At 41.1% G+C, this 72,089-nt stretch overlaps 1 protein-coding gene across 1 annotated transcript; it reads left to right on the top strand.

Annotated features, from left to right (window-relative positions):
• The first annotated feature begins 21,056 nt into the window (after window positions 1-21,056).
• On the top strand, window positions 21,057-69,020 carry LOC114662059 (heme-binding protein 1-like). Its single transcript, XM_028815367.2, has 4 exons — window positions 21,057-21,283; window positions 65,082-65,220; window positions 67,346-67,526; window positions 68,215-69,020. The coding sequence occupies exons 1-4, from the start codon at window positions 21,206-21,208 to the stop codon at window positions 68,390-68,392; spliced, it is 576 nt and encodes a 191-aa protein (XP_028671200.1). The 5' UTR covers window positions 21,057-21,205; the 3' UTR covers window positions 68,393-69,020.
• Window positions 69,021-72,089: the final 3,069 nt, after the last annotated feature.

Raw genomic sequence — 72,089 nt, 5'->3', positions numbered from 1 at the left:
AAACAATATATATATTGTAAGTGCCAAGCAGGATTTTCTGGCATCCTAGCTGGGATGAGTAGATGATAGATAGATAGATAGATAGATAGATAGATAGATAGATAGATAGATACTTTATTAATCCCAATGGGAAATTCACATTCTCCAGCAGCAGCATACTGATACAATAAACAATATTAAAGATTGAAAAAAAGAGACAATAACTTTGTATAATGTCAAATGTTAACGTTTACCCCCCCGGGTGGAATTGAACAGTTGCATAGTTTGGGGGAGGAACGATCTCCTCAATCTGTCAGTGGAGCAGGACAGTGACAGCAGTCTGTCACTGAAGCTGCTCTTCTGTCTGGAGATGATACTATTTAGTGGATGCAGTGGATTTTCCATAATTTATAGGAGCCTGCTCAGCGCCCGTCGCTCTGCCACAGATGTTAAACTGTCCAGCTCCATGCCAACAATAGAGCCTGCCTTCCTCACCAGTTTGTCCAGGCGTGAGGCGTCCTCCTTCTTTATGCTGCTTCCCCAGCACACCACCGCGTATAAGAGGGCGCTCGTCACAATTGTCTGATGGAACATCTGCAGCATCTTATTGCAGATGTTGAAGGACGCCAGCCTTCTAAGGAAGTATAGTCGGCTCTGTCCTTTCTTGCACAGAGCATCAGTATTGGCAGTCCAGTCTAATTTATCATCCAGCTGCACTCCCAGGTATTTATAGGTCTGCACCATCTGCACACAGTCACCTTTGATGATCTTTGATGAGTATGGGATCCTTACCCAGACGGGAACACAAGATAAGGAACTAGTGGGGACCAACTCCTAAATGTGTATATTTTCTACCCCCATCCACTAGATGGCAACATCCCAGGACCTCAGTATCCATGTAGAACTCAACAGGGCATGATGGGAGTTGTAGTGCCGAGAGTCAGCCCTGTTGGGTCCCGTGGAGGCTGCCTTGGGGTGCTGAAAGGATTTGCAATCCCTGCTTTTCGGGACTTCTGCCTGACCAGGACATGCTTCCTTCGGGCTGTGCCCTGGCATCGGAAGTACTCCTGGGTACAAAATAAAAGGAAACCCTCTGGCCTCCTCTGGTGAGTCAGAGCTGGAAGGAAGGAAGTCAACACTTTCTGGTGGGAGAGGTGGATGGAGAGAGAAGACTATTGTGGATAGTTGTGCTTTTAAATAGATAGATAGATAGATAGATAGATAGATAGATAGATAGATAGATATTTTATTAATCCCAAGAGGACATTCACATACTTTTGTGACCTGGAGGAAACCTGTTGAGAGGCGCTTTAATAATAAACCCGCCACTGTCTGTGTGTCAGTTGTTTCTGGGGTTTCGGATTCAGTGACGCTCTCTACCTGTCACTATTGTAACAGCCGACTCAATCGTCCGGACCGGCAACTACACCGCCAAGACCTGTGGCCTGGCAACCTGAGGAGTGTCAGACTTAGACAAACCGTACTTCTTCCAATAACTTCAAAAATAAGCAAAAGGACAAACAGTATGTAAAATAATAAAGTGAATATACTGTATATGTCAATGAAACAGAAGTGATACGACGCACGAGAAACGCCTAACACACGTAAAGTCCAGGAAATTGTCCAGAGATGATAATTGTTCTTTTTTGCATTCTTTTCTCTCCAACGCTTTTGGGTCTCTTTTCGATGCACAGCTCTTTCTTATTCACATAGTCGTTGACGTGCCATCTAGAACGTATAAAATTTTTTAGAGCTGAGAGCACATGAAGTGTGTCTGCCAAAAGCATTCCATCCACTGAGAGGTTAGATGTCCGTGATCTTGTTTTAAATTGGTTGTTCTCGCGGGACGTCAAAGTGTCTTTCCGAGAAGGTCACGTCTTGACCCAAGATTTTTTTATATAATAGAGAGACTTGATCGTCTGCTCCTTTTCCGAAATTAAAAAAGAAAGGGTCTCACCATATGGTCCTTGGCATGTCCTGATATTTCTGAACCCTGGGGTTTTGTGAGAATGGCAAGATCGTTACAGGTCCAGCGTTGAGAGCATCAAGCTGTGGAAAGGTACGAGACGACCCGAATAGGAATTTCTCTGTCTCTCGTGATGCATTCGATGTTGTGTTCTGTCTCATTTCCTTTTCCTTATTTCCCTCCTCTTATTTAATTAAGAAATAATCCAAATGGACTTGACGGGCTGACAGGAAAATTACCTTGAGGGGTCATGGTCCTGCAGCGTTCTTCTTTCCCCCTTTGGTTCCAGGGGGACAACATTTACACAGACGCACCATAGACTACATAAACTGGACAACACAATGAAAGGCACCAAACACATTTAAGATGTCTCCATTCATGTAGCACCGCAACACTATATATATCTATATCAGCCTGCAGAGTGTGCTCCGGTTCCCTAAACACAGACTGGCGCAGACACAAGTTCAACAAAATACTCGGGGCTTTATTCAGCTGTGGGAAACGCTTTTCAATAGATTCCCTCCAGCACGGTACGCTACAAAGCACAAGAAGCACAGTAATCAATAAAGCACAGCAGTTCTTTTCTTTCTCTGTCTTTCTGTCTCTTCTTCTCTCTGCTTCCACCTCCACTCCATCTCCAGCAAGTCTCATCTTCTCCCTTCCGACTCTGGCTCCTAGAGCAGTGACAACTGGCTTCTTTTATGCCGCACCTGGGAGTACATTGGTGGCCCATTAGCATTGAACAGAAGCCCAGTGAAATAGAACTCCACTGCCCCTGCAGCACCCTCCTGGCTGCATTCCCATAAGGCCCTGTGGGAATCAGAGGCACCGCTGCAACCCTGGTGGGGTTGCCATCTAGTGCTCCGGAGGAGATAATGCCCCGTGCATGTCCTCTCTCCTGGTCCTTCCACTCCAAAGGCGTAAAAGTGCCAGCCATCCTCCACTATATACAGTATACTGTACATTCCACAATACCTCCACAGTAGCACAAGCACCTGTTATTCCTTTAAACAAACCACAATTCTCCCACCACCACACTGCCCTCCTCCTGTCAAGTGTTGCTCCACATCCTCCCAGCTCCGACTTGCCTGGATAAGGGAGTGTCGTCCCTCTTATTATGGACCCGGGAGTACTTCCATCGCCAGAGCCATTGCCCGACGTGAGTACATCTGAGTTATACGGAAGTCCCACTTATTAGGGAGCGTATCTCCCTGCAGCGCCCTCTTGTGGCTCCCATGGACCCCAAACTACAACTCCAGGCATTTCCTGCTGGTTCCTGAATGGGCACCGATATAAAGGATTGCTGTCATCTAGCCCCTTGGGGGGGTAGAAAGCCCCAGCGACCTCTTCCTGCTGAAAGAGGCCACTGCTATCAGGGAATACCTTTGCCATGAAGGGGTGTGGGTGTGGTCTGCGCAAATCTTTAGGTAGGAGGTCCATGTTAAAGTAACATTGGACCCAAGGTTTTCCAGTAGAACATTGCCCAGAGTATCACACTACCTCTGGGGGCTTGTCTTCTTCCCATGGTGCATCCTGCCACCATCTTTTCCTCAGGTAAATGACACACACGCATGATCTAAAAGAAAACATGTTTCACCAGACCAGTCTACCTTCTTCCATTGCTCCATGGTCCAGTCCTGAAGCTCACATGCCTATTGTAGGTGCTTTCGGCAATGGACAGGGGTCAGCATGGACTCTTTGGCTGGTCTGTGGCAACACAGCCCCATATATAACAAGCTGTGACGCCCTGTGTGTTCTGACACCTTTCCCTTATGGCCAGCAGTTTGAGTTACAGTAACTTTTTTGTGGGATCAGACCAGATGGACTAACCTTCACACCTGACACACATCAATGAGCCTTGGGTGCCCATGACCCTGTTGCTGGTTCCTTTCTGGGACCACTTTTGGTAAGGACTAATCACTGCATACCATAAACACCACACAAGCCCCGCCATTTTGCAGATGCTGTGTCCCAGTCGCCTAGTTATCACGATCTGGCCCTTGTCAAAGTCGCTCAGATCCTTATGCTTGTCCATTTTTCCTTCTTTGAACTCATCACCTTCAAGAACCAATTGTTTCCTAGCTGTCTTTATGTTGTGGTGTGAAATTTCATATATAAGTTGATGAATATTTTGTATGTCTTCATTTGTAAGTCAGACAAAGCAGATGTAACATTAGTGTTTCATTGATGAGAACAGCAAAGCTTTCATGTCTAAATAACCGACTTCCCTGGGTCTTTAGGACTGACTCAGGATACAAATTTTATTGTAGGGTCGGCGGGTAGTAAATGATTCTCAACAGGACATACGCTCAAGGAAGGCCACCTAGCTGGAAAGTTTCACCTCAACAATGGTCTTAGGTGCAGATGTGAAAGTACAGTGTGGGAGATGGAGCAACAGACCAGCTTGGCAAGAGTGACTGTGTTTGGACTGAGTGCTTAAACGTTGTCCACAAAGCCATAAACAAAACAACTGGGGGATGAGTTGTACCAGAATTCTACTGGTCTAAAGTTGGCCGTTTGGGATTGATTTTGAATCAGAGGCTATTCTGTCCAACAACGCCCTATTGTATTAATTTGGTAGCTTTACCCTTCTGTCTCTCTCCCTCTCTCACACCATGGCCATGAAGAGAAGAACACAAGGAAAGGCAGAAAGATCTTGGCAGCCATATTGTGACAGACATGAAGCTTGTTCTGAAGAAAGCTGACTAGAAATGATGACTTGACCACAGACATTTAAGTAACTACAAGTCAGTGTGCTGCCCGAAATTACACATGAAGCATTTATCAGGTCGTATGGCTGCCAATACTCTCATGTACTTTGCTTATTGTTGTATCCATTATTGGCTGTAGAATTTCTGATTGTCTAACTCTTTCGATTCTATGTTGCTTCGCTTCTCCGCGATCATAAATATAAATCTGATCGAATTGTGGTTTCTTTGAAATTAAACTTGTAGTAGGAGCATAGATTTTCATAGTGTATGGTCCAGAATTGTGTAAATCTATGTTCTGAGCATTGAATGATGCAAACGCAAACAGATTATTGTAGATTCGGATATTTTGCCTGTAGAACGACGTTCTACTTTGTCTTCTACTCTTTGTCTTTTATTTCCGACCCCGCTTGGACCTGCTAGGTTTTCAATTCCACTTGGCCCAGGCTGATAATAACTTATTTCCTTATTTTCACTTAGATTATTATTGTTCTTTTATTAATTCTTTTTTCTCCAATGCTTTTGGGCCTCTTTTTGACATGCTGCCCTTTCTTCTTTTGCTTAGTCGTTGACGTGTCATCTAGAAAGTATAAAATTATTGTCCAGAAAAGGACTACATCAAAGGAAATGAATAGATTGTATGTCTAAAAATAGTGTCCAGTAAATCTTCTTTAAAGGATGAAACTGAGGACTTTTCATAAACGACTTTAAATGAGGAAAACATAACAATCTATAACAGCTGAGAGCACAGGAACTGTGTCTGACAAAAGCATTCCAACCCACTATATCCTAACTACAGGGTCACGGGGGTCTGCTGGAGCCAGTCCCAGCCAACACAGAGCACAAGGCAGGAAACAAACCCTGGGCAGGGTGCCAGCCCACCGCAGGACTTGACAAAATCTCTTGGCAAATTTCTTGTCTTTTATAATAGAGATATATTATCTGTTATTTTTATTCTGTTTGGTTATTATATAGTATCTATGTGAGTCTTGCTTGTAATTAGCGGATGGATCCCCAAGAGGAGGGGCCACCTGTGCATCAATGTTAAGGGACTGCCCCCGACTCTATAAAAGCGGACTGGGAACTAAAGTCCAGTGCAGTTCATTTCAGATGTCCTCTGGTGCCAGAGATTTTGTTCTCTTTTTGTGATTTGCAATTTTTTTTTTGGATTTCAGTTTGTTCCGCCCCCAAATATTCTTACAGATTCTGTTTTTTGACTTTGTGTCTCCTTTTTTGTTTTTTTTTTTCAAACTTTTGTTGTATTTTTTTAACTTTTCTTTCAGTTAAACCTCCTTTATCAGGAGTTCTTTCAGCCTTGTTCAGTACAAGCCAGGGGTCGGTGGTGATCCTTTCCCTTGTGAGGCATTTTGAATGTAATTTGGGACATTACAGAACTTTCAAAGTGAAGAGCATTTTTGCCTGGTGTAGGCCGAAGGCAGCTACAAAAATGGAAGCTAGACTCACCTTCCCTTTGGTGTACCTTCTCTGGGAAGGCTGGTGAGATTCTTGCCTGCTTCACAGGGTGTTTTTGAAGGCCGAACACCACTATGGCAATTTGTGAGAGTTATGATGATGGACAGATGATGTAAGATGATGGACATAATAAACGGAGATACCAACTGAACAGTTTCCTGAATGTTATGAATGTTTTATCCTACCGTGTGAAGAATTGTAGAAGTATGAGCGCTCCCCAGGCAAAGATGGTTAATAACCCAGGCGCAATTGCACAACCAAGCAGGCACAGGACAAGCACATCAATCCAGAATGAAACTGTAATCCATGGATGATTGTAGTTGTAACCTGATGAGTGATGCATAAAAACAAATATACACTGACTATCATGATCGCCTTGGCATATTTATGGCTCCTTTTCAAAGAAACTACTTAAAGAGACTACTTCCCAGCATCCTCTCTGCCCTCTGTATCTGCCCAATGGCATAATACTGCAGGGGCTGTTGGGAGTTGTAGTCAATTTAAGTAATGCTGCTACAGTTTGATCGCTGAGATCCACAGAGAGTGTGAATTGTGGACCTTCTATACACAGGGGTGTGCCTTCCTAAATGATGTCCAGTCAGCTCAGTTTGCCACAGCTGGGCTCCAGTCATGTTCTAGGCACATCTCAAGGAGGATTAAAGCAAATGGGACCACAATTTGGAGTGCCACAGCAAAGGGGATGAATACTTACAGAAATGAGTGACTTCAGTTTTTAATTTTTAATAAATTTTCAGACCTTCCTAAAAACATGTTATCACTTTCTCATTATGAGTTATTGAGTGCAGACTGATGTTCGAAAATGTCACTTTTATTCATTTACAATTAAACTTACAACACAATAAATTGCTCTGAAAGTGAAGGGGTCTGAATACTCTCTGAATTCTCTGTAAATGGTCATCGTAAATAGCTGAACATTGTCCCGTTGAAAAGTGCCACTGAAAAAGTCCATTCCATGAGGGGCTTCAACATATTATGATATAGTCAAGCTCCTTCCAAAATAAAACTGAAGGCAACTGAACCTGATACACACCGTGACACCAGCATTCAACAAAAGTGTCCAGATTGAAATGTTGTGTTTCTCCCATGTGAAGATCATCACCATCAAGTTTCATAATTATTTCCTTCGGTCCATGCAAGGAAGATAGCCAACTTCTTCTTCTTCTTTTGTCTGCTCCTGTTAGGGGTCACCACAGCATTTCATCTTCTTCCATATCTTTCTGTCCTCTGCATCTTGTTCTGTTACACCCATCACCTGCATGTCCTCTCTCACCACATCCATAAACCTTCTCTTAGGCCTTCCTCATTTCCTCTTCCCTGGCAGCTCTGTCCTTAGCATCCGTCTTCCAATATACCCAGCATCTCTCCTCTGCACATGTCCAAACCAACGCAATCTCACCTTTCTGACTTTGTCTCCCAACTGTCCAACTTAAGCTGACCCTCTAATGTCCTCATTTCTTATCCTATCAATCTTTGTCACACCCAATGCAAATCTTAGCATCTTTAACTCTGCCACCTCCAGCTCTGTCACCTGCTTTCTGGTCAGTGCCACCGTCTCCAACCCATATAACATAGCTGGTCTCACTACCGTCCTGTAGACCTTCCCTTTCACTCGTCTGTCACAAATTACTCCTGACACTCTTCTCCACCCACTCCATCCTACCTGCACTCTCTTTTTCACCTCTCTTCCACACTCTCCATTACTCTGTACTGTTGGTCCCAAGTATTTAAACTCCTCCACCTTCTGCAACTCTACTCCCTGCAACCTCACCATTCCACTGACCTCCCTCTCATTTACACACATGTATTCTGTCTTGTTTCTACTGGCAAAGAAGACAGCCAACACAGTTTTTAAATTACTTTTTAGAGAGGACAGAAAGGTGGAGCGTAGTCAGCAGAAGCATTAGTCGATTTACTGGAAGGAGTCCGAAAGTCTTTCTAAATCCCCTGCACCCCCTTTGTTAGTTTGCCTGTAATTCACTAAGATAGACGGTCATCGGGGAATTCCACCTCCGCCTTTGTAACTTGTAGTAATGGCAACCCTAAGGGTAACCATATGAGGAGCCGTCACAAGTGTACATTGTCGTCCAATCTTTTGGGAACTTATACAGTAGATTATATCTTTATTCTGTTTTGTGCTTTCATTATTTGCCCAAACTGCACATCATCGATGTGATTATTTTTCTCGTCTTTTTGACTAAACTCCCATGTTTTTGTTGACAACGACATCCGTCACTCTGGTGGTGGGGCAATGCATGACATTCAGGGTCTGAGGTGTGAATTAACCTCAGAAAACTTAATCATTTCTTAATGGTGGTTAAAGAAACAATATCAGCTTAGTGTGTGGTATTCAGAGCTTTTTGGCTTTGTTTCTTCAATATTAACATCTAGTTTTGTTTATTGTCGATCAGTTAGTTCAAACTTCTTAATGTTCTCGCCTATCTTTATTCTTCTTGCTCTGGTTTTCCCCTTTCCTGGTCCCTTTTTTACAACAAGTATTAAGCGTTTCAGCTTGCCTTCTCTTCTAAGCATAATTTAAAAGTCTGGGATTGGGAAGTGACCTGGGCTGAACAGGCACAGAGGAAGAGGACGAGACAGCGGGAACACATAATGCCTGAGCGTAACCTGTATTTAATGAAGACACCCAGGACAGCTTGGATTTTATGTGTTCTTTTATAAACATGTGGGAGTTTCTCCCTTTGTTCATCTCTCCCCAGGGTTAAAGTAAAGGCTTCATTTTTCATAACCAGTGTCATTTTGCCCCCTATGGTTTTCTCGTCACTATCTGCTTTCGGAGGGAGTGCCCTGAACGTGACCCTGGCTCGGTTGAAAGCTTTTTTTTATTTTAACAGGGGAAGAAATAAAAAGCAAAGAACCCTAGAAGACAAGCAAATGCATTACAGGCCTCTACAGGCCTGCCTCGAAGTGCCCTGGACTTCTCTCTGGTCGAGGACACAGCTGCTCTGTCCCGTCCTCATGTGCCACTTCCCAGTTCTCTCAACCTTTCACACTTGTCTTTTCCATCCTTCCTTTCATTCCTACCAATATCCATGTAAAAACTCCTGTGAATTGTCTTCCAGGCCATGTTGGGGGTCACGTCCAGAATGAAGGACAGTCATACAAAGTATTGGGGCCATCAGACAATGACCTGAACTAAAGAGGATTCAGAAAATATTCCGACCCCTTTTCTCTTTCTGCAGCCTTCTGACAAAATCATTTCAGTTCTTTTTTTCCCCTTTTAAAGGAACACTCAGTACTTTAGAATGACAAAGCGAAAACGGAATTTTAGAAATTTCTGCAAATGTAAATGATAAAGAGCTGAAATAGCACATTGACACAAGTATTCAGACCCTCTGGCAGCAATGCCAGCCTGGAATCTTCTTGGATCTCACACTATAAGCTTCACGCACCTGGATTTAGAGATTTTCTGCCATTCTTCTCATCAGATCCTCTAAAGTTCTGTCGGGTTAGATGGAGACCATCGGTGTCTTTGCAGAGATGTTTGATTGGGTTCAAGTCTGGGTTCTGGCTGGGCAATTCAAAGGCATTCAAGTTTTTCCTAAGCCACTGCTCGGTTGCCTTTGCTTTGGGCTTACAGTCATTGTCCTGTTGGAAGGTGAACCTTCAGATCAGTCTGGGGTCCAGAGATTTCTGGGGCAGGTTTTCATTAAGGGTATCTCTATACTTTGATCCATTTGGCTTTCCCACTGTAAAACAACCCCTGAGTATGACACTGCCAACATTACGCTTCACCACTGGAATGGTATTACACAGGTGATGAGTGGTGCCTGGTTTCCCCCAGAGGTGACGTTAACCTGAGTTTTAATCATGCCAAAGGATCTGGTTTCTCACAGTCTGAGAGTCTTTTGGGTGCCTTTTTGCAAACCCCAAGTGAGCTTCCATCTCTTTTTCCATTCCTCTGTCATCAAGCCCAGGTTAGTGGAAAGTTGCAGTGATGGCTGTCTTTCGGAGGTTTCTCCCATCTCCACAAAGATTCTCTGGAGCTCAGCCAGTGTGATTCTTGGGTTCTTCATCACTTCTCTTACCAAGGCCCTTCTCCCATTATTCCTTGGATTGCTGGGCAGCCAGCTCTAGGAAGAGTCTTGGTGCTTCCAAACTTCTTCCTTTTATGATTTATGAAGGTAACTGCTCTCTTGGGAACCTTTAATGCTGCAGGATTTTTTTTTGTATCCTTCCTCAGATCTGTGCCTCGACACAATCCTTTCTTTAAGACAATCCCTTCAACCTCATGGTTTGGTTTTGCTCAACTGTGTGAGTTTCTTTAGACTGGTGTGTGGCTTTCTTAATCCTGTGCAACCACTGGTAGACTCCAAACAAGATGCAGAAACATTTGAAATAAATGGGACACACACCTGACCTAGATTTCAGTTGTCATAACAAATGATCTGAAAACATGTGTCAATGTGAGGTTTCATTTTTTTATTTCTAATAAACTAAGGGGCTATGTTTTGAGCATTGAATGATGCGAACACGAACAGATTATTGTAGATGCAGATATTTTGCCTGTAGTGTTTGTGGATTTCACTTTCACTAAACAACAAATCTTTTAATTCTCGTGGATACGCTTCTTCATTGGGAAGAAACACTATTTCTCCCTGATGGCAACACGAATTAGACAATCTACATGTCTCCGACTTAAACTTTAAATGACGAACAATAGCTACATACTTCTATCATATCACCTATGTCCATATATTCGATTTCTTTTCGCTGTTCCGTTATTTCACCGAGTAATAATTTCCATTTGTTTGTGTTAATGTGATCTTTACTATTATTTTTTGAGACTTTCGATTTTTTGGTACTTTCATTATCTCTAATCTGCTCTGCATGCGTATCGCGCCAACGTTTTGAACCTCTTTACGACATTCTACTTTGTCTTCTACTCTTTGTCTTTTATTTTCAATCCTGCTTGGACCTGCTAGGTTTTCAATTCCACATGGTCTGGACAGAGAAGTTATCTCATGTAGAACTTGAAATTATCTCAGAGAACATGTCGTCCCAAGATTTTCTTTTATAATAGAGATATTTGCAAGTTTCTAAAATCCTGTTTTTACTTCGTCATTGATATTGAGTGTTCCTTGATGAGGGAAAAATGTAATTGAAATAATTTTGGCACAGGGCGGCACAGTGGAGCTACTGCCTCGCAGTTAGGAGACCTGGGTTTGCTTCCCGGGTCCTCCCTGCGTGGAGTTTGCATGTTCTCCCCGTGTCTGCGTGGGTTTCCTCTGGGTGCTCCGGTTTCCTCCCACAGTCCAAAGACATGCAGGTTAGGTGCATTGGCGATCTTAAATTGTCCCTAGTGTGTGCTTGGTGTGTGTGTGTGTGTGCCCTGCGGTGGGCTGGTGCCCTGCCCAGAGTTTGTTTCCTGCCTGGCACCCTGTGTTGGCTGGGATTGGCTTCAGCAGACCCCCGTGACCCTGTAGTTAGGATATAATGGGTTGGATAATGGAGGGATGGATAATTTTGGCACAAGCATGCGACATAACAAATTGTGTAAAAAGTGAAGGGGTCTGAATACTTTCTGAATCCAATCTATCTATCTATCTATCTATCTATCTATCTATCTATCTATCTATCTATCTATCTATCTATCTATCTATCTATCGTGAAATGAGCAGACTCGACACACTCAAAAAGGTTTGGGGCACCCACCCGTGCATTGTCCCTGACTGCAATGGGTTTTGAAAATTAGACAGAAGTGTCTCTGATGGAGTCCAGAAGTAAACTGAGTATAGGTTGTAAAAATGGTGGCTTTATATGCTGAGACCAGAAGTGACCTATGGGAACCGGAAGTGACCTTTTTCCAACATCGTAATCGGAAGTGACATCGTCCTAAGTGCCGGATGTCTTCAGGGACAAGTCAGACAGGTTTTCCCACATCTGGTCTGCAGAGACAACAGAAAAAGGTTTAGCGCACCCCATCACCCCCTGGCCTGGTGTGGAATTAGCTTCACTTGGTCCGTACAACTTCCTCCTACTTGCACGTGCGTGATGCTATCTATCTATCTATCTATCTATCTATCTATCTATCTATCTATCTATCTATCTATCTATCTATCTATCTATTTTTTCTGACACATTGGGACACTTCATCAATGATGTAACCTGAGGTCATCAAGTGACCCCACCAACGCTGATCAAGCCTGGCTGGTGTCCCAGTCACACTCATACTGCACAGCTCATTCCTTCTGATCCACAGCCATCTACAGTCTACTATTTCCAAAATGTCACACCCAGCAAACTGTAGACTCTGCTGATGATTTTGTTTATAAAACCTCTGCAGCCATATCTGCTAGGTCACACCATGTCTTCCATCCCTGGGAGTGACACTTCTCCACGAGGTCCTCGTACTTAGCCCTCTGATCTCTCATTAGTCTCCTCCATTCTTTCTTCCCAAGGAACACTGAGTTCCAATATGACCACATGCTATGTTGACTTAGACAACAGGACAATGACAAGCCTCAAGGTGGTCGTGAAGATGGACTCAAGTGTTTCCCATCTGTTGACAGTTCTTTGAAGGCACACGGATCCCAGCAGTTACCTCCTCCTGGGGCTGGAGCAGTGCTCCTTCCCCAATAAATATAATAATGAACTTTTCTGGTTGGAGGTGCCTGATATTACCAATTGCATGGTAATGGTCTTCACTAACTCCTTGAGCATATGGTCATGGTGCCACTGATACCTCTGGTACCTTGGGGCAACTGCTAAAAATATGCTCCAGTGTCCCTCTTATTTGGCATAATGGACTTGCTGGTGTTTCTGCCCTGCTCCACATGCAGAGATTGGGGGGTGTAGACAGAACCTCACAGGCATGTCGGATCAGGAAGTCAGTATGTTGGGGTGTTGTATCCCAGGACTCTGGCCATGTGACTTTACTGTTAAGTTAGCACCAGGATGTAACCAAGACAAATGGAGTGACCAGTTCATTTAAACAGGCAAGGGATTGTAACCAGAAGACCAAGAGAGACAGCATTAAAAGGAAATTGTAGTCAAGAGCCATAATCGATAAAACAAAAGCAAACAGCCAAGAGCTGTGAAGTGAAATAAGAAAATAATGAATGCAAATGTGCAATGCTTGTACCATCATCTGTGAAACTCAGGTAATTAGGGTTCCATTGTGCATATCTTTAAATTGTCGCATTACTTGACATGATACGTGTTTAGGTCTGTGGTCACTTTCTGTGGCAATCAACAATACGAAATGGCTACCCCGAGGCAAAATGGTAGCGACTGGAAGTAAACAAAACAAACAATGAATCGTTTGAAAAGTTATTAGTATCCCTATCCCTATGAACATAAGGGGTAAAAAAATTAAAATAGCTATTCACAAGGGAAAAGCATAAGATGAGTTCAAAATCATGTGTCAAGTATGAGTGCCTAGGGGACATTTTCAAGCAGTACCACCCTGAATAGAGAGGAGGCGCTGTCATTAACATCGTCTCTGTTCTTTGCACTAGCATTTTGGAGGCTCATCAGCCGGATTACAAGTGATCTCGTTTCCACTTCCGCCATTGAAGCCCTGCTCCTTTTTGGTTGGTGCTATAAACACCCAGAAGTCACCAGAAGTAACCGTTCTTTCAGGACCTGCAGCTGAGCAGGATAGAGACCCACCTCAGACGAATCTCTCTTTTGACGGCATAAAGTTTGTTTTTGTACCTGCGAGAGTATTTTCTTTTGACATATTTTGCAACAGCTAATGAAATAGGGTTACCGACTGTCTTTGTTATCCAATCAGTCTCATTTATCTTCACACATTATCTTATCAATGCCCCTTCTTGCTTATGGCAACTGCCCTGCTGGCACAAACCTCCTCAGCTTCTGCCCATACCTCTTCCTGTACCAACTTTTACCAATCCTTGACTTGGGCCTCTCCATACTGCACCACCATTCCACCGGCCTTGGCGAACAGCTCCCTGGTAGCTCCACAGTTTTCCTTCCCTTTCCTCATCATGATGCTCACAAGTGTCCCTGTACTGCAACACCATCCTTGCATACGCCACCATAAACTCCTCTACGACTGGTTGTGTAACCATACAAGGTGCGGCTGTGAAGACCCAATCATTTATGAAGGTAATGGCTTCTTGAAGCCCTCCACAGTTGTTAATGGGACCTTGAATACCAGGAGTAGACAGAGGATGCCTGGTAAACCTGCCAGCAGACCATTCAGCACTGCTAACTGAGACTCAAGGGCCTGGATGGTTGCAAAGCTTGACGTTGTATCTCTGAGCTCTTCAGGTGGACACTTTCAGAGATTATCTGATGGAGTTGCTTTACTGCCAACAATCTTTTCCCAAAGCAGGTCTAGCTGTTTGTGCCACATGAGAGCACAGCTAGGATACATTTTACATCCATTTTAACCCACTGATCTAGTGGAAGGGGCAAAGAAGGGAGCCAACAAGGTGAGGGTCGATCAGTAGGCCTCTTCACACTTAGCCCGCTGTGAATTGGCAGCTAACCTAAACACGTCTTGTGAGAAAACTCCACAAAGACAAGGGGACACTGAGCTACCTGCACCGAGGCTGAGTGGCAATTTGAACCCAGGACTCTATAGGTGTGAAGCAGCATCACTGACCACTGCACCACTTAAACAAGCCGTTTTCAAATTGGAAAAAAATGGACCATGCTAGGGTGCAATTAGATCTGTTTAATTGGTAGGTGCCCCCCATGAGCCTGAATTGGATTAAATGAGATTTAGAAGGTATTAATTGGTAGTTGCTTGACACATAATCGCTAAATGAGTGCACAGTAGATGACACGAGAACAAGGACTCCGAAAGCTGAGCTTCTGGCCAGGCAGGAGCTTTTACAGCCATCTGACCGATAGCGAGGCAAGTGCTGAGCCAAATGACAAGTGACATCAATGTTCAGTTCTGTCTTATTCAGAATTATCAAATGGTAAAAATAAAAAAATAACAAAATAAAAAGCCAGGAATTGCTGATGCTAACCCAGCTGGTTTTTGTAGATTTTATTCATTTTGACTTCTGTTACACCAATTTTTGGCCTTGCTTTCTGCACGTTGTGACAAACTTAAAGGGGTTATGTTGAATAAAACTGCAGAGATGATTGAACAATTCTCAGCATTTAATAGAAGATGTAATATTAATAAACCCGGCTGCATAAACAGGAGGCCCGGAGCTTTCTCACCCTTTATTGTTAATTGAGGAGGTCTCACTGCCCTTGATATATGAGAAAAATGTGAATAAGAATTAATTAGATTCCCATTACATTAACAGCTGACGCCTTTATGCAAGGGTTAGGGTTAGGGTTAGGCTTATGATACATTTATGATACAATTGGTTACATTTATTTTGTCTTTTCCAATTGGAGCGCAGGCAGGTCATGTGACATACTCAGGGTCACACAGTGTCAGTAGTGGCAGTTGAACCCACCACTTCAGGGTTTGATGTCCAAAGCCTTACCCACCACACCACACTGCTTGCTAAAGTGACTTACAAAAGTGGTCGGCCTAATCAAGTTGACATTAGTTCAGCCACCACCATGCTTCACAGCAGTGATAGTAGATAGAGAGTGTGAAGTAGAAGAAGACACAGAGAAGACGATTAAAGGCTGGGGAAACCATCCCTGTATATTGTGTACAGCTCAGGCCAAGCAGCAGTGCTGAGGCACCAGTCATAGGCATACAAGGTACACTTTAGACACTGAAATGGTATCCAGAGGGAGCTTTTATGGTGTGGAACCGGAAAGAAGTACAATCATGAAGGAAATGAAGGTGACGTCAGCGTGAGAAGCCGGACCAGAGGACAACGAGAGACCGGACATGAAGTCATCGCGGGGGAACTGATGCAGACAGATGCAGAAGTGCATTGTTGGCAAGTCATCTGTTTATGTTTTGTCGCGTTTCGTCTCTTCGTTTTTCCTGCTGAGAAAGAGAGAAAGGCTTTATGCGCTGTCCAGCAGTCCCCTCCTGCGGTATTCTACGCTCTGTCCAGTCCGTTGGCTGCCCCCTACTCACTGGTGTGTGACAATAGGTATAACTTAATTTGTCCCCAGGGTGAAATTAAGCTATTTACAGAAGTTCATTACATAAATAAATAGGTAGATAGGTAAAAAAATAAATATTAACACACACCAGAATGACTACAGAGCAAGAAAATTAAAAAGAAAGAAAACTTCTGACTTGGCCGTCCCAGTACCAGTGAGGCACTATGCAGATGTATTGCTGTTGGTATAAAGGACCTCTGTCGTGTTTCTTAACACACTTCTGCTGATTAATGTGTTGGCTGAAAGTCCTCAGTGTTAGTATGTCATAGAGGGGATGTGCGGCATTGTTCATAATGACACTCAGTTTTGTTCCAGGAGGTCCAGAGTGTGTCCTATAACTGAGCCTGCCCTTTTAATAAGCTTGTTGATTCGGTGGGTCTCTGTTGAAGTGATGTTACCAGCCCAGCACACCACAGTGTAGAAAATCACACTGACCATCATAGAGTTATAGAATATGCGAAGAATGTCACTACTCACATTAACGGAACACATCTCCTGTGGAAGAAGAGCCTGCTCTGCCCCTTTTTATATAGTTCCTCTGTGTTCCGAGACCAGTCCAACCTGTCACTGATGTGGACCCCCTCTACATCCACTCCCTGAATAGTGACCTGACATTGAGGCTCTTTGGTGTGGTGAAAGTCAATAATGAATTCCTTGATTTTGCTGATGTTAAGTTGTAGTCAATTCTCTTTGCACCAAGACACAATTTTCCCCACCTGACTCCTCTCCTCTGTCTCATCCCCTTATCAATACACCCCAAGAGTGCAGAATCATCTGAGAAGTTCTACAAGTGACATCACCTGCTGTTATATTTATAGTGTGAGGTGAAGAGAAAGTGAAGAGAAGAGGAGACAGGACTGATCCTTGTGGTTCTCCAGTGTTGCTCACATCCATATCAGAGATACAGTCCTTGAGTCTCACAAACTGCAAACAGATAGTCCAGGACACCAGCGGCTCATCCACCCACATATCTCTGAGGTGACCCCTTAACAATTAAGGATGGCTGGATGGCATTGAAGGTGCTGGAGAAATCTCGAAACACAATCCTCACAGTGATGCCAGCTTTGTCAAGCCTTGTGGAGCAGGTAGATCATTGTATCCTTCCAGGTGGTCTACCACAACAGGACTCATACAGTCAAGGACCAGCCTCTCAAAGGTCTTCATGATGTGAGACATGTGCCAGAGATCTGTAGCCTTTAGGTGATAATTAGGTCATTATTATTTGATACTAGGCAGGAGATGAGCAGTGCCAGAGAGAGTGCTTGGACTTCTACATGATGAGTTCAATTTTCATCTAACTAGGGGGATCCGCCCCCTGCTCGATTCGCTTGTCCACCCCCGGGTTTGGTTTACCGAATATACAATTTAAAGAGATTGTTATTTTCATGGGAATTGTTACATATGCATTATTTTCACTTTTACTTTAGAACAATATTTGGAATTCATTTTTCTTCAAGATCGCATTGAATTTTGATTCCATGCTTGGACTTACATCGTGACAATGCAACGTATATCTGCCTGTCAGTGAATATCGTTTCTTTCTCTCTAATAAATAAAATGACTTTCTCGAATGTTTGTCCATGCTCTTTCTTCTTCACTTTGTCGTTGACGTGCCATCTTGAACGTATAAAATTATTGCCCTGATAACATTTATAAGAGCTGAGATTGCAGGAAGTGTGTCTGACAAAAGCATACACACAACTGAGAGGTTAGATGACCATGGTCTTGTGTGAAAATAGTTGCAAGAAGGGTGTGACTTGAAAGAATCTCATGTTAAAAGGCTCCGTGTCACATGACTTCATACCGCGCCAACTATTTTGGAATTTTTTCATTCTCATTGGCAACACAAATTAGACAATCTACAAGTCTCCAACTTAAAGTTTAAATCCGAACAATATATTTGATCTCTTTTCGCTGTTCCGTTATTTCCCGAGTAATAATTTCCGTTTGTTTATGCTAATGTGATCTTTCCTATCCTTTTTTTGAGACTTTTGCATTTTCACACTTCCATTATCTCTAACCTGTTGTGCATGACTACTGCGCCAACATTTTTGAATTCTTTACAATGTTCATCTACCCTTTGTCCTTTACTTCCGGCCCTGGTTAAATCTCTTTCTTGCGGGATGTATAATGCTGCTCGCGTTGTGAAGTGGGGGGCTGAACGCACGCTAAGGAGATGCGGTTGGATCAGCTGCTGTCGCCGAGCTGTGTGTTCTGCTTGTCCGCTGCGCGTCGATCATTTAAAAGCCTGTACAGCAGCTGTCCTTTCGTCTCACGACCTTGTCACGCGTGACGTCAAAGTGTCTTCCGAGAAGATCATGTCTCGTTTCCCTCCCAAGATTTTTTTTTATAATAGAGAGATTAGAACACAGAATCCTAATCCTCATGTGTTCAGAGTCCTTTCAACTGTCATATGTCTTTTAATCAAACGGGAGTTAGTCCCTCTACCATAAAGGCTTGATTGAGGGAGTGTCGCTCAGACAGTCCACTTTATAGAAGCCCCCCGGCATCAATTCCAACTTCACATCTTCTTGGGTATGTCTCTACAAGCTTTGCAGTTTATCCCTTTCTACCTGGCAGATCCTCTCAAGCTCCATTAGATTGGGTGGGAAGCGTCCGTAAACTGCCATCTTCAGGTCTCTCCACAGATGTCTGGGCTTTGCCTGGGCCACTCAGTGACAGTCAGAGATGTGTCTTGAAGACACTCTACCATTGTCTGGCTGTATGCTTCAGCTGATTGCCGTGCTGAGAAGTGAACCATCACCGTAGTTTGTGTTAAAATGATAAGACAGTCAAGTTGCTGAGACAAACTGATGATACTGATGATCTCAAATGCGTCTTGATCCGACTTACGGATGAAAAAAACACTCTCCATGCCACACGTTATACTTGGAAGTATGCATGACCGTTACTCACAGCAAAGCATTAACATTAGGGAAAATGTCTGCTGGGCAGTTGTCAAGCACCTTCAAAAAGAGATGACAATTTTTGCTGTCTTGTTTCCACTTTTCTTTTAATTTGTTGGACAAACACTGTGTATTGTGCCTCATGGATATTTATTCCATATAGCTAAATGAGGCTTTTTGAAAAAACTTGATATTTCTGTCTGCTTTGCCATGTCAGAAATAATCTCTCAAAATAAGACGCTATCTCTTGGTGTTCGTCGAAAATACTGAATTAAGCAATTTAAGGTTCTGTTAACTGTCTAATGACTACTACCAATCAGGTTACACATCCACCGTAACACAGTCCCATTTATTTATTTATTGATTGAAAATTCAATAAATCAATGGGATTTGATCTACCGCTTCGAAACTGAAGGAAAGATAAAATAACAAATACCTAATCAATTATAAAATTTAACGGAACATTTTATATACATTGAACTGATTGGCTGGGCCTATGACCAATCACGGTGAGCCTGGGTCCAGCTAGGCCCACCCTTCCCTTCTCCACTGGTGGTGGCTAAAGTGGTTCCCCTCTCTCTATGTTAAGTGCATTGAGTAGCGAGAAAAGCGCTATAGAAAACGCAATTAATAGTAATCTACTCTCTATATATAAAACCCTAAGCCTAAAAGTGCAACAATTTTATGTGATGTTTTTATGTGACGTTTTTTGTCACGCTTTAAATTGGGTTTATTTTAAAACCTGCATATATATGTTTGGTATCATTCTTTTCAAAATTTATCAAACTTTAATGTGACGTTGTTAGATTTTCCGATTCTTATTCTGTTTTTAAATTATAAACTAAAATATCAAGAATGTCATGGTTTTTAATATCAAGAAAGTCATGGTTTTTATTTTTGATCGAGTAAACTTTCTTTCTAAGGAACAAACTATTAAAAAAAATGTATCTATACATAACACCAATGTTTGTATTTAGGTGATTTAGTTAGCTGAAGGTCGAGTTACGATGACCCATTGTATACCACTTTAGTTTCACGTGATTTTTTCTGTTATTTAAATGAGTCATTTTTTAAAAAAAGTTTTTTTCTCTATAAGAATGTCAGTTAAAACGAATGGATCATTTATTTAGTCTCTTATAAATACTCATCGAGCATATTGGACCTCAGTTTAACAGGAATACTCCAATCAGTAAGAGAGTAAATATTTTATTCTTATTTCATGATTTTTACTCCGTTAAATAATAATTAACTTTTCTTTTACATATTTATAGAATTTCATGATTTTGACTTCAATAAATAATAATTTTTCTTTTGTACATTTACAGATTTTACTAATATCCTGGCTGCAAATGGGGGTTGGGCATCAAAGGCGCCAGGGGGGTTGCCCCCCTGGCAAATAATAATAATAACTCTGCCACATCAGTCGTATCCAAAACTGTTTTTTTTTTCTGAGATCACCATTCAAATTATTTCTGATCTACAACAGATCAGTATTTAACATAGTTTATTGAGACAGGTATTGTATGAAAGACGCAGGTAAACACGAGCTCTAAGTTAGCTTGGTCAACTTGAATCTTGCTTTGCATTTCATTATTGTTTGGTTGCTTGTTGTCGAAGAAGAAATGAAACAATTAAAATGGAAGTCAATCAAAATCAAGGTAACACAGCATGCGACATTAGTATGAGTAACTGGTTAATAATGGAGAAGCCACTGTGGCCCTCCAAGAAGTGGGTTGTACATCCCAACTATATGTCACTATCTGATGTTTGTATTCAGAGGGAGGTCGTGGCCGAGGAGCCCCCAACGTATTTAATCGCCGACCCCATTTGTACACCCACCAGCACTTACGATTTTCCACATTTGGCGCTTCCTTTCCCGCACGCGCACACGGCACTCTTTCTCCAGCTCTTAATTCTTGTCGACTGCCTCCTCTCGCTCGCATGAGTCCGACGCACGCGCACGCGCTTTCTCTCTCTATTTCTCTCTCTCTCTCTCTCCTCCAACACGCTCGATTTCGCCCTCAGTCGCTCGCTAAGAAGCGGGCGGAGCGTAAGCCGCTGCCGAGGCGTTTATCGGTCGTTGTTCAAGTCAGCGGAGGTAAAGCGGCAGCTCTCCGAAGACTCGGATCGCTATGTTTGGGATGATAAAAAACTCGCTGTTGGGGAGCACAGAAGAAACCCCCTACAAAGTTCTCAGCACGGAGACCAAGGTGAGTCTTGCCTTGTGTTTCGGGAAAACTTTTAGAGAGTGCTACGGGAAGGTGAGAGAATGAGCGTCAGCCTGAGCGTTTCTCACACGGCAAGTTCGCGCCGTGGACCCCCAGGTATGTCAAGCTAAAGCGACTGGACCTCTCGGCTCGGGTGTACCCACCGTGGCGTGTCGGGCTGCTGCGTAGCCGTGTTCGTCCGGGTAGGCGTGCATGTCTTTCCTGCGGCCATTCCCGTTTGCTGTCTTTATCAGTGGCCATGCAAACATTTGGGACAGCAAGTCAAATCTGATAAGGGGCGGCTAACATCCTGGTCGGTGAGCGTTACAGTCAGATAGCATGGGTGTACCGTGTCATTTTAAAGCCGAAAAAAAGTGTGCGAATGTAATTCATGAATAAAAGCTTTACTCATGCGGGACTCCAGCCCATGTTCTTTGGCCGAGGACTAAGCATTCAATCAGGAAGTAGGATTATGATTTTCAGTCTAGTATTTAACCACTGAGCTGCAAGGTATGCAGTGTGTTGTATTTTATTACTTGGTCGATGCTTTTATCCAAGGTGACTTACAAAACATGAGGGAGAATTGGTTACATTTGTTTTTCCAGTTGGAGCACAGGCAGGTGAAGTAACTTCCTCATGGTCACACAATGTCAGTAATGAGATTTGAACCCACAACCTCGGGGTTTGAGCTTGAAAGCTTTTTAACTACAACAGCACACTTGGCCTGTTTGCTGTGAAGGCTCATTCAAATGGAGACTTTCTCTATCCATCCATTTGACGTTAGGTAGGCAGCATGGCCTAGTTTGTTAATCCACAAAACTGCCAGTCCAATCCCTGCCTCTGGTGCCAACCTGATGCAGTGATGGCTGGATTGAGAGGAGCGGGCACATCGCTCTTCTTGACCCTCTGCCAATTTTTATTTTTGCTGATTTTTTAAAAAAAAAAATCCATCATTTAGATGTGAAGACCAAGTAGCAAAATATTTCTGCATGATTGGTGTGACCACAAATGTCACTCTGGAGTTCATTGATTGTTCTGTCATCTAATTGCCTTGCAACTTTTGGATCACTACAACAAGAATGGAGAGTTTCAAACTGAACAAATGTGTGTCTTCAAGCATGAAATATTTTTCAGAGGTGGGCAGATGTTAAACAAGTGTGAGGAGTGTTACACGGTAGACTCATCAGCGTTAAATGACCAAGTAAAGCTTGTATTTGGAATGGTTATTAGGGTAGAGCCTGTCTTTGATGTTCTTGGCAAAGTTTCAGCCAAAAAGACCTGAAAACTGTAAAAAGTTTCCCCAAGAACCCCCCCCCCCCCCCATTTTCATTTTTCTAAATACATAATGTCAAGGCGGTTCACACCCAGCCGTCAGCCGCTGCTTCGCTGGATTTAATGCCGTCGCTAAACTTCTCTCCAATATGCAGCATCTGACCTTGTTGTGAATAAAGATTAAACCCAGTCAGATATAAATGCCAAATTATATTGTCAACCTTCACTTTCAGTCCCAAGTATGACTGTAACTTCAATTCTAAACCTTTATTTTTCCCCTCATATTCTTGTTAATCATAAATTACGGCCAACACAGTAAGAAAAATGCTTAACTGCTACGACTATAGCCATGATGTCATAAATTCATACGGATGGTGCATAATGCATTTAATTTTTTTCATATATTTTTTTTATAGCTGCAATTTCTGACCAATGTTTAGTTTTTTACTGGCTTCATCCCATGACAGCCCCTGCTCAGGACCATCATCTATGCACAGTCCATTATCCTGGCCTTTTACAAGTCAACCATCCATTTTCCAACCCACTGAATCCGAACACAGGGTCACGGGGGGTCTGCTGGAGCCAATCCCAGCCAACACAGGGCACAAGGCAGGAACCAATCCCGGGCAGGGTGCCAACCCACCACAGCTTTTACAAGTCACTTGAACCTTTAATGTTCCTGTTGTAAAAAGTGACAGAAATTGGACTGTAGCCCTGTACCTGTAAAGGACCCGAGATGGTTTTCTCCATAGAAAGACACCATATCGTAACATACAGTGTGTGTGTGTGTGTGTTAATAGAGATCTGCAGCTGTTTACACTGCCTGCAGGGTGTTAGCCTGCCAAAAGTGTGCCGTCCAATCAGTTTTAGAATTTGTGGGTGTAAAACCTGATATGACAATCAAGCGTTTTGTGCTGTCCGCTTTCTTAAGCTCTTTGTTCTTAACATAGGGTTCTTGCAAGGTAAAAACAAGAGGGGTGTCCAGTCATTTGAAGATATTAACTGTAGCTTGGAGGATGTGATTCCAGGTCCAGGTAGGAGAATGATGGATTCCACCAATTTTTATTAATTGGGACATTTCATTGATCTTGAACCATACTTGTTTAAAATGGTAGTAGTGCAAAGGAATAATGCCTTGCCTCTTAAAGACCTGCTAGTGTACCACTGGGTCTGGGTACTTCGAATTCAAATCAAATACGAAAACGTAAGGCCATTCTGTGTAATTAGTTTTAAAATGACTTAATACACTTCAGGCCACAGTACCACTGTGGAGGCCATGGCAGAATGAGGCACATATGAATGGTGGGAGGTATGGGGCTCAGATCATACATGTGGGGATGCAGGAGTAAACCACTTGAGATAGATTGGCACCTCAGCAGCTACAACCACCCTGTACACATGAACGCAGAGTGAAGGTCCAAGAAGGAATTCCTGGGAAAATGTATGTCATGTATTGGAAGACACACATTGTTCAGAGGCATAAATGGCAGCAAATTATCAAACTTAGTGACAAAAGGTATAGATGGTTATCACCTTTTATGAAAACCTTTTTGTGGTTTTTTTTTTTTTTAATTTTTAAGTGGGGAGAATAGGTAGAGCCATAAATTCCACTAGTAGGCATGAGGACTTGATTTTCTATGGAACTACTACAGTGGTAGAAGATGATGATGATGGTGATGATAATTTGGATGGATAGTAGTGCTCAGAACTTTCCCACTAGCACAATAGGGATGATGTGGTGTTAAAGTGGATAAAGGAAAATGATGATCTTACTTAATCGGAAGAATGAAACAATGAAGATGATCACAATATGGGGATTAGTAGTACCCTGAGTCTGCCACATAGGAAGAAAGAAAAATATGGGGAAGAGTAGTGTTTTGAAGCAGTCTGAGAAGAAGATTGAAAATCTGCTTGTAATGTTCCACATGGAAAAAATGGGAATGATAATGACCTTTTGTGCCTGTCAAACTGAAAGAAAGAAGATGGTGGTGAAGACGGTCTTGTGCAGTTTAGTGCCACTACACTTGGGGAAATTAGATGGTGCTGGTGATGATGATGACCTAGTGATAGTAGTGTTCTTAGGTTGTACTTGCGCTAGGCACATTTGTTCTGTGCCGTACCAAAGCGAGATTGTCCCCCCTTTCTATTCTGCTGGCCTGCACTCGCACTGCACTTTACTGTTCTAGGCCTGGGCACACTTTCATCATGACCATGAGACTTTTTGTGTAAAGCCAAAACAAGATCTGAACACAGAGTGACAGCATGCATGTAAAAATGATTTTACTTATTTTGTGGTTGTTTTGGAGTTGTCTAGGGCAGGATAACACTCTACCCTCTTAGGATTTATTGATTGAGCAGCTCAGAATTTTGCTGTTAATTATGCATGTATGAGAAGATTTTTGCAAAGACATGATGTTAGGGGAGGAATTTGAAACTTTTCTTGCCAAAATAATTTGCGCTAATCTGGTATTGAATGAAAGGAGAATTGCAGTATCTGACTTGTCGCATCCTTGATGTCATGCCTGTTTTCTGTACTTGGGCACGATTAGCGATCACGCTATTCCCAAATCCTACTTAACCATGCCCAGGCATACCACTTTCAAGTGGGCCAGGTCACAGTATGTTTCGTCCAGCATGGAATGCTCACACTAGTCAAACAAAAGAGATTTTGGGGGGTTACTTGCAGACAAACGTGCTCGGGCATGGAAGAAATTGCTAGTGTATGTACACCCTTAAACTGTGAGATGATAAGACAGTGAGAATTATCTTTAAGATTCTCCTACTGGGAGAATCAGAACATCGCTGATGGTGATCTTGGGAATGCTGTGAGAGAGGTAAACTGTAAGAAGGAAGGTGGTGGTGGAGATTATCTGGGTACAGTAATGCGTTCAGCCTGCCAAAGTAACATGATGCCAATGGTGATAAGCTGGGCTCTTGTACAGGAGGTATGCAGATGCCATTTCTAAAACATTTTTCAAGCCTGTAAGCCCTTGTCCTTGTGATCCATTGTAGTTGTTTCTTCTGTCAGTTTGTGTTTTCTCTGTGGCACACTGCTCAGCTTAGTGTCCTTCAGCGCCTCTCCCTTTTGAAGTCCTGTTATTCTTATGTTTTCTATTTCTGAAGATTCAGACAAAAAAACTGGTCTTCCTCACACTGTTTCATCAGAATGTCAGTCATTCTTTTTTCCCCGCTTCACTAATTATATATTTAACTGGAAATTATTTATGAAAAATCGAATGTTTCATTCTTGTTTTTTGTTACATATACCATAGGTTAGCTGATAGTGCATTATGGGTGTTTGCTTCTTCTCATTGTTAAGTCCAGGAAAAGGAAAAACACTTCAATTGGTTTAAAAATGCATGCACTATTGTGTGCGGAAGCAAATGTGTAATGCTGCTAGTATGTTGGTAGATTTGTTAAAGCCACACAAGAGGCTGTTTGGGAAATAAAGTGGAGGTATCGATTTTATAGTTAAGGAAGAAAATCATCTGAAAACTGGAACCATTCCCTGTCTGAAGATTTGGTTGAGATTAAAGGTGGCAAAATTTGGACCTTCCAGCCTCAGTCCTGGAAATCCCTTTTATCTCCTATGAATTTATTGCTTTAGAAGGAGATGTTAAATAGCTGATGACTTCTATGATGCTCATATTTTCTTTCCAGGTAAGTCCATAATAAATGACTGGGGAAGTCGAATTGTGTAACTGGAGTCCTCTGCTCGTTTTTCGTCCATCCATATTGTCTGTTCCTGCCAGTGGTTTGGACTATTAGGAGATTGTAGTCACATTAACCCTCCACAGTCTGTTGTACCGGAACCTCAGATTCCTCTCTTCCTGTACTAATTCAGCAATAAGCGCTTAATATCCAAATTGTGGTTTAGGGGATAGAGCTCAAATACTTTTAAATTAACACCAGTGTTCAAGTAAAACTTCACTGTTGATTTATGTCTGTTTATAAGGATAATAACAGTTAACCATTGTTTAACTTGCATTAAGAGTTTAAACCAAACGATCCCTTATGCAATTGATTTAGATGTACATTGGGGAAATGTAATTGCCTTGCTGCAATGTAATACCTGATATTTCTTTAAACAGACATTTGAGAACGGTATTTAAGCTCTACATCAGATAGTACAACTTGCATCCTGAAACAGAGTAGACTGCTTCAGTGAAAATTAAAGTGTGCTAGTCTTGGATTGGGGTAATTTTGGGGCAATGGTAGAAAAAAATTTCCCAAGATGGTGTAATGCTGTGTTGAAATACAGAAGGAGCACATCTTTAATGCAGTGCCACAAACAAAACAAGCATGCTGCTTGTGGGGAGGGACTCTAGCAACCTAGCATGTCGGCAGAAATAGGAAGGAAAAACTGAGAACTGGTGTTCAGAGGAAATCCCAGAGAGGGGGTGTGCAGTGATGGGACATGACGTGGTATCAGTCAGTGTGGCCGACAGCAAAGAATTTTGAAAGTTAATCAGTAGGAATGCTCTGATTAGGTTTTTGTAAGGTGATAGATTACTTCATGTCACTAGAATTGGCTGATTCTGATTCAAATACCTGGTTTTTTTTGTCCTTTTAAAGGGGTTAATCTATTCATTTTTTTTATCAGGAAAGTGAAATTCTGTTGTTATTGTTCAGTGAAAATAAAATACTAAAATTTCCAAAACATGCATATATTGATAGCTACTTAAACATGTACACAAAACATTTATCCATAATAAACATATGGTATAAAAAAAATGCTTGTCATAATTACAAGCTGCAGTTCTAACAATAAATGTTCAGAAAATGTTTGTCAAAAAGATGCAAGGTTAATGTGTTTAAGTGTACAACTAAATTGACTAATTTGTCTTGTAGGTTAACAAACCTATCTTTTACCAAGCTGCAAAGGCACTTTCTTCTTTGTGTTAATTTTCTAATTCTTCTATGCTGCTATACCAAACACAAGCTCGCTCACTGTCTAAACTCGCAGCAGGAGTGCTGTTTTAATACAAGAAAAAAATGTAATAAATCTGAATTAATAAAGCAGCTCCTCTCAATTTTTGTCAAAGGTGTGTGTTGCTGTTGGTGGGGCATATTTTCCTCCAGCTTTAGCAAGATAACCTGTACATCTGTCGTTCCATTCAATGAACAGAGTGACTCCTTGGATTAATTTTTCTCAGTTTATTAACTCCACTTTCTTTAATGAAAAAGCCATTATTTTTAATGTTTTTTTTCCCTCCTAAAGCTGAACTTCTCTCTGTCTGAAGGATGTGTTCCCTCAACAGACATATGTATTTTCTTAAGTATCATAATACTTTGCATAAAGGGGCACTATAACTACAGTTCTGTAAATAAAAGCAGATGGTGGGGGAAAAAAAAACCAGCCAATTTACTGATGACTGATGGGGTCATTTGGAGAGAAAAAACAGCCTCCTTTGATTGATTGACACACAGCACCACTAGCAATCAGTTATCATGAGCCATGGTACTACATTCCGCCTACAGGCACCATCACCAGCCATGCACAAATTTTGATCAAGAAGATGCAAGGGCTGTATGCAAGTCTGGACTAGTGTTAGATAGGTACCAAAATTTTGATTTCGATGTAAATTCCAATGTTCAGACCTCAATACTGGTACCAAAGGAAAAAAACTGATGATAATCACCCCTTAGTACCCCCAAAACCACTCCACCAGCCCCCTTGGGGTGCAGCATCATGCCACATTCCTCATCAATGCAAAGACAGGTTCCCCATTGGAACACCCTGTAGGTTCAGACAGTTCTCCCCTTTAAACTGTCTGGTGCTTTCAGGAGTGTGTTGGAGCAAGTGGAGGAGGAATGAGTCATGGAGTTTACGTCATGTCAAAACACATTCTTCATTGTGGTCTTCACCATGTTACAGCTTTAACCCATATAGTCTGTTACATGTCAGAGTTTGTGTCAGTGGAAATGACAAATGTTTACTTACGGTGCCAAAAATACAGAATGGTACCTTACCGTTTAAAGTTGGGATTTTCTGTGCTCTTTCAGTACCGGTACACTGCGCCACCCTTGTCTGCACTCACAACTGATTGACTGCACTAGAAAGCTATTTATATCGCAATAGTGCCATGGGTTCGATGACGACTGATGGATGATCTTATTGGTAATAAAGATGCAGCTGTTTCTAGCAAGTGCAATAACTGCTAATCTTGCTGACAAGTATTGCATAGTGGTTATTTGTGTTTGCAGTAACACACAAAACATTGTGGCCATTCATTCACCCACGTATGTGAAACAGACTTTGGTAGGAAGTTTCACGTGTACACTGTAAGTCTCGGCCAATGATGGATTTAACATTTTTCTTATGTGCAGTAAGAGGCAACCTCTGCATTCCTAGAACTTTGGTCCTGTTCAGATGCTGTCTTGGCAGTTAACAGTCTGCACTGGTAACTAACTCCCAATAATGTAGCTATACTCCCAAAAAAAGATGCATTAAATGCTATTCTGTAATGTCAAGAAGTAGTTTTTGATTATGCATGCATAATGCACAAATTAATCCTTTGCTGGCAATATTTGCATTATATTCTGTTAGTTTAATGTTTATTATCTGATCTAAGGGGTCAACTTTCATTCATGAAATACAGTCAGAATTTGCATTCCCAAGTCTGTTAGCTACACTTAGTTAGTTAGCAACTTAGTTGGCAGCTATTTTAAGTTTAACTATTGTATTGCTGGAGTCACTTGGAAAAGACCAGTGAGGATGACAGCTTACGCTTCTGCAGATGTAAATAAATTGTTGTGTTGGAGGGGGGATGTCTGCTCTGACTGGTAATGCAAACCATATCAGCCTCTCTTCTTGTTCAGCATGACCGCAGCCACATAATGTTATGTTGAAGGTGGCACGACAAAGGGGTCATTTCAAAGGGAACTAGGAATGAGTGTATAGTCACACAGTTAATGATCAGTTTTACCTGTCACGATACTGGTAATTAAAACAATCAACAAGACACCCTCCTCAGGTTTAAACAGAGATCTCTCACTCAACCTACATTTACTTCCGAGCTGGGATCCCAGAAATGAGAAGATATCTGTATAATTTACGAGCAAGTTTCATAAATCAGCCAAAGTTTACTTTAACACATTCTTTGTTGTAATCCAGATGTGGCCATAGACTTAATTTCACAAATAACCCAGACATCCATCCATCCATCCATCCATCCATCCATTTTCCAACCCGGTGAATCCGAACACGGGGTCACAGGTGTCTGCTGGAGCCAATCCTAGCCAACACAGGGCACAAGGCAGGAACCAATCCCGGGCAGGGTGCCAACCCACCGCAGGACACACACAGACACCCACACACCAAGCACACACTAGGGCCAATTTAGAATCGCCAATCCACCTAACCTGCATGCTTGTTGTAATAAATGATGCAACTTATAAGGATAATAGAAGTTGGATATGCAAGTATATAGATGAAGGACAATAATAAACATCACAAAACATAAAATTACAGAAGTTTGACTTTTTTTTTCCTCCTATAGAAAAAGGCACATATGTTACAATTTATTTATCTTGGCTTAGGTAGATCTTTTTCTTATAGAAAAAGACACTTATGAATTCTGGTCTTTCTAGATATGCTCAAGATTTGTAATTTCTTTAGCTAGTTTTTAAGCTTCTAATGTTTGCTCGGTGGCTTTTACTTGCTCCCAGCTAGTCCACGCCTCGTTTCCACCTCACAGTTCTGTATGTGTTTATATGTTAAATGCTGTTCTTCTCTTTCTTACTGGATTAAGGATAATAATCTCACAATAGCCAGAATTTATATTTCTCAAGGTTATTACCTTTCAACTGTAGTGACACCAATGCCATGTTAAATTACAATTAAAATTCTTGGGATTAATATAGTTGTAAACATGGTTTAAGGTAAGCAATGTTTTGTTTCTTTCCTGGCTGGCTTTCTCTAGATATGTTGAAGAATCTTCAGAGTGTTTTCTACTTTTGTTTCAGGAGATCATGTACTTCTTCACTTTGATTGTACCTTCTGATTGTGGGCAGTACTGCAGTTTCACCTAGTGGTTTTTACACACCGCATATTTGGTCTCTAGGAAAATTACATTTTCTGAGCAACTGCTGATCAGTCAGTTGCTGTTTTCAGCAAGGCAAACGTGTCTCTTGCATATGTTCTCTCTCTCTCTGCTTGTGAACTTGCTATCTTTCAGTAAGGGACGAATGGCATCCTTGTCAAATCGTAGTACAGACAAGTCTTACAACCTTCCAGTCCAGTGCAGTTGCCCTTTGGAGTAAAGAGATTGCTTCAACTTTTGTTATACAGCCATAATCATTAGCTCTGTGCTATACAGCATAAGTTACAAGCTTATTGAGAGGTTGTAAACTTGACGAGAGAAGAGCAATGAGTTACTGTGTGTTTGAGGTTTTTAAAAGAAGGAAGGAAGTATTAGAGGTCTTGTCCTTGGTTTCTTGGGTGTGGATAAGTCCATCCTTTTGGTTGACCTTTGGTGCAAAGTTCTCATCAGTATTACCCATCCTTAAATTATGGGCCTTTGTTTAAACTTGGCTGTCTGTCTTGTATTTCTGAGAGCTGTTCCTGAGTTTTGCTTGCTCTGTCATTGATCCTCTTATCAGATAAGGTATAGAGTCTGCATTCCGCAGTGGGGCCCTGCCATGCAAGCTGAGACTTTTTAGCTGGCATTAACACTAGAATTCCTACGAAAAAACTCTTAAAAAACTCTTAATGCCGGCCCACCTTAAATCCCTTTACACCTCTCCATCAGCATCTTTTGTTTTGTAAATGCGTTGATAAGCACAAGCAGCCTGCTGTCCCACCTTCCCCCCTGCCTTGACAGAGCTCAGCTTGGGCAAAACATTCTCCCAGCTGAATCCAGGGCTCCTTATCTGTGTGTGAGGTTCCTGGAGTTGTATTGGATAAATAATACAGCATATCGTTATTTGGAATACATGCATTTCAGGAGTGTTCCGTGTCTACAAAGATCTGGGTAAGTACGAGACAAATGCTGAACACATACCTAAAGCAGAAACTTTTTTCCATGTTTTACAAATAATGACATGAAGTGTATAATATGTGAAGGCTTTAGTCCAAATATCAAATAAGCACATGCGCTTTTACTCAAGAATATAACCAAAGGAAAAATAAATTTGATTTTCTTGTAGCTGTCAGAGTTAAAAACCCAAGCGCAAATGTCATCATGACACTGCCAGATCTAAACAGCAGCGTACCGAATTGCTCGCATACTGAAGTGACTGCAGGGGGAAGTCCCATTTTACTTTGTGGTGTGAGCAGAGTGCAGCAGTCTAATAGCCAGCGAAAGTGCTGTGAAGAAGCTGTCTGTTGTTACAGTCCTGCCTTTGTCCAGTCTGATGGCGATCACGGGACATTGTATCTTTGATTGCTGGTACAGAAAATAGTTCTGAACAGGCATCAGCCACAGCATTGCTCTTGTGAAAAGAATGGAGATAAATGCCATCAACTCAGAGAGGGAGGGGCAAGTTCGTTGTACCACGTGAACATCACTGAGAGAATAAAACTGAATAATAATAAAAAAAACGAGGTCTAACATTTACAAGTAGCCAACATTTACACCAGGTGTTAAATCAAAAAAATCAAATACATGTTTTTATTATATTATAATAGTAATAATAGCTCACTACTCAATACGAGGAGCATCCGGTCTCGAACCCAGGACCTTTGGGTTATAAGACAGCGGTACTTACCTCTACACCATTCAAGAACACACAAACTCCCTGTTGACTGACATTCGGATACCAGGCCATCGCAAGGTATACACACAAATGTGCACAACTACCCTTCAACTTGCACTAGGTCAATATGAAGTCTCCCATTTATCATCCCTCAGCACCCCATTACTTATTCTTTACCGATAGAGAATTGGAATGTAGATAAACCATTTAATTTAATGCTGCAATACCTGTGGACAGCCTCTGCCTCAGTCCGTTGTTAAATATCACTATTGTTCCTTGTCTTACCCATGTTCAAGGGAACTTAAAGTCCTCTTGGGTTGATTAATTTTATTTATGGGCGGCACGGTGGCGCAGTGGTAGCGCTGCTGCCTCGCAGTTAGGAGACCTGGGTTCGCTTCCCGGGTCCACCCTGCGTGGAGTTTGCATGTTCTCCCCGTGTCTGCGTGGGTTTCCTCCGGGCGCTCCGGTTTCCTCCCACAGTCCAAAGACATGCAGGTTAGGTGGATTGGTGATTCTAAATTGGCCCCAGTGTGTGCTTGGTGTGTGGGTGTGTTTGTGTGTGTCCTGCGGTGGGTTGGCACCCTGCCCGGGATTGGTTCCCTGCCTTGTGCCCTGTGTTGGCTGGGATTGGCTCCAGTAGACCCCCGTGACCCTGTGTTCGGATTCAGCGGGTTGGAAAATGGATGGATGGATGGATGGAAGGAATTTTATTTATTTGTTACATAGACAATAGAACTTATCAGTCTTTCTCCTCATGTTAAAAAGGAAAATTACATTAAAAGAGAAAAAAAATACAGCGCAAGCTTGCAACACATACCGTACTGTAACAACCGTTGGGATGGCAGAGATGGGCACATGCATATAGAGACACCATGAAGGATTTCCAGGTTTGAGGCCTTGGACAGCAGAGTGCTTTTACTGTTTATCGCCAGAACACAGAATGGGTAGATTACTAAACCCTCTTACAGCAAAACAAACTTTCCAGCTGTTAAAGGCAATGGGGGAACTCCAACCAGATACCCTGCTAACCACTGGCCCTAGTCATGCCACACCTTGTTTTGTTCCCTCTGAGCACATGGACTGGACTGTCCAATATGCAAACTTGTAGCCATCTCTTCACACCACCTTTTTCCACACATGAGCTATCAGGGTGGTGGACTCCTGATCTCCACACAGGCAATACTGGGCTCTTCCTTCCAGCTGCTGCTGTTTATCTGGAAGTTCTACTTACATAGGCTACTTCCTGTTATATTCTGTTGCAGGAAATACCAGATTTCTTGCCCCTTGCTGCATTCCTATTTAAATACCTGGTGTTGCGGGTGACACTGCTCTCCAGAAAGCTGTGGAACCGACCAGATGCTTCTAGAGAGTGCCGTGCCTATAAGGTGGTTCCATATTGTCTAAGTGCTGCCTTATCTAAGTAACACTGCAGGTACTTGGCCCCACATGATCGATTGGTACTTTAGACTGCTGGCTGATAACCTATAATATCCAGAACAACAACATAATATTAATGACAGAACACAGTAGTGAGTCAGATGGCTGCTATGCAACAGTCCTTCTCGTGCCAGTTCAGAACAAGGTGCATGTAAGCTCAACTTTATTTTTATTTTTTTGGATAATACCTTTATGTAAGTCCATCACTGGCTTACTGCCTGTACACCACAGTGCCTAGATTTTTAAAGATTGAATGAACAAGGAACTCTCGGCAGCCAGCTGACATATTAAATGCAAGTAACTGCACAAGTCTTGAGAATCCGAAAAAAAGTATATACCAGTTATATGCCAGTTACCAAGGTGATTCAATGGGCTCTGTCTTTGGAGGTAGAATGACTGAGGCAGGCAGGCAGGCAGGCAGTCACTAGAGACAAGGAAGACTGGCAAATGCTCAGCGGTTGCTGCTACATAGCCAAGTAGAGCCTTTTTGCCAGCAGGGTTGGCAGGAGTAAATTGCTGTGACCTAGCTGGTCCGTGCAAATTTCACTTGTTGTGCCAAGACTACACAAGCAGGAATTAACAAAAAAAAAAAATTCATAAATGGGTAACTGTAGTATGCACTTTAGGGCTGCAGCATCATAACAACATTATCGATAATCGATTATTAAAAATGTTGGTAATTATCACTTTCACAGATTTAATTACGTCATTAGGCAGAGTAGGTTGTGCTGTGCAACTGTGTCACTACTTCATTCAGTTGTGAACGCATTTGAAAAAAGGCAGATGGTAAGCAAGGGGCAGAAAAGACAGTGTGACCTAAGACTTCCAGAGTTTGAAAGCACTTTACATTGAATGCAGAAAATAAAAGGTGGTGAGTTACAGAATGTGAAGTCTAACCTTGTATGGCACGAGAGCACAACGGAGATGCACAAGCATTTGAATAGGAAACCTACTGTTGCAGGCTCTGTGGAGGAGGAAGACATGCCGATATCCCAGTAAGTTGAATGTTACTTCAGTTTTATGTGATACAGATATGAGTGCAGTGTTTGCTAGGCATAATGACATGACTTTCAGTTTGAAGTGGGCAATAATTATAGTCCAGCCCCCCACAGTGTGAATAACATACTAGCATGTTTCAAAGTTTTATGATAGGCAACTGAAAAACGTATCATTATCCACTAGCTAGTAAACGTTCAGACTTTCACTTGCCATAGCTGTATTATTTTTATTTTTTTGGATGCTGTCACTCTGCTAAATTATGGTGCTAAATTTATGGTGCTGAATTACATGCTTATATTCACATGTAACATTAGCATGAGTGTTTACAAAAATGGTTGTGAAGAAACGCAAGCCCCTGTCTGAGCAGAAAACTTTTTTTTTTAGTATCGTGTGCAAAGAAAATGGAAAAACTCGGAGAGAGTGCTGCGGTGAATCCTACAGCACATTAACAGCGACTGAAAGGCATATCACTCATTCCAAGTCAAAAGGCAGGATTGCGGTGGAAAAGTGAAAATTCTAGCCTAGTTGACTTTTATACAATCTGGAGGAAGACGCTAAAATGTGCAAGTGTTTCTGCAGCAAGCCTAGTGTAGCCAGTAGAGCAGATTTTGTGTCAGGATCACACAGTTTTAAAACGTGAAAGTGTAACAGCACACTCCTGACAGAAAATGACATGCGGCAGGCTGCAACAGTGTGGTGGCTGCAAGCAAATGTGCCAAAGAATCTGTGGTGATAAATGGTTTCCAGATACAAAAAAAGATGAATGATAATGCAAAAAGAAATTAACTTTCAGTTAAAATAAACTGCATATTACATAGCAAAGGTAGAACCTAGTTTCACATACTGTAAATGAAACCAATTGTTTTGCTACAAAAGGAAGATAGTATGAACATTTCCCCAATGTATGACAACCATGTTCATTGTGCTGAACTAATTTCAAACTATTGTGGTGGTCAGATATTTACATGATGCTTTGCCAGTAAGCCTCTTTCACATAAACTGAAAAAAAACTTAATACTTGCACTTCAAAATAAACATGTAGTTTAAGTGAGTTTAGTGTAATTCTGAATACATACGGCAAATTTGATTAATTTATTGAAAACTGTTGTTTGTAAGGAAAGTGTGTGTCTTCACTGCATAACCAGAACGAGATGTGCCAAGTGTTTTATTTCTATTTATTACTGTTTTTTTCAATGTATCGTCTTTAGTAAAACCCCTGTGTGCGTCAATATGTCCATGTGTGTCTTCTGGCATGCGCTGGGCACGGTGCGATGCTTCAAAGCAGATGAATCAAAAGCCACCTGATGTGTCACACAAGACAGAGAGGGCAGGACCTATAAAATATCGCGCGGCCGATCCAATCTGATTTCAGTAAATAAGGTAAGACCTAAAACATAACACACGAAAATACCAATCAGGTACTGAGACGCAGAGACCAGCTTCCCCAAAGAGGTGGGATTAGTGTTTGTTGTTGTGCAAGTGTTCACACCGAGGATGTCAGATGTGCGATTAACAAACTTGGCCCGGTAAAGTGTAAAATGTCAGTCGTTGAAGGGGTTTTCCTAAATATACGAATTTTCATGATATTACAATAGGATGACTTTTAAAAGTAGATTTATTTTTGCGCACATAAAATCTGTTGCTGGGCAGACGCCACACATACAATAATCGGCTGCACGCCAGCACAGATTAAAATACTTGCTGGGCAACTGCACAGTACTTGCTGGAGAGATGTATTACTGTGAGAGAAAATTAAAGGCACACAATACAGTGACGCATATTATAGCCACATACGAGCCCGTATTACTGTAACAGAAAATAGACGTTCCCTTGCCATTTAATATAGACTGTTCCTACTAATGTTTATGCACTACTGTTCTAGCGCCTGTTATTGTAACGGGCTTAATGTCTAGTTATTGTATAAATGTTGTATGAAAAACTATATTTTGTTTTAAATATCTACAAGTAGTTCATTAAAAAATATATTTCTGAATATTTTATACATATCCATTTATTTGGTGAAAAGTTCCATTTCATGAATTTTGTGTTTAATTTCATATTAAGTTTTTCTACAATCCTACTAATTGATTAGCCAACATAATAATTACCAGTTCAGGCGATTATCAAAATAAGCATTAGTTGCAGCCTTAATGCACTACAGTGATCCCTCGCTATATCGCGCTTTGCCTTTCGCGGCTTCACTCTATCGCGGATTTTATATGTAAGCATATTTAAATATATATCGCGGATTTTTTGCTGGTTCGCGGATTTCTGAGGACAATGGGTCTTTTAATTTCTGGTACATGCTTCCTCAGTTGGTTTGCCCAGTTGATTTCATACAAGGGACGCTATTGGCAGATGGCTGAGAAGATAGATAGATAGATAGATAGATAGATACTTTATTAATCCCAACTTTTCTCTTTCTCTCGTGCTTTCTCTGATCCTGACATAGGGGGTGTGAGCAGGGGGGCTGTTCACACACCTAGACGATACGGACGCTCGTCTAAAAATGCTGAAAGATTATCTTCACGTTGCTACCTTCTGCAGCTGCTTAGTGAAGCGACATGCTGCACGGTGCTTCGCATACTTAAAAGCTCGAAGGGCACGTATTGATTTTTGCATGTTTGTTTTTCTCTGTCTCTATCTCTCTCTCTCGCTCTCCCTGCTCCTGATGGAGGGGGTGTGAGCTGCCGCCTTCAACAGCTTTGTGCCGGGGTGCTTCGCATACTTAAAAGCCAAACAGCCCTATTGATTTGTTTGCTAGAGATTGTTTTCTCTATCTATGTGACATTCTGTGCTCCTGACACGCACTCCTTTGAAGAGGAAGATATGTTTGCATTCTTTTAATTGTGAGACAGAACTGTCATCTCTGTCTTGTCATGGAGCACAGTTTAAACTTTTGAAAAAGACAAATGTTTGTTTGCAGTGTTTGAATAACGTTCCTGTCTCTCTACAACCTCCTGTGTTTCTGCGCAAATCTGTGACCCAAGCATGACAATATAAAAATAACCATATAAACATATGGTTTCTACTTCGCGGATTTTCTTATTTCGCGGGTGGCTCTGGAACGCAACCCCCGTGATGGAGGAGGGATTACTGTATATATAGTTTAGTATAGTATGCAATTGCTGGCAAAAAGTCTAAAAGCGGCATTTGTCTGACAAATTCCATTCTTTAATGGAAGAACTGAATGCCTTTCACCGTTTCCTTCCATCATTTGCATCTTCCTCAAAGTGTAATAACAGCTGCAACTCTGGAGGTGAATTATCCAAAAGGTCTTCAAAAGCAGTAATCACAAGGTACAAAACTTATAGCCAATAAAATTTTTTTGTTGTTGTTGTTTGTGTCCACTGAATTAAATCATCATAACTTTTTCCAATGCCACTGTCTGAGGTGAAGAACATACTAACTGTGCCATTGGGTACATATTTGCTGCTGCACACATCTGTCATGATGGCTTTTTTTTTTTTTTTTTTTTTTTTTTTTTGCTTTAGTTGTGCTACCAGAGATACAACCTGAATACTCTCCAAACCTATGTGTACCTACTGTAGACATCTTGTCTGTAAAAATCATGACAAGGTACAGCATTGGTAGAGTGCTACACAAGCCTTAGAAAGGTCCTACCTAATGATAAGAATGTAGACACATCCCTCACACTCACAAATACTGTGACTCGTTTGAATGTAGCAGCATGCCCATCACTCCATACTTTTGTAGTGCCTCCCACAATATGCATAGGCATACACAGTTATGGTCTTTTTGCAGGTCTTAAAAACAAGGGTTGACAGGTCTGCCGTGATACCTCGGATATCTTCAAATGCAAATGTTCCACTGCTCCACAGCCAGCAAGAATGCACCTTATAGCCTTTGGTTTTCAAGTTAAGCTGTTGGCTAAACTCTAATCTCTTGTATTCCAGCATTGACTTTCCCAAGGTGAATATGGAGTGTGATCCCCCTGTAGTTTTTGATTAGTCTTTCTGGTTCCCTGTTTTTAAAAATGGAGATAACTACCCTGGTCTGCAAATCCAGAGGTATTGTCCTTCCAGCATAATTGAAAAGGTTCATTAAGCAAGGCTGCCTCAATAACGCACTGTGCATTTCAAAATGGATTTGATCAACTTCTGCAGCCTCATCTCTGTGGAAATCCTTGGTGATTGTTGGAAACTTGGTTACAGAAGTGGACACCGTCAAGCCAGCTGCAAGTGCCTACCGTATGGAGTGCAGGTCTGCCAAGATCAAGCGTTCCTTGTTTTATTCCTATAACCTCTTGATGATCTAGTATATGGAAGGCATGTTTTCTTACCCTGCTGAGATCACTGTTTGCTACATATGATCTGATTTTCCTGAATTGCGTAATTTTTTTGAAATATTTTTTGCTACCGTAAAGCTGCTGTTCATGGTTTGACCAGACTCCTCTCGCTCCCAGGCTGCCACTTCTTCCAACTGAAATCTAGTGACCAAGGTGACATTGTATAAAAGACCTCCTTGCTACTGATGGCAGGAACACATGAACCTGTTAAAGGCCATCTTGGATCCTTGCAGTCCTTTTCACTTTTAGGGTTCTTGAACATCATCTATTCAGAACCCATGTTTCCAGCCTCCTTGTAAATGTGGAAGAAGTTCTTCTAAACATGATAGTTGAACTTAAGCTGAAGTAAAGTGTCTGCTTGGCTCTCCATGGACGTATATACTATGTATTTGATCCCCTGAGCCAAGTCACCACCAAGTAAGAATCAGTTAATAGCTTGCAGTTCTATTTAGCCGAATGTCCAGAATATATAATCTGGGGGGGGGGGGGGGGGGGTATTGTCAGCCTTTGGCTGGAGTAGTTTTGGTACTGAATGCATGTACCTTATGAACAACCTTAAGTTTGAAGATGGTTTTTGCTATAGACGATCAATGACTAGCACCAAAATCCATTTGCAATTCACCACTTGGAAGAGGGTGAGACAAGTTGTTCCATCAAGTCATGCCCCAGGTTTCCCTGTCATACCTCTTCTGAGGTTTACACATTCAAGGACTGCATTCACGGACTACGAGAAAGCCAAATACTCTACAACAGCTGTTTGGTGTCTACAGTACATTAAGTGTTCTCTTAAGTCCAGTTTAATGGTGCAAACAACAAATTTAAACCTCCTAACCTGCAGCTTGTAAGTGTTCCCATACCCTCCTGCATCTGTCAAATTAAGAGAGACCGCCCCAATCAAGTAGTTGAATTCTGATTGGTGCACAATGTGAGTCAGAGTCTGTGTGGCTTGTTCTTTTTACTACTGCTCAAGGTATGACTTCTTTCTCACCGTTTAACATGTCATGTCCCAAGTGCAGTTTTCCATTCCGTAGATCTAGCCCACGGAAATCTATTTGGTGCATGTTCCCCACAAAAGGGCCTCTGCATTGGACTCCCACCTTTGCCTTTCAGAAGGCAAGCACAAAGAATGCTTCACATGGCTTTTTCCAGCTGAGCCTGCCCAGGCTACATGAATCACAACCCCAGGCATGGTCCCAGGATACTCTCTGTGAACCATTAGCAGAGTTGATTTCTGTTGTCCAGTGTTGGGTGGCACCACTTATTCCAACCCCCACCCAAACCCCCCGATTTCTCTACATGTCTCGGCAGGTTAGGCTGATTGATAACCATGAATTGTATGGGTTGGTGTGTGAGCTTAGTGTGCCATGTAATGGGCTTGCATTCTGTCCAGAGTTGGTTTCCCTCCTTGTGGAAAAATGCTGTCATAATAAGCTGTGACTTCTCACCATTGCATAGATTAAAAACCAGGTTCAGAAAATGTTTTTGTATCTGGTTCTTTAAGTGCAAGATATTTATGTGACATGTTGCTGTCAGAAAGCAGCAGATGTTAACATTTGAATCTGATGATTGCATGTAGCGCTGAACTTACTGCTCTGTACTATTCTATCCTCTGCATGTCCTGGAGTACAAAAGAAACTGCATACAGCAACATGTGGGGACTGGCAAGATCGGGGGAAAAAAAAAACACACGGTCACTGATTACAAACCGCAAGATGTTATGCGAATGAATATGAATAATGTTGCATCCGTACCACAAAGTTTTCCGAAATGTACTATACAGGTCATAAAACGAATAATTCCAAATATCATATATACCTATGTCTCTGTTTTTTTGGTTCTTTTTTGACATCATAGACCATAAGGTGCATACTATTTCAACGTGAGCAGGAACACTCAATAAAACTGAATAATAAAAAAAAAGAAAATCAAGTGACGGTGAGATACGAAGAAGGCAGATTCGCCAGCGTTTGTGTGTCAGCTTTTATCCTTCCAGATGAGAGAATGTCCAATTCCATTGTCTCAAAACACCACTCACATCTGGTCCAGTTATTCCCAGTTTCAAATACAAACTAACAGCGCCATATCACTGGGTGGGGGGGCGGTCGTATGTATCGTGATCGTGACTGACAGAATAAAAGTGAAAAAAAAAAAGTTAACTTTTACAAGTCCTATAAATGTACACCGTGTGTTAAAGACGCAAACCAAGTATATGTGTGTACTGTATAATAATAACAATAAGAGCAGCTCACTACTGAAAACGGCAAATATAGGAGTGAGTCGGGATCGAACCGGGGACTCTTGATTACAAGTCAGCAAATCTTACCAATACGCAACGGAAGCTGTTGTGTTTTCTATGAACCTTTTTGTGAAAGTGTTTATTTGATCTTTGGACCAGGCTTCATACATTATATAATGTATGCCTACATTTTGTCATTTACTACTAAAATATGAAAAAAAATTTCTGTTTTAACAATGTATTTACACAGACTATTGTAGAAACGGAACACACATGAAATGCATGTGTTCCAAATAACGATCTATTATTTCCACTCTAAAACTCCACTTCACTCCCAGATAATCAATCAAGGCATGAGCTGAGAGAAGTTCGTGCACATTCTAAGTTGGTGAGGGGATGGAATAGCCGGCTGCTCGTCTTTATCGGCACATTTACAGGACAAGAGACGCTGGCGGAAAGGTGTGAATGGATTTAAGGTCGGCCAGATCTACAAGTTTTTTTGTAGGCTCTGGTAATTCTACGGTTAAAGTCCTTGATCTTGGTTTTTATCCAGGACACTCGCAAGCCCAGACACTCAGACTCCTCGCTCTGTCTCGAGAGCACCGATCATAGCCTGCATTGACTCCACGAAGATCACAGCGTAGTTGGCAAAGTTGAGATCAGTGAATCTTTCTTTGCCAACAAATGCCCCACAGCTGCTGGACCCCACGACCTTGCCCAGCACCCAGTCCAAGCAATCATTGAACAGAATAGGAGCAAGAACCAAACCCCTGACGAACACCAGAATCAACTGGGGGAAAAACGCAGCGGTTCTGCCTCCACTCTGCACACCACTTGCAGTACCAGTGTACAGGCCAGCCATGATATCCAGCAACCTTGAGTGGAACCCATGAAATCTCAGGATGTCCCACAGGGACAATCAACTGAGTCAAACACTTTATGAAAATCAACAAAAGCTGCATTGAAACTCTGCCGATATTTGTGGTTATGCTCCATGAGAACCCTCAGTGCCAGGATTCAGTTGATGGTAGACTTCTTGGGTGTAAAACCAGACTGCTCCAGTCGCTGGTGAGCAAGTGATCACAGATCCTATTGAGGATGACCCCAGCAAGGACCTTACCTGGCACCAAGAGCAGTGTTATTCCCCTGTAGTTGCCACAATCTAGGCAATCACCCTTCCCTTTCCAGATAGGGACAACAAGTCCCGTTTTACAGTCCGTCGCGATGATGCCAGTCTCCAAAATGGAAGCAAAGATTGCTTGCAATGCCAGGAGGACAGCCTTGCCACCAGCCTGGAGATATTCACCCCGAATACCATAGATCTCAGCAGCCTTCCCTGCCCACCTGTGCAATCTTGGTGAGATTGGGTGATTCACAGCTAAGTGGAGGATATGATCTGCACTGCCTTTTAACTTTGCTCTCTGATCTGTCCTTATTGAAACATGATTTTTATGTACACATGTGGTTGTATACCATATATACAGTTTGCGTGTATGAATATCTGAAGAACAGAAGTGCTTTATTTTTTATTAAAGGACTTTTTCACTATTCTGACACACATACCTTTAACACTTGAAATGATACAGCATCAAAAAGCATCGCACTGTTCTCTCCAACTCAACTGAAAGTAGAGAGTCTTGTTTTGGTCGGATTTCAATGCATAATGCATTAGGATGATATCTATTATTTCCTCAATGAAAAAGCAGGGCTACAGGTATCTCGATCCTGGAGGCCCCGAGTGGCTGCAGGATTTTGTTTGTTGCCAGCCATTTTGTCCATGGCTAGATACCCAATGTAACTCAAATCCTCTACTTAAATTGGATTTCTGCTTTTATCTGTTCATTGTTCTCGGTCCGCTCTTTGTGAAAGAACCAGCAGCAGGACATATAGTGTTAGTGGGTGGTGTTGTCAAGGCACTTACATTTGGTTTTGTGTAACTCATCTGCTGCAAAGAAGCAGGAGTGCTCCATCTTTTGTTTCATTTTGAAATGTGTCCCTTTGTTTATTCTTAACAATTTGCTATAAGAGTAACACAAGCCAGAGAGCTACAAAGAACAGTGGCTCACTTTGCGCCATTTGCACCCATATGCTTAGCTTCAGGTGGCTATGTGTGAATATAATTGTGTAAAGGGGGCTGAAGCGAGTCAATTCAGGAAAAAGTTAGGCGCACAGAGTGCACTGAGTTTCACTTGGACCATATGAAAAGTAAAACAAATTCTGTTCTGACAATTCTAAGAAAAATGTGAAGCTTCTATTGTTATGATAAAGAAAAATGATAATTTGGCACCTGGATTGTTTTTGGGGGTTTTGGAGGTTGTTTTCATAGTTACTATGTACTGCTTTTTTTAGCTCCGGTCTTCATTGCACACTCTGCTTTTTTTCCAGCTGCCAAAAAAGTCTTTAGTCATTCATCCATTTTCTGACCCACTTATTCCAAAAATAAAATCCATTTACTTATAGGATTGTACCTTTTTTATAAGAACAATTTTTTGACATCTACCCCACAGGTTCGTGCTTCTGTTTTCAATTCCCAAACTAGTCTCTCATTCTCTAGAGTTTTGAATGATCTCACTACGTCTGTGTGGGCTTTTCAGATTTTCATACCACATCTCAAGTAAATGCTGGTTTGGTGAATTAGTGACTCTAAATTTAGGGGGCTTGCCCTGTAATGAACTGGAGCCCCCAAGGTTGTTTCCTGTCTTGCTTGTCATGCTTCAGCTATTGCACTCAGAACTGATTAAACAGGTTAACCAGTCTGTTGGTGGGTGTAGGAGCTGGCTTGTGTAGCATTTTTAATTTGACTTTAATTATCCTTCCTTTGTGAAACACCTGTTTGTTGTCATTGTGTCTGCAAGCTAAACATTGAATGAGTCTGAACTTCTGACAAAACTAGAAATAAAGGAAGGTTGTCTTAAGAGCGCACTCCGGAGATCTGATCCAGCATTTGGTTCAATGTTAACGGATCCACATCAGCAGTCTGGCTGGGTAATCTGCACTATAGGCTCTCAATCCATTGAGTAAACCGGGAAGCTCCAGTTGGAAGTGTTACCCTCCTCATTGCACTGGTGTTCAGTGTTTAGGGCTTTGCAGCTCAGTCCTAAAGAAGTTAGGAAATGTACACGTGACATAACATTTGCGTGTGTTCGGAGACTTAATTTGTTTTGAAACTTGAAGCATTTTAAATTATTGTTCATTTACTTAATCACTGAGTTTTATATCTTTTCTGTTTATGGAATATTTTTGCATAATGAATCATATTCAAAAATAGGATGATGATAGAATGTAATTACATTAGTAGTAGAGTATATAAAAGATGTACTTTTTAATAGCATTTTACAATATTATGTAGGTAGGAATACAACATCTTTATGGATGTTTGCCAGGAAATGATTGTGTCAATGAAATACTGAAGCATTATAATCTGCAGATAATGCAGCAGTGAGGTTGTAATTAGTGTGATATAAATGCCGAGTACATTTTTATTGACTGCATGCATAATATACAGAGATGCACTAAGGGATGTCCTTTCCCCTCATGACTAGTTTAACTTACCTGTTATAAAATGTAACGGTGAGAGAAGTGACCTGGTGTTGCAGAGGCTCACATAGTTAGCTGATGAGACTGCAAATTACCTGCTGTGTTTGTGACCCTGCTGGCATTTCAGTAACTTGTACTGGTGATAGTGTTGGATCAGTCCTAAAATTTTGACTTTGGTATCAATACCAGCTTTTGAACCTCAGTACCAGTATCAAAACTGTTTCAAAGCAAATAATGGATAACTCCACGTCTTATTCCAACCTCCCTGGTGTGCCGTACCATCTCACCACTTCCTTCTTAATAGCATTGAAGTCCCGATCGTGTCAAAGCACAGGTGAGTTTCCCACTTGAAGTCCCAATCGTATCAAAGCAATTGGGGAATGGTTCCTCTGTGATGTTACAATCGTGTCAAAGTGTGTCTGGGGTTATGAGTGGTTATGAGAAGGTTTCTTTGTTTTAACACAATTTAGAGAATTCAACAATGCCTTTAAATGAGTCTTTATTTTTTGTAACATTTGGAAAACACTCACAGTAACTCAATGAAAGTAGAAGTGCTTTAATAAAATTCCTTGAACTTGTCTAAAAAATTTAATGAAACTGATCAGTTGTGAACTTAGCTGTTCCATGAGGACGGACGGACAGACAGGCAGGTTTGATGGTGATAATGATGCTTTTTCCATTTTTACGCCAGTGCACCCTAAAATCTCTGTATAACCTAATGCCACAACTAAATAGTTTTTCTAAGTCCATCTCGCCAAAATTAAAAATGTTGTGCCCAGGTAATGATCTAGACTGCTTACTGCTGTGTTCAGTATTTACTTCTCCCTTGATTGGTTGTTGGCCAGTTTCTCTGTAGCTCTTCACGGTATTAACACAAGCAGACTTGGAAAATGGACAGTATTGCTCTGTATAGTTGTAACTACTTTTACATTTGGGAGACTGGGCACATTCCAGTATTGCTACATTGGATGTTGTTTTTCCTGTAAGCCTGCTTTATGCTTGGTTTCCATTCACTTTTCCAAGATATTCCAAGAAATTATTTTGAGGTCCACTTTGGTAATTGGAGCCCTACCTAACATGGAAACTTTCTCCAATAAAGTGTCATCAGTGTAATAGTCACTTTTTTCCTGCGTTTTTTTTTTTTTTTTTTTTTTTTTTTTTTTTTAACTTCGGTGCTTTAATGCACATCCTGTTAGCAGTTTGCCTCTATATTAAGAATCTTCTAATGCCTAAGGCTGTTTCCTGTCTTTCCCCCAGGAATTTAGTTATTTCATCCATCCGTATGGTTATAGTGTGGACTTGTTTATTCCATTGGAAGGCAGCTGTAACTTATCCAAGTGCAAGGTAGGAACAAACCCAAAGGTACCAGTCGATTGTAGGGCACACTTAAGGACATGCATCAGAGTCATAAAGCAGACTAACCTTCCACTTCAGTCAATTTATGTTCATCTCCAATGAATTTTGGCCATTTCAGTTACTTCAGTTATGCAGTTCTGCTCAGATTTTTCATAGCAAGTCATCTCAATTCTGGTTGATGCCATTCAGGTGTCTGGCTGGGCCAGAACTAACTCTAGACGAGGTGCCAGTCTAGTACAGGGCCTGTTTATTCACACAGTCACAGACAATCGCCCCTGGCCAATTCAGACTTGACGACTAAATTAACACCTATGTTTTTTTGGTTTATGATATCGTTGTACTACTGAGTCTGCATCTGGCTCCACATTGGTGTGGAAACATGTCTGCTCTTTGTAGATTAGCTTCTTTGTATTGGTTAATTCAGATATTACAGAGGAGCAAAAAGAATATTTTAAAATTGTTAAACCTAGTGTGGTTTGTTTTTTAATATATAAAACATAACGCACTTTTCAAAGTTGTGCTCTGAATGCAGAAATGAAAGAGCATGTCTCTCTTTTTGCAAAAAATTAGGGAAAGCCAACAATTGGGTTTAAATAATCAAAACCAAGAGACGATGGCTTTGATGGAGGATTTCTTACTTTCTCACAATGTGCTTATAACGCACTGCATTGTGTGGTTGATCACAACTTCAAAGTCAGTTGACAAGTTTGGTGTTGTTTTGCCCTTAGACATTTCTCACAGCAAACTGGATTTATTCTCGAAGGTGCCATATTTAAATGAACTGCAGACTCATTTCCCCGTATCTGACTTATTTTTCTTTAGGCATTTTTCTCCATTACAAAATCTTAGGTTTTAGAGTCACTGGTGTGAGTGGGCAATAATTTATTCCATTCTCATTATTGATGCTACCAGAAAAGACTCCTGCATTCATACAATAAAGTAGATTAAGAAAAAGCAGAGTGGAATTGATAAAATATACTTGTGCAGTCATCATTAGGTGATGATTTTTAAAACCTAGAAAGCAATACATTTTTGGAACCTGTTAAGATCAAGCAGGCAGCCCCAAATAATGTGAAATAATAAAAGTATACACCATAAATGCAGAAGCAGAGAGTAAGGCCATTTAAGTAAGATGTCTTTCCAGTTAAAGGCACAAAGAGGCCAGTAATTAAGAAAATGAAGCAAAAAAAATTCAGCACCCATAAGGAGACCCTTAGGACTAGGCTACAAAAGCCGTGCCAGGATTGATTTGGACGTATGTCATCAAACGCTTTGAAGTAAAGCTCAGAAGTAGGCTGGCCGCTAGGCTTTCCATTCTCTGAACAAGTAACTCTTTGTTGGGTTTCATCTCTTGTTAATTGGATGGTTTGATGCTGTGAGCTGTAAATCCCCATACCTCTGGCCAGTGACCCATTGTGGTCAGTTAGTCAGACACAATTATAAAAACTGTTGCACTCTGTTCATATTGTTAGTATGCTGACATTGATAATAGTTTAAGTAACAGAAGTGTAATGCAATGTTTCAGCTTGTATGCTGCATGCCCATGTTGCATGCTTCCCATTACTAGGAGACTCCTGCCTACAGATGTGTTGACCACTGTGTGCACAAAGCTGACATCTAACTGGATGATTTAAATGTCTCCCATCAAGATTCTGTAGCCGATATGAAGGAATTATTTTTTCTGATTTGTTCCTGAAAAGAGAAACATAAAGGCTAACAGAGAAGTGAGCTTCTCTAAGTGAGTAGAGAGAGAGAAGAGACACGGCTGTCTTCAGGAATAGGAGTGGAACTGTGGAGCAGCAATAACTTGGCTCAGCCCTGCTCAGGCATATCTGCTGTGTACTTTGTAAATTCTTCCCTGGGTTAGAATAGATTCCCACAGGGTGAGTATTGTTTACTCCCTAAACTCCGTGTACATGCTCTTAGGTGATTTAGGTAAATGTAAGTTGGTGATAAATCAATCCATGCTGCCCCCTTCAAATTCTAGGTACCAAATTGAAGTATCCGAAGTATCCGTTCAAGTAGTGTTACCATCTCTTCTTCTTCCATTACATTTGTGATTCTTTAAAGAATAAGTGTTTCACAGAAGTTAGAGGGTTATGTAGTGCTTAGAGTGGGGAGCGTGATAGTAAGTTAACTTTGTGATATGGGTAACATTTTGTAGTTACTCTCAAGTTAAAGCATTAGCATCACCATAGAAAGTACAGTAGAAGGGGTTTGTAGTCTGAAAATATTTAAAAGTACATCTGTAAAGAAGCAAGCAAAGGGTTATGATTGCATTTATTTTGTAATTATTTCCTAGTGTTAGAGGTTGTGGGTGGTTTTCTGCATTTTTTTTTTAATATGAATATTCCAAATATTTGTTTACTAACTGTGCAATCCATCTAAGGAGATTGAAATCTAAGTAATCAACGTAGACCTTGGTTTTAATGTTTTCAGTGCACCATGTATTTTGTAATGCAGAAATGCATTGCACGTGTTATTCCAACTAATGGGCACATGCAGTTTATGCCATTTGGTACAGGATTCATGAAAGCAGTGCTAACGTTTGTGGTGAGCCATCTTTTGGGACGACAAATGCGATGCAATGTCCCAGCTGTTGCACAACAGACAATTAGTAACTACAGACACTTGTCTATTTATTAAGATTAATTTTTTAGTAAGAATTCTTATGACATTATAGAAATTGTTTATTTTGAATCACTATGACACCATTTTATTTTGGTTAGAGATGCTGCCATTTTGAGCACCCATGCTGATGGATGACTTCACTGGTTGCTAGGCAACATTTTACGCAGAGTGATATCATTGGCTCATTGGCATAAAAGCTGGCTTCATGGATAACTTGTTGTCCAAGTTTGTGGATACATTTAAAAGTGTTTTGCTCAGGGTATACGCACTGGTTTTGATGTTTGATTTCCTGGTTTCGTCTTAGACATGTTTCTAATCTGGCGTTCATTTGCCCATGTGACTTTCACTCTCCTATCTTAATTGATTGTTAGACAATCAAAATATCAGGCAGGGATGAAAGATGGAAAGGTGAGTTGGGAAGCAGGAACTGTCCTCAGAAAGGGTGGCAAGTTAAAATACTTAGAGGAGTAACAGAGACAAAATTGAAAAGCAAATGTTTTGTTCATAATTCATCCTCCACCATCAGATTTGTTTTTACATTTTTTAATTTAGCCATTTTTCATATATTGAGGAAGTATTGTTTTCATGAAAAAGTAAACTTTTTTTTTTTTTTTTAATGAAAAACATACTGTTATGCTTTGAACATGTTTTGAGCATTTTATACAAATACAGTAAAACCTGCTTATAGTGACCACTCAAGGGACCAACCTAAAATGGCCACCTTAACCAAAGAAGGACAAATGGAAGGAAAAATCAAGACTCTGCAGAATAAAAATCCAAAGGGAAGCATGAATACATTATTTATTACTAACAAACAAGGTAAAACAAAAGTACTAATATTGAAAAAAAATGGAAATTTTCCATTTATACAGTGAAAAATTTCAAGAAACCGTATTGAACGAATTGTACGAATAAAATTATGTATGTGACTATTAGTAATAATTATTAAAAACATTAAATATTAGCGCAAAAACAAATATTTAAATTTTAATTTTTTTTTTTTTTTAAATAAAATTAAACATTCAAACAATATGTAACAAAGAAAGTACAAGTCAAAATCGGGTCAAAATCAAATTGTGGAAGCCTCTGATGATACTATCCCGGAAAGATCTGGTCCTGGTGTGCCACATTCTAGGACGCTTGCAGCAGGGAAGTCCAAAAAGGGAAAAAAGTTCATGAGGTACCTACATATGATAAGGATCTAGGAAATTAATGTTCAAAATTATTAAAAACTGACATCACATGCCTATATAAATTTTACTTACACTATTGCTTCTTTACAACAAGCATGTCCATGGCAAATTGTCTGAATGGTTTTGTATTGTTATAAATTTTTTCACCCACGACTTTTTTGGCTTGGTAAACCGACTCGAGAATTTCGGGGCAGCAGTATGGCACACATTGTGAGTTGCACAAAGACGGAGATTCAAAGAAATGAGTAATTCACAGAAGCAACATAGTCATGTGTTGACAAGAATTCCACGAGTAAACGAAAGTAAGCAGAGGAGCGGGGAGTTGGGGCTATTCCAGTAGTTTCCTGGAAACCTATCCCTTCCAGAAGCTCTAACATGATTTATTACACCTACAGAGAATAAAGGGACCTCATTTTTATGTTTTCCCAAATTTTTTTTAATTCTATCTGGTCACTATAGACAAGATGCTTTTCTTCCTGGAGATCAAGGAGAGGTGGTCAGTGGTCAAATAGGCAGGTGGTCACTTTATACAAACATTGTGTCATATAAAATGTTTCTGCAGGGACCAAAGAAAAGTGGTCACCTTGACTAGTTGGTCACCTTACATGGGTGGTCACATTAGCAGGTTTTACTGTAGTTTTTTCTGTTTTGTCATTGTGTGTCTAAGACAAAAATTTAGTGAACATTATAACCCAAGAATGAATGGATTAACTGTTTTGAAATTTTGTGAACAAGTTGCACTTGTAAAAGTCTTAAGAGCTTATTAGGATTTGGGTGAATTCCAACATTTCTGTTTTAAGTGTTCTACATTTTAAATCTGATATCAGGAGCAAAACCAGTACTCAGACAATTACAAAATGCAGAACTTTTTAAAAGAAGGCTCTTCTGAATTTTGAGTTCGGTCTAAATCACAAGCTTTGAGCTTTCAAAGTTCAACATTTTCATGCATAGTAGTGGCATTGCATCTTGCATTTAATTTGATAAATTCACATTGTGTGCTGAACTGATATTGTTAATATAAAGTTCTGTGCTGAGCACATCAAATTGTTTTCCTGATTTGTTAAGCAAAAGTAGATGAAAAATAGAAAGAGTACAAGACTTAGCAAAGAGGTAATCTGTCTAATCTATTTGGGAATTCCTACCCCTGTGCAGTCACCACTTCATTATTAGTGTTGCCTGTCTGCTAAAAAAGAGAGGCCATGCCAAGGGCAAGTAAAACATTAAGAGGGGGTTAAAAGACACAATGTATGGGAGTTGCCTCAAAAGGTGCAACTATCGGTATAGACAAATATAAAGTATGACATTGAGTTTGATGAAGGAAATTGAAATCATAAAACAACATTTGTTGTGTTTACTTTATAAAGAAACCAGATAAAATGCTACTAAATTGGGAAATGTTGACTTTAGGCAAACAGTTTTGCATGCACACTTTGGCTTAGTATCTTGATAATTCCAATTTTAAGAGAGTTGCACTTTCAAGCTTTAGGAGGCTTGGAAACAACAGAATATACCTTGTCAACCAAAAATAAACCCTGACCAATATAATCTGTGAATGTGGAAGACCATTTCAAAGAAAGCCCAATGACATAAAGGAAAAAAAGCAAAACTACTATTTTTGACTATTCACGCGTGCGTGTGTGTGTGTGTGTGTGTACAATATGAGGGTAAATCAATAAGTGCCGTAGTGAGATTTCTTTGAGCAGAGGGAGTAAAACCTGCAACGGCAAGTGCAGATCCATAGCGGGTATTCCTTTCGACCGTGCTAGGAATAAGATGGTCAGAATTATGGGTGGATATTACATTTGTTGTGTAACTTTGTGCATGTATTTGTCAGATGCTTAGTACAGAGTAGCTCTTGGTTTTATAATGGAGCCAATCTGGGCAACCTTAAACTACTTGCTAGTTTTTATCATGTTCACTTATTAATGTAGGCAGTGTGACCATGAACCACCTGCCTGTGCTTCATTTGGATGGGGAAAAAAATAAAAGGAAATGTATCTGTCAAATGGTGTAAGTCACCCTTGGATAAGAGTGTCTGCCAAATAAGCAGAAGTGTGTCTTAATTATATCGTCTCCTTGGAATAAAATTCTTATAATTCCATTATTCCATCTATTGTTTGAATCCTCAATTTTACAGTTGCAGAAGGCTTGAGCCTTCCTGATTGCACTGGGAGCAAGGTAAGAGCCAACCCTGAATGAGGTACCCAGTCTACCGCAGCAATCTTGCACACACAGCCAGTGAATGCATTCATTTAACCTAATATGAGTGTCTTTGAAATGTAGAAGGAAAACTGGAAAAGACTGAGAATGTTCAGACTCCACAGAGACTGAGACTGCGGTGGTAGCTAAACTGAAGTCTGTGGGCACTGTTCCATCTCCTCTTACATTTCTGATGATACTGTAGGCATATTAGATTAAGACATTGTGTCTTCTAAGTATGACATAATATCCTACAGCTATGACATTTTGTTGCTTTTTTGCACTGTATGGAATAATGGATTAAGATTATAGATGGAGCTACTGCTTCTTGGTACTTTTTACCAAGGTTTACACCTGTTATTCTTTTCATATTTTTTTCTGATAACTAATGAGTGGTATAGGGCTTTTACTTTAATGATTTAGGGGTCTCAGCAGTTTGAAGAACTGAGTAATTCTGTGCTCATGGATATAATTGGAAGATCCAAAATATAACTAATCTTTAGGCTAAATAATTCAATACGTATCATAATAAGGCAAAGTTTATTTTGTAAAAGCAAAAGTTTTTGTCTACTAATGGTGACGTACCCAAGTTCTATGAAGAAATATTTAATCCTCCCAATATAGGGTCACAGTAGGCTATATGCACACTCTCTTCCGGAGTTCTTGTCAGTCAGCCACTTCACTTCCAGTGCTAATATTAAGATGGACGAGCTATGATGTACAATTACATTAGGCTTCTTTAAAAAAGCAGAATTTCAATAGTTAGTCATTGAACTTTATTGAGGGACAGGTGAATGTGTATGTAAGCTTAATCAATAATAGGAGTCTGCTGGGCGTCTTACCTTGTTAAAAAAAAAAAAAAAAAAGCGAAATGTCTCTATCTGAGGCCACCAAATGGTGAATGCCAAATCGCTGCTTCATTGTAAAGGTTTCAGTTTTTCTTGAGGTTCTCCTCTCTGAGAGACATGTTTTCATGAAGTGCTAGGTCGACAACTGCTGCATCCGGTGCCAAAACAGGATGGCTCCCTTCTTCGACAGTCGCCACCCTGTCTCAGGCCCTGGTTTGTGAAAATCCTTTCTTTTTTTTTTTTTTTTTTTAATATATAATATATATGCCTGTATATAATTGCTAACTACGGAATGGGGACTAACTGTAAAGCTCTTTTCAGGTAGCGACGATTGATTTATATTGGGTTTCCGCATCAGAGGGGAATGTTTAAAAACTAAGAAGCTTCTTATCTTTACTGGAAGCTTGACATAAACGTACACAACAATGTCCAGATATGGAGTTATCTGTACTCTGAAACTTAAGCTTCTTTTTCTTGGACATTCTTGCCACTAAACAAAAATCACAACTGCAGTATGGACAACGGAAGTGACTGAGCTGGCTGAGATTTGAGTAGAAGTACGTCTGCACTATTGTGCACATAAAGGGAGTTAACCTTTGCCTGACAGCTTTGGTTGCAGCCACTCCCGGGCTAGATGCTATCAAGTTGCTGGGAAATATTGTAAAATAACATAAACTCAGGAATGTAGGAGGCTGGAACCTATCCTTCCGCCATCGATCACAACTCTGGATGGAGTGTCATTCCATCTGATAAGTTGGGGAAAGTAATATTTAAAATTCATGCTATTTTGAGGATTTATGCCATATTACCCAGATAAATGCTAATCACAGCCCTGTCAAGAAAAGCATAATCAGGATATGAATGGATTGTAAAAATGAGTAAAAAAATAAAACCTTTTTTATAAGAATTCCATCTTCACTTTTTAGAAAACTTTTTTTTAATGAATCGGGAATATATAGTTGCATATTAAACATCAGTGTTGTTTTGAACATAGTTATGTCACAACTTCTTTCAGCTTTACCTGTCAATCAGTCAGTCATTTTCCAACCTGCTATATCCAATTTTCATTTTCCAACCCGCTATATCTGCTGGAGACAATCCCAGCCAACATAGGGTGCAAGGCAGGAACGAATTCCTGGCAGGGCGCCAGCCCACTTCAGTGCACACAGCACACACTAGGGATAATTTAGGATCGCCAGTGCACCTAACCTGCATGTCTTTGGACTGTGGGAGGAAACCTGAGTACCAGGAGGAAATCCACGCAGACGCGGGAAGAACATGCAAACTCCACGCAGGGAGGACCCGGGAAGCGAACCCAGATCTCCTTACTGCGAGGCAGCAGTGCTACCACTGCGCCACCATGCCGCCCTGTTTACTTGTAAAAGTCCTAAATGTAAAGGGTTTCAGGGCACATCAGCCTATTGCACAGCTCATGTTGTTGCACTGGGGTTTCTGCTTTCGGAATGGTCACTGTGCCTGCACCCTATACTTGGCAGATTTGCTAATAAACTGCAATGCAGCATTCCGTTTTGGACACAGTATGATGCTGGACAAGCCATGACTTGCTTAAACATAAATGTGTGCAGCAGAGATGGTTGGCTTGTTTATGTTTGCCAAGTTATTTTCTTCCATTGTAATAAGTGAAAGAGGAACAAAAACACAAAAAAAAAAAATCCTAGGCATACGAATTGTGATATGAAGCTACGCTATGTTGAGCATATCACTTTGAGTAGGAACACATTGCTCAGGTTTTGAAATTGATGTTGCCGGCTATAAAAGTTTTCCCATGGCTTCGAACTCCAAAGTCGCAGGCTGGTTACCCCAGTGTTTGCCTATATTTTCCTCCAGGTACTCCACTTTTTAATCCGACATTCTAAAGATACTCCCGTTAAGTTGGTGACTTTAAATTTTGCCAGTCCTGAGATGGACTGACATCCCGTATATGATTGGGTCCTCCATTGTTCTCAGTTCTGCAATTATATAGTGGGGTTAAAGGGTAATAGCTGCATTTTTATATTGGGCTCCTTGGGAAACGTACAATGTACTCTTCACATATGAAATAATGTAGGAAAGTGATTTTAGTTTTATTTGACAATATGTCCACAGAGGTTTTATTAAGTGGAAAACTTCATCTCAATTAATAATCTCCCATCCTTCGGTTTTGAAAATTGTCACTTGTATTTAATTCACAAAACACTGTTTCTGTCTCTGAGTAGAACAGAAGCATTACCAAACGTTCACAATAATCAACCATCACTGCATGTTGGTACAGTTTCCAGTAGTGGTCTTAAAATAAAGTGGTGTAATTCTAACAGTGTACCTAAAGGTTGTGGCTGACCTTGTGCATCCCCGTATGGCTCATTCTGAAGAGCAATTTAACTGGTTAATGCATCATGTCACAAAACGCGCATCATTTCAAGATGGTGCCATTAACATGGCGGCGAGTTCAGTTTGCTGTATTGGCCTACACTGCCCCAGTATCTCTATCCAACAGCACACCTTTAGGGTGAGGTAAAATAGCAGGTGCACAACATAAATGTTTGGCAGGACCTACCCGATGCTATTTAGTCACCATGGGCACAAATCCATTTTTCCAGCACCGTATTGATTCCACATCAGCTCAGGCTGTGCCTAATTCATTTGATCCATTTTTAGTTTTACTGTCATTGAGAATCTGCGTTTTATTCTGGCAAAACTGGGCAGAAGAAGAATTGAACTCACCAGGGAGTACCAGTCCATTAGTGTTTTTGGTGTAGGTGTAAACTAGGTCATGTGGCAGCCCTCCAGGACTTTGTGTGAGTGATGAAGTTCAACATTCCCAGTCTCACTGTGGACTGCAGAGAGACATGGCACTCTCCCCATCTGTGAGGCTTCATAAGTGAAAACAACTTTTGAACAATTAAAATGGTGTCCTGTCCTGCAGACTGTGGTCTACCAGTAAATCGGAATGACTTGTATTAATACATGACATGCAGGTAGCTTGGCTTAACTTCCAGAGATGCAGATGGGTCACAGCAACTTCACTGCCTCCACATCATGACACCTGGAAGCTGCAACACTGCATTCTTATAAACCGTGCCTGGCTAACTACCTTCAGATGTGATCTTGTACTTAATGCTGTAAGGCTATGGCATTAAATTCAACATTTTTAGAAATGGGGTGAATGGTTATTTTGCAGTTCCTGCTCTTATTATTTATTATTGCTTCCTGTTGTCTGCTGCTGTTTATATTGTTTGTGCATTTTTTATATCTGGTCACTGTGTTGAATTCATTGTCTGTTGCTGGTATTGTATTACTGTCACTGGTCTTCAGGAGACACACAAGTAAAAGTCTCTATAGTATAGTTTAAAATTGACAGTAAATATGGACCTGATTTAAATTCCAGCAAAATCATTCCCTGTCTCAGTTTGGTTCACTTTTTTCAGCGGCGTTTAACAAAGTGTTTTTGTGTTTTATTCACAGGAATGAATTAATTATAAGATTTAACTTTTCCTCTTTCTTTCACAGTGTCTGTTATTAAAGCAGCCAGTTGATGTGGAAGGGTGTGAATTAACAGCTTCTCTTCAGGACACAGTATTATTTGCACTGCACTGGTGTCTTTTGTATGTTAATTCTAATTCAGTAAAGTAAAATATTTAACAGTAATTATGAAGAATTCAGGGAAATTAATTCTTCACAGAAAATCTGGAGAATTGGAGGAGTAAGGGCAGTGAGAAGACACGGTTGGAGGTTTTATTTCAGAAAAATGGTCTTTCCCAGGTGGTGGTCTTCAGCCACCATTGCCACTAGCAGTAATGACTTTAATGGATCTTAGGCATATTTTCATGTAATTTAGTTCTTCAATTTTATAAAAATGCACATACATAAATTACACATATATGGAATCACCCATCATGCTTACGCTGGCTCAAGCGTGTGTCTGTCAGTTTATTCATAATTCTCTTGCTCCAGACCCCCTGTACTACCACAAGTGAAAATTATTTCTACTCCTCATATTATACGGCTGTGTAGTAAAAGCTATTACATGAGGTGAAGGATTGGGTGGCACTTTGTTAGGCTCACCATACAGGCTGATAACCAGACTGGGCTGGATCACAGTAGGGCTGAGCCAATTGTCGATGATGCTGTCAATCACTGATTGTTTGGACATTTTGTTGTTGTAAAATCATCCATTGGCTCCAAAAGTTTGCACACATTTCCTTAACCTGTCACTTTTTTTTTTGTTTAATCTTGGGCACATAACAAGACATTGATGTCAGGCACTGGCATTTGCAGCAGTTTATGCATGAGATTTGCGTTCTTGGCAAGTTTTGCGTGAGTGCGCTGTAGTTGAGCTTCAAGTGGACCCCCCCCTTTCAAAATCGTACACTAATATAGACACACTCCAACATCCAACAAGGGGAAGCCTCTCCCCAGCCCATCATGTGAAAATAATTGAGAGGAGGAACAAAACGTGGGCTAAGTGGAGTACTACCAGTAATTTGGTTCTACTTCAAGCATTACTTGCAGGCAAATACTATAGTATATCAGCTGTGGCACATCTATAAGCTCAAATATCTAAGTTGGCATTTGTTTTTGTCAGCAGGCAGTGGACTTCACCCTTTGCAAATTAAAACTGAGGGCTGTGCTAACAAGGCTCCCCACAGCCAATGATGGTCACAGGAGAAAACCCCATGTGGCTCTACATGCAAAAAGATGCAAGGGTTAAACATGGGAGAAGGAACAGGCTACAGAAGTTAGGAGGGTCAGCAAGTGACGAACCGGACTGAAACGAGCAAAAGTGCTGAAGTCACGATAGTGAGATGACCTGCTTTAGAGCCCATTGAAACATCAGAGCAGCAGTCAGGGCGTTCTCCATGGCCACAAAAAAGGAGAGGTGACCGTCAGGGATGTAGTTATAGCTCATTTCTTTTCTTTGCGTAACATCACTTAAACGTTGCCTTTTAAGTCTTTGCTGTAACTTTAAAGAAGAATAAACCTTTCAATTTTTTTTTATTATTTCTACAGTCTATGGCATCTCTAGCCAGCATGTGAAAAAAAAAAAAAAATAAATCAAAAGCCCATACTATGTATGGTGCTGAGGTGTCACCCGCTGCACTCGGGTCCCCAGTCCAGGTGGTTTGTCATGTGGTAGGTGTGCCAAAGCACTACCGGCACTTGCTCCCAACAGTCTGTTGTCCTCTTTAATCCGCTATTGTAATTGTACTGTGTACATGAGATAATAAATTGATCATGCTATATATCAAAGCAGGGACTCGCATTTTTTTTTTTTAAAAAGCCAGTACCGATATCATTCACCTTTATGTGGTTTTTGCTACATGTTGTTTGCACATATGATAAGAAAAGGCTAATTATGCGCTATAGCCAAGTCACAAGCATGCAGTACAGATTTATTAAAATTTTTTTTTTCTAATAATGCATGCTGAGTGACTTTTTCCCCCCAGAAGATGGTAGAAAAAAAAAATTGACGAAGTTGTGTTTGTAATAATATAGCAAATACAGAAACGTGCTGAATAGTGATGAGCGAACATTGCCAAGTTTGCTTTGCTGTAAGTTCCCTGAAATTGCAGAAATGTTCGCAATATTTGCCGAACTTGGCGAACTGCATTAAAGTCAATGGGGAAGGAGTAACTGAACTAGATTTGCCTGGACTATAATGCTGCAGTTGTCTTTAAAGTGTCCCTGAGGGTTAGGGAAACATCTGACCCATTATTCTGGCCAAAAAGGTGACCTGAGCCGTGCGGCAGCAGTACCAACCACTGCACCACCGTGCCTCCATGATATCAAAGAAGAAAGTATACAGTCAGAGACGCACAATAAAAGATTTCGTCAACACAAAGTGGAAATGCTGAAATTGTAGAAAAAAATATGCAGGTCTTTTAAAGGCAGAATATTCAGAGTGGTGTATCATGATGCTGGCTTGTTCTATTTTTTTTTTTTTTTTTTGAAGACGTGCTGAAGGCCCTCCAAACTGTCTGTGCTGATGCTTTGCACTTTTTCTTCTATCAAAAAGATATACGTCTTGTAAATAGTAATGAATCTTTTGTTATTATTATTTCATAGTCTCCTCTGTTGGGGGTGTGCTCCTTCAAAGGTTGTTTTTTTATCTGCACGTGACTAATTTTTATGCATGCATAGGGCACATGCCGCCTCCTCTTATGTTGACTTGGAACTCAGAGATCGACCTGTACATTTGGCGACAAGCATTGATAACTCGTCCCATAGAGTCTGTAATGCAAATGATCAGCATTATATACCCAGGGGGAAGTCCCATCAATGTTGGCTGTTACATCTCTGGAGGACATCGCACTGGCCTCTCAAAGCATTATGAGGCTCGAGTATTTAAAAAAAAACAAACAAATTCTCTTAAACCGTCAGTAAATAATTCAACAAACAAGGGCAAATGCGAAAAAAGCTTTGACGAAATTTGTTGATGAACACTAGTGCCGAGTGTTACGGTCTGTGAGACAGCAAAACTAACTCCTGCACCCTTGGCTAAGACGCCTGTACACCATTCCCCCACCAGCCAGTGTAGATGCTTTCTGTGGTACAAGAGTAAGGCAGCTAATTAATATTAAACCACAAGCATCTCTCTGTCTCTCAAAGAAGCAATGGTATCGTACGTAGCCAATGTTTTGAAATGATGTAAAATTTTTAAGAATTTGCAAAACCCTAGATCACAGTGACATCAGAATGTCTCTTTTCACAGCACATCAAGAATGACTAAATGCTGTTTTAATCTGTTATATGAAAAACTGATTTGGGAGGCTCCATATTATTTGGCTTTTTAGGATACCATGTTTGCTTTAATGTGTTGTGGTACAAGGTCACCATATAGATGTGGCATTGGGATGATGTGTTTATTGGAGAAAATCTTAAATGCTCAGAGGAGCACCATGGGAGTACCAGTGCAATGTGCATCAAAGGCTAATCGGTGGTTTCCACCATCCATAAATACATGAAACCCTCCATTGAGCCGAGTGTTAGCCGCAAATGTTCCACACTGTATGGAACCAGTCTCAACATTTAGCTTCTAGGATGACCACATACAGCTTTCTGGACTAATAAATTCCTTATTTCTGGTTTTGAAGTCATTACCTACTTGTGCCTTTGTTCTGAAATTAGGACTCAAAATGACTTGGTTGGCATGTGGTGGTTAGAGCTATAGCTCTACAGCTCCAGGACCTTGCTCTGCCTGTGTGGATACTGCAGATTCTCCCCCATGTCTGTTTCTGTTCGCCCAAAATGCTCTACCTTTTCTCCCACATCTCAAAGATGGACAATCTTAACTTTATCGGTGACTCTACAATGGATTGGTATGTGTGAGTATGCCCTACAGTGAACTGGAACCGGCTCCAGTGTTGTGTGCGCAAATTCTTTTGTTCGGCTCTGGGCCTGCTGCAGCTCTGTATTGGAATAAATAGTTCTGGAAAATAAATGAGTTTTCTTGCTTTATCTGCCCTTCTCCCAGGTCCACTAAGTTTCGGCATGATAAGTTATTAGTATTTTTTCTTCTCTCAGGCTGTAACGCTTGTATGAATTCATATTTCTCGTCTCCTGCCTAGCACTAGCAGCTAACTTGTCTTGTATGTAGTCCTTTTTTAGTTTGTACTGGAGAAGAGGTGTCCTTCCTTCCCATTTTACACTCCTTATACCCCCCAGTCTCTTAAAAACAGCAATTTTTCAAGCCCACCTTCTCAAACCACCAAATGTCAGCATTTTCAATTCTTATTTCTGTCAGATTAGTTTAATTTTGAAACAGGCAAACAGCTCTTTGAGAATTTAGAGCCTTTCTCTCCTTGCTGTATTGGTGCAAACTGCTACTTAGTCACATCTGCTGTGTTGTTCTCTAAAACCAACCATCCAACCTGATATTCCAGCTTTAAAGAGTTAACACCACCTGTTCTATCTAGAGGCCTTGGCAGTGCGCTTGGATGTGCCATGTTCATTGGTATGGGTGAGTTTCTGTTCTGGCAGTAGGACCCTCTGGCCCACAGCTTCCCAGTGACATCTCCTCTCTGTGTCTCTCTCCTTGATGAGTTTACCTTTCATAACTCGGTGGGTAATTACAGCATGTCTGCTGCACTTCGAGAGTACCCGGCCTTGCTGCTTCCAACTGCCTTCATGCTATAATTATGGTGTGCAAGCTGCTGAGAGACCCCAGCAATTACATAGTCACCACTATTAGCCTGACTGGTGTGATGAGGTGTACAGGACAGGGAGACTTTACAGGGCCGGGCAACTGGATACCTGGGGCTGGCTGCCTCTTTCAACAGAATCACTTTCTTCTTGAGCAGAGAACAGCTCAGGGATCAAGTGCTCACTCTTTTACTTAAGGATTATTTTCAAGACGCAGCTTTTCCAGGCCAGGCAGCCAACCCCTCGGTGGTGGTGCATTCAGCTGACAAAGGAGCCCTCTGTGTTGTAATTAGCATGAAAACCTTTATTAAACAGGGCAGATTAGTGGCAATTAACCAGCACACCAGGGGAGCCAGCGGGAGGGAAGCCTCTTCACGCTGTCAGGCCAAGTGAAGTGGACGGGTGGTGTCCTTCAACAAGCAAATTATACTGCGGCATAAATTACAGCGTTGGTGAAGCCACGTCACAGTTTCATAGTGGAAGAACATGAGGGCAAAGCAGTGCTGGTTTGGGCGGGCATCTGCTCCTTGAACTTGAGGACTTCTGAATAGAATTCAGAAAAGGAAAGGATATGAGTGTCTGTTGAACATATGTGCTGCCACTCCACCACAATGTTTTCTGTTTTTCCGTGTTCTTCATTTGTGTGTGTGTGAGAGAGAGAGAGGGGGAGTGAGGCCCATTTTTGTGACAGTAAATTTCAGATGCAATTCACTTCAGCCATTACTATTTCTCACACTGTCCATTGATTAATTTTCTAACCTCACTTGATCCAGTAGTAGACATATCCTGGGTAGCACTGGATGCAAGATAGAAACCAAAACTGCAAAATTGACATTGGTTATTGATCATTCATTTGATGGATGTCTTTACACAGACTGGGTTACAAGGTTCACTCTGAGGGGTCACGTACAGAGTTGGAGGTGGGAACTGAATAGGTTTAACATTCTTCTAAACGTGGAGACCATACTTGTGCCTTCAGAGCGATACCCTGGAATTGGGGGTTGCGGGGCAAGAGTAGACATCAATGTTGGCACAACAGAGGATCTCTCAGGTGTTTTGCAGTCTGTGCCCAGTTATGTGAACGTATTTTAAGTGTCAAATAAACCAGCTTTGCTCTAAACGTTCTGAGTCAGCAGCTCAGCTGTCCCACCCCTGTAGATGAACCTTTTCAGTGAGCACAGGCTGTCATTTGTGTACTACTTACTCATTTAGTACACTAATAGCACTAATAACTCATGTAGTGTGCACTAATAGCAATAGTCTGCCTTTTCTACGTTCCTCTTCATGGTCATTTGTGTACTGCTGCCGTGCCCAATCTTATTCAGCTTTATTGACTCCTGTTGTTTTTTTTGTTTTTTTTTTTTTTTGCATTTCCATACCTCTTTGGTGTTTTCAGTAGTTTTAATATGTGGTTTATATGTACCGAAGCTCCAAGTCAGTAAGGCACAACAGGCTGGGAGGGGTGTTACTCTGAGTGGCCAATATGCATGTTTCCCTTGAATTGGTGACACCACCGCATTTGTAGGTAGTGTAATTGAACATGGGTAGTCGGGTGTCGATCGTTTGTATGTATGTTGCAATTCAGGGGGTGAGTGGGCTACATTGAAGATATATTGGGTTTGGACATGGTATAGGAGTGTGCATCAATGTTCTAACAAATGAGATTATCTTTGCTGATAAACAATTGTAACTACTGTACAGAGAATGAGCGATCACCCCATAATTATTGGCCAATAGCAGTCCTCCCATCAAAACTGGACAGGCCAGTTGAGTATGATATGACAAATATGGGCTATAGTCAGTTAACTAACTAATTGCAGATTATAACTATGGTTCCTAAAAGGATGTTGCAGAAGTCACAATTATGTTTTTTATCATAGCTTTAGCATCTGTTGAGTGAAGTGATTTCTAGTCCTGTCCGTAAGAAATCAGAAGATGCGGTCTGATCTGATGAATATACCTTCTTGCTGAAGGGAGGACCAGGATATGTCTGAAGCACTTTGGAGTCCATGGATTTATTGTGCCTGGTGCCAACATTGCAGGTTGATGGTTGGAGTGAGTTGTTGTGGCACATCTTCAGAATGAACAGACCCACTTTTGAATGTCACAATATTTGTTGTTATTATCTGCGTTTCCATTAACCTCCTTAATGCGCATTTTGAAATCGTGAAACAAAAAACTGGCAATGGAAACTTATGAATTTTGAAAAATGGTTTTTCAAGCGAATCGACAAAGCAATAATTAGCAAAACTGCAATGGAAACACTTTTTTTTTTGCATTTAGGTCACGTGACACGCCAAATTTTCAAATACCTGTGGAAATCTAATGTGGTGAATACAGCTGTATCATGAGCATTACCAGGTGAACCCAACACACATGTATCTGATCATTAATCTGTTGTCAACAACCGGCTGCAGAACAACAGATGTCCAGTCTTTCCTGTATTTGTTTTTTTTTTTTAAAAAAGATACCCATCACTTGGTACCCGAATAGGGGTATGTGAGCCATCGATTGCATCGTACACGTGAGGTATTTTGTGTGCCTTGTAATTGCGCTGCTAAAAGTGCTGTGCCTCTTCCACATCAGGTGAAGTGATGTGTTCCCTCATTAGTTTTGAGCATATGGCTTGACACACCCCATGTACATCTGAGAATGGTGGTTTTGCTTACATCAAAAGACCCAGAAACAACCCTGAACTCTACACAGGTAGCCAGTTTATAAAGCACGATGGCTCTGCGCTTCTTGGTCGGGGACTGACTCCCTCGTGTATACTACAGCAGTGGTTACATAAGAGGGCCTGTTGAGCTGCATAATTCCATGAATGTTGAGCTGCTCATCCTAACATTTTGTACCCATAGTTCCTCAGTAAAATCACTGTTTACAGTTTCAAAGAATTCCCAAATACATGGCCCCTGCCACGTATAGGGAGTTCGCCTTCCCTTTATTATATTCACTTGCTGTCATCACCTCTGACTGAAAATGAACAGGGCCATTGTAGACTTTATTTGTCCAAAATCACTCAATGGAAACCTAGACAGTTTGCATTTGTGTTTTGTCGACTTTTCAGAAGTATTGCTTCTGTTTTGTGCATAACTCCAATGGATACATGGCTATTGTTGTTCATTTTTAGTCATCTGGGATTGGGTTTTTTCAGTTTTATTGCTGTATGTTACTTCTCAGTTGTGACCACTAGGAGGTGCTTGGCAACCTAAGACACAAGACCTTCAATTAGATCTTTAACCTGAGACATGACTAGTTGTTACTTTATTAAAGCGGTTCACTACCTGCGCAGAAACTTTTAAGACCGACAGATGCCAACCATGTTAAATCAAATGACTTTTATAGTGTGTGTTCTCATGGGGGCAGGGGGCTCCTCTGACAAGAATCAAATCCTAAAGCAGTCTCTTAAGACTCTTAGGAGTTCTGAACCAGTTGGTGGTCCTTTTCTCTGCTTTTTACCTCTTTAGGAGGAACACATGACCCGAAGGAGTTCCTCTCTCACCTTTCCTCTGGCCTTCTTGGGTTGGTCTTTCTCCCATGGTCATCTGGCCCCCCAACACACTACTGGAAATCTTGGTTCCCCTTCCCTGTTCATCCATTTTGAGTAGCAGAACATAATGTAATTGTATCAGAAATCAATGAAAATAGCATTAGAGATTATTTATCAAATAACGTACTGTTGAATTTTAATGTTTACTATGTGGAGTTTGTGTGGCGCAAAGGACTGCGGTCAAAGAATTTCCTCATTGTCATCCTTCTAAAATGTGGTTTACACTCTGTATTCTGCATGTATCCAATCTTTTTGCCTTGAGATTACAAGGATCTGTCCTGGTGATGTAGACCAGACTAAAATATGTTGAATATTTTGTGCCAGAGGTCTCTGCTGACCTGTCATCTTACACCATGACACCGAAGGGTCTTCATGTCACTTTGTCATTTATTGCAGGAAGATGTGAACTACGAAGTGCGTCGCTACGATGGAGGGAAGTTTGCCTGTGTGGACACCGATAGTCGGTCATTTGACGAGGCTTCGAGGGAGGCTGTGCTTAAGCTGCTTAAGTACATGGGGGGCAGCAACGATAAAGGTGGGGACCCCAAAGTCTTTAATGTAATCTGATGTTACATTGTATGATTAATGCTATTTATGTTGAGCGACAGTTAGTAAGAAATGTGCTTCAGGCCACTGCTCTTTTTAATTTATATTAACGACAATGATGATAAGTAAACTGGTGAAATGCAAAAATGGCATCAAAATTCGAAGTGCATCAAATTCATAAGAGATTGGAAAAACAGTTACAATTTTTCAGAACTGGATGAACACTTACATAATGAAGATAAAGTGGAAAAGTACAAAGTGCTAATGCACAGGCTTCCTCTTAAAATGGTTTGGGGGTTTGTGTTGACCGAACATTCTTTATCAAGGATGTCAGATGTTGTAAAAGCTTTTGAAAATAAATCAAGATATGTTATGCTTTAGACTGTGTAATGCAGTAGTGAGACTGTATGCGGAGTTGTGGGTGTACTTCCGGTCAATGAGCTACAAAAAAGACCTCCCAGCATTAGAAGCTGAAGAGGTGAGCAACGAAGTCCCTCCCCGGACTTAAGGGTATGTCCTACTCTGCAAGGATGCGGGAATGACATGGTTTTGACTTAAGCAGCACAGGCTACATGAGAACCCAATCTAGATCTTTAAAATTCTTGAAAGCATTGAGTAAAGGAGACCCTTCAGAAATGTTCCAAGTAAATGGTGAATCACATGCGCAACACATTGTTGGAAGTTGAGAAGGATGTCCATTTTAGACTGTAGCAAGAAGCACTTATTCATACAGAGAAACTTGAGAATCTCAAGCAAACTATCAGGGCACATAGTTGAAACTGAAGACTTGACAACTTTTTAGAAGGTAGTCCATATTGGACAGTGTAGCTATTAGCCAGCCGAATGACCTAGTCTTCTCTGGTTGTCTTACATTCTTATGCAGAGTCAACCTACAAGGGAGGAGGAGCAGATGGTTGAAAATGCAGCAGGGTTACTATATTAGGAGGGTTCATATGGTCGACTGGTTCGTAAGTGGACTTCACTCATGCCTGTATTTATACTTGGAAATGAAAGAAGAGAAGTGGCTACCAAAGTACCTTTTAGCATGATGTGAATCATCATCTGGCAATTAGGCAAGTTCAACCCAAAGCATTTTGAGGGTGGAGTGGGGTAGGGCAGTGACGTTTGTGGTAGGGGTGAGTGTGGGAGCAAAATCAAGAGAAATGGTTAGTTATGTTGTGAAGGTGTAGTGCTGATCTAAAAGAAGCCACCATTTCTTCAAGGTAAGTTGTGTTATATTAAAGGTGATTTTTGAGAGGAACTCCTTTGACTTCCATCTTTACTGTTACACAAGCCTTTCTAAGCGTTGTTAATTTTCGTACCGAGGGCTTGTGCAACGTTTATATTCAACAAGTGTCTGTTAAATTGATTGTCCTCACTAGGAATTTTTCTAAATGTGTCAAAGTTCTGAGGTTACACTGTCACATATGTTCACATCATTTATTGATGGCTGAAATGGTAGTTCGTAAAAAGACTGAAATACAAAATAGTCAATTGCGCATGTACCACTGCATATGTTCAAAAATGTCATGTTTTTTTAATATATATATATTTATTCTTTATATAATAAATATATATATATATATAATAAATATAAAGTAGTAGACATTGTTGCTAAACATTAATAAAATAAAAGTTTGGCTGTACAGGATCCCTTGTAACCATGTCATGGTTGACAGTGGGGTAACAAGTGATGGGTACATAGAACACGCTAATGACGTTCTGCTTGCTGCCAGGTCAAGTCACTTCCAAAGACATAACACCAGATGTTGTTTGATCATTTCAGTTGCCATTGAAAGTGAGAACTAGCTTCAGCATTTTGAGGCAGTCTTAGAGATGGTGGTTTTTGTGAAGATTACTCGTCTCCCTTAAAATTAGTGTCCTCTGGAAGCACTTAACAATGATAAATATTTATTTAAGACAATCTAGGGTGTTTTAGGACAAACTTGTATTTTTGTCCTTTAAAAGATGACAAACTGTTAAGAAGTGGTTAACAGGAAAGGTGATGGCTAAGACTGCAGAGATCATTTACTGCTTTCATGGAAGCGGATGTGAGGCGCCTTGTGTTCTCTCATTTTTCTGACTGTACTTCTCACTGTGTTCAATTTTTTCAGGTGTTGGGATGGGAATGACTGCCCCAGTGTCCATGATTACTTTCCCAAAGGCAGATGGCTCCTTGTCAGGGAAGCTAAAGGTCGGGCTTCGTCTTCCCACTAAATTTCAAGTGGAACCACCAAAGCCAATAGACGAGGGCATCCGGATTGAAGACCGGCCAGGAATGACTGTTTATTCCACGTGAGTATATGAGTACTTGTTTTTCCTTAGGCTTACATTAGAGTTTTCCCACACTAAGTTCCAATCTAGGCTGCCTCATGCATATATTCCCCAAGTAATACTTCTCCAAATATCTCCCATACCTTCTCACCACCTCTGGCCTCTTTCTCCTGGTAGTTGAGTACTTGCCCACTCATGCTCCTTACTCCAAGTTTATAAGCCCTGTGCCTAGAACTGCCTTTTATACGCAACCCTTGTACTTCCATCCCGGTCAACCTAGAGCTCCATCTATTGGATCAAAATGTCCTTGCCAGCCCAGACCTAATCTTGATCGTAAAGGGCCTTGAGCACTATAGAAGCCACTTAATTACATTGCCACTACACTTTCTAGGATGTAACCAACACGTTGTCTGCTCTGGTTAGTGTGATGGCCACTTTCATATAAACTCTTCACACTGCTCAATAAATGTCTTGGTCAGTCATGACCAGCCCCTGAAAAACGAGGTATAGCCTCTGTCACTCCTAACTTTGTTTTGTTCTGCCACAATGGCCCTGGTGTATAGGTTGTTTGAATATGACCGCTGTTGAGATTGTTGTCCTGTCCATTTGGTCCATCCTGAATAGCCACTGGTGCAGATCTTGCCCATCATACCCAGTTAAAACTACTTTCGATGTTAAGATTGTTTTTCATTTCCCTTCATCTCTGCAGGCAATTTGGAGGCTATGCAAAAGAGGCAGATTACCGATTTCATGCAAACCGCCTAATGACTGTGCTGGGAGATGGTGCACCTTACCAGAGAAATCAGTATCTGTGTAATGGTTATGATCCTCCCATGAAGCCCTATGGACGTCGCAATGAGGTGTGGCTCCTGCAGGAAGAGCCGTAAATTAGGGGGAAATAAATCTGACAACAAAATGACAGCCATAGCTGTGAGAGCACATACGTGTGCATGTGTGTCTCTCTGTGCATGTGTATACCTGTGACCAAGTGTGGGGGGTGTGGTTCCTGTTGAGATGGGATATATCAATTCTCCAAACTCTTTTCAAGACAGTCTGTTGAAAGGTTGTGGGAAAGCAAGGTTAAAGGGTAAATGAAACATTTTTTTTGGGTGGATCAACAAGGCCACACTCCCTGCCCTGTGTAATGTCACCTCAAATTTCACCCCTACCCAGAAAGGCTTCTCAGGTGCTCTGAGTGGTCATTTTAGAAGAAAGTGACCCTCATGCCTAATAATATAAGCACACAGTCTAAAACAGGGCGACCACACTGCCTGCAATCAGGCTTTGATTTACTTGTTTTGTTTTTTTGTGTGAGGATGGGTAATGTAGAAGCTGAAAAATTGAAAACTCCACGCAATGATGTGAAAATGTATGAAGAATTAATTGTTATTTACTGTCTCAGGAAGAAATAGTGTCTAGCTGATTGTTCATTATGTCCAGTTGTATCTTGTTAACCTTGCCAGCTCCGTTTGAAATTCAATTACAATAAACATTTTCAATAATCAGAAAACCAAATCTGCATCTTTGGCTTAATTGGCAGAAGAGGATGATGGAAGCTTTCAGAATCCTTGTGTTGGGGAAAAAAAACACTAGGAATGATGCTTAGTTAACATCCTCTAACTGAAGTTTGGCTTAAATCCTTTGGAGTGGGACATGAGTGGAACCATCTGGTTTGGAAACAATATAGATGGAGACTGAAACCTACAGCTAGGGAGGGGCATACAGTTGAACCACTGAGAGGATTTTAACACCTTTATGCTGCATGTCGCTCTCTTTGTACACAATCCTCAAGTATGAGACCATTTTGGAAGGAGAAATTAAAATTCATTCAGGAAGCCATGGAAAGGGTGATGCCTCAATTCCAGCAGGCCTATCAGCACATTTTGGTTTTCAGCAGACTCCCATGGTGGATTGATCAGCAGAAGAGCAATACTGTGGTCAAGGCTTTCCAGTAGTGAGCCTTTTGCTCCCACCTTAGGCTTTGAGGTCATATTGGCGTGAGCAATACCAATATGGCGTAGCATTTCTGTCAGCTTTGACTTAAGGTAGGCGTCAGGTTCTGTGAGAATGAACTGAAATATGAGGACTCAAAGCAGAAGCACACACGCTGGAAATGCAGCTGATCTGCTGGGCCAAGTCCTACTCGTCATGATAACCTGCTCCTTCTTCACAAGAAAGCTCAAAATGTGGCCCCAGTATGCATTTCACATTCAGAGCACATCTGTGCCATCGGTGTGTCACAACATTCAGAAATGGGCAGTGCTACATGTACATAACAAGATGAGCACAAGGAACTAAAGCTGACTGTACATGAACTTGGACTCCAACGTCTAACCACAAAGGTATATGAGAATGGTGGCATCAAACAAAGTTGTAGGAGGGTTTTCTTTGTGACAAATGTGAATGTGTGCTCCTCGTACCCACAACCTGCATTCAAAAAGATCAGAAGATTTGCTTGTCTGGTCCAGGGGCCTGTGTTCCTGTCATTCCAGCCAGTTATTGCTGCTAATAGAACACACCTTGTGACATAGATAGATAGATAGATACTTTATTAATCCCAGGGGGAAATTCACATACTCCAGCAGCAAAAAATATTAAATTAAAGAGTAATAAAAAATGCAGGTAAAAAACAGACAATAACTTGAATAATGTTCAACATTTACCCCCTCTGGTGGAATTGAAGAGTCGCATAGTTTGGGGGAGGAATGATCTTCTCAGTCTGTCAGTGGAGCAGGACAGTGACACCAGTCTGTCGCTGAAACTGCTCCTCTGTCTGGAGATGACACTGTTTAATGGATGTAGTGGATTCTCCATAATTGATAGGAGCCTGCTGAGTGCCCGTTGCTCTGCTACGGATGTCAAACCGTCCAGCTCTATGCCAACAATAGAGCCTGCCTTCCTCACCAGTTTGTCCAGGCGTGAGGCATCCTTCTTCTTAATGCTGCCTCCCCAGCACACCACTGCGTAGAAGAGGGCACTCGCCACAACCATCTGATAGAACATCTGCAGCATCTTACTGCAGATGTTGAAGGATGCCAGTCTTCTAAGGAAGTACAGGCGGCTCTGTCCTTTCTTGCACAGAGAATCAGTATTGGCAGTCCAGTCCAATTTATCGTCCATTGACATTGATTGTAGTGTACTCCCTTTTTAACACAGTCCTTGTTTTTCTCCTAACCTGTAAGTTAACAATTAGTGCTGATCAGGGCTCTCAAACTCTGTTCCTGAAAGGCGCCATTGCTTTTAGATTTCTTAACTCAATGTTACAATTAGAGGCGGATTCTTTTTGCCAGTGATACGTGTCACTTCATTTAATTATCCGATATGTGAGAAGCCATATGTTTCTTTCCTTTTTTCCGAGAGCATCATCCAAATGTTTTGAGCAGCTCAGTGCTTGTTGTTTCCGGGGCCCAACAGGTTAAGATTAAAGTTTAAAAAAAAAAAAAAAAAATTTGGAATGTGAATAAGGATGGCAGTTGCAATGAAAAGAACAGAGTGTCTCTTGTCAGTTACTGCTGCTAATGAAAGTGGCTGCAATGAAAACCTGCAGCCCACCAGGAACTGAGTTTGAGACCCCCTTCTAGAGCTTGCAGCTGTACATATAAAATTAGTCTTAATACACTTGATAGCCACAAGAGGGCAGCAGTGCTTTACACTTCCTGTAAATTTAGCCAAAATGTATTGTTTTCATATGCTTTTATTACAGCATGAGCAGTTTGTGTATACACGTGTGATTTGATCAACTATTTTGCCCCAAAAGTATTTTCACACTTTACTGTCTCAGATTCTAAACTTATAATAAGGAATTTTTCCAGCTGAACTACAACACCGATATTTTTGTACATAAGGAACAAGTTGGAAAAACTTTTGTCAGTTTGCTAAAGCCTATAAAAAGTGTTCACCCTTTGGACATTTTCACGTTTTTCATTTTATTGTTTTTTTTTTGACACTAAAATTAAAGAGTCTTTTTCTGTGATTAAAGTGAAAACAGACCTCTGCAAAATGGTCTAAATTAATTACAAATGTAAAAAACAAAATAACTGATGTCACAAGTATTCACCACCTTCAAGTCAATGTTTAGTAGATAGGGCTGTCATGGCTGACAAAGCTGTGAGTCTGCGTGCTCGGGTCACATCTGGACACTGACATCTCCCCCAGTTCTTCTTTGTAGAACAGCACGGGCTCTGTCAGTTTGTACGGAGATCCTGAGTGATCAGCCTTTGTCAAGTCCAGCCATAAATTCTCAGTTGGATTGAGGCCTGGACTCGGACTCGGCCGCTCCTGGACACTCACATTGTTGTTTTGAAGCCATTCCTTTGTAGCTTTGACTTTACGTTTGGGGTTGTTGCCTTACTGGAAAGAACATCTTCTCCCAATGGTGCCCATCTCTTGCAGATGGCACCAGGTTGTCCTCCTGGATCTCCCTGTATGATACTGCATTCATTTTACTCTCTACTATGACGAGACTTCCCAAGGCCTGCTGCAGAGAAGCATCCCCACATCATGATGCTGCCACCACAGTTGGTTCATGGTGGGGATGCGATGTCTTTAAATGATAGTCAGTGATTGGCTTAAGCACTTTGTCAG

This window comes from Erpetoichthys calabaricus, chromosome 12 (assembly GCF_900747795.2).
Source record: "Erpetoichthys calabaricus chromosome 12, fErpCal1.3, whole genome shotgun sequence".
Classification (NCBI taxonomy): domain Eukaryota; kingdom Metazoa; phylum Chordata; class Cladistia; order Polypteriformes; family Polypteridae; genus Erpetoichthys; species Erpetoichthys calabaricus.
The sequence above is the reverse complement of the archived record's forward strand: the minus strand, read 5'-3'. Positions and strand labels throughout refer to the sequence as shown.

Coding starts and splice junctions, on each gene's coding strand:
- LOC114662059 (XM_028815367.2), top strand. CDS start 21,206: ATGTTTGGGATGATAAAAAACTCGCTGTTGGGGAGCACAGAAGAAACC. Junction 65,221..67,345: donor GGGGGGCAGCAACGATAAAG/GTGGGGACCCCA, acceptor CAATTTTTTCAG/GTGTTGGGATGGGAATGACT. Junction 67,527..68,214: donor GGAATGACTGTTTATTCCAC/GTGAGTATATGA, acceptor TCATCTCTGCAG/GCAATTTGGAGGCTATGCAA.